Genomic DNA, 72,089 nt, shown 5'->3' with positions numbered 1-72,089 from the left:
CTTTTCAGAAATCACCAAAACATCTCCAAACAAGAGGCACAGACGTTCGCTATTCTTATTATTTCCAGTGCGTCAGACACAGTGAATTTTGAAATAACTATTCCGACGGTGATGTGTTTTTTATCAGCAAAACATTTTGGCAGCACTTTGGAACGTTGTACCCCAAGAAAGCGATCCGACAATCGACTAAACAGGTAAACGGAGGCGTGTGGAGTAAGGAGATGTGCCTAACATTTTGCACCGCCCGGGAATCAAACCCAGGTCCTCTCGCTTGCAAAGCGAGTGCTCTAACCAATACTCTGCAGGACTCCACAGATAAAATTGGTCTTTGACTTCATTGCTGTTTGTGGGACATTAACGTACGCAAACAGGCTGCCAGGTTCACTACAAACATACGGTCATCACACTTTGTAGTAAGCTCTTTAAGACATTCTGGCAATATGATCAGGTGTTATATAATAATAACAATAATAATAATAATCCTTGCATTTGGTATAGCACTTTATCACGTCTTTGAGACGTCTCAAAGCGCTTCATAGAATATACTGGAAAGTGAATTGACCGTATATTTTGTGGGCGAAACGAGGCAGCCAATTGCACACAGCAGTGTCCCACAAACAGTCATGGATTGAGTGAGCAATTTGCTGTTTAAAGGAACTATTAACCCCGGAAAAGCGATCCGCCAATTGTCTAAAAACTGGGTTTTCCTACTTGCTGGTAGCTAAGAGAGGCCGTGTGGAGTAAGGAAACTTGTCCAATGTTTCATTCTGCCCGAGAATCAAATCCAGGTTCTCTCGCTTGCGAGGGGAGTGCTCTATCCACTGAGCTACAGGATTTTCAATATCATAATTGAAATAGAAACAAGCAGAATGTTGTGGAAAGGTTTGTTCCAGCCATTTGATAGAACAACAAGAAGAGACATGAATAAGCATTAAGCATTAATGAGCATTAAAAAGCCACCCTGACCCTTTTCACACTTTGGCCTCTGAATAATTAAAACAATTGCGCTATTCCAATAGCACAGCATCCTCCACACAAAGCTCAGGGACTTCACTAAATGAAATGCTATACCACAAGATGGCCCCAGTGATCCATTTGCTGGGTTGATATGCGCTGGTCATGTCACATTAGGAAATTTTGTGCGCATATTTATCTTGTGTCACCAACAATCCCGATTCTAAAGTGCCGTGTGTAATTAATATTCCTGTAGGATACTAGGAGATCAATTGGAGCATTCTTTCCCGTCATAGCTTCCCTTGCGTAAGGACCTGCAAGTCGCCAATAATGGTAAGCTTAACGGTACTTAACGGTGCAATTGGTAAAGATTCCTATGCTTTTCCCACTGATCCGAATGAACCCCATTCCTTTATTCTCAACAACAATAAAACGTGCAATCTTGTCCCGGCTTCGGACAGGGCGGTGTCTGGGAGTGCCTAAAAGTGGCGGAGCCTGATCCCGAGCTGGTGGGGAGGGAGAAGGTGACCGTGAGTACGGTCAAAGAGGAAGGTCTTCAGTCGTGTTCTAAAAGAGGGAAAGGAGGAGGCAACGCGGAGGGATTGGCAGAGACAGTTCCAAAGCTTCGGGGTATAGTGTCAGAAAATGCGGCCGCCGATGGTGGAACGGAGGGGACGAGTGACAAGTCGGAGGCCAGAGTTAGCTGAGTGGAGGAACCGGGTAGTGGAGTGGGGACTACTTGCATACAATGGTCTCATGTTGACTGTACATTCAGCCTTCCCACATAACACAACACATGATAACGCACAGTTTACAGCGCCGCAAGTAGAAACCAGCCACACATGATTTTTTAATGGACATTGCTCAGTGCATTGGCAGGAAGAGTGTGGAGTGCAACGGTGCTGTTTGATGTTCGACACAGGAGAAACAAATTGCTTTGGGGAATAAATGGGCAGCACTTTGGTGCCAGTGTTATTCCTATGAACGGAGCAAGACTGAGCCTTATCGAAGAGACTAGGAATTGGAGAGCTCAGGACCAATGACTCAACAACAGTTTGCTCGGTTACGATACACTGGGAGAGTCAGGTTAGAGTTGGTATACACTATACAGGAGACCTATAGCGTATTGGTTAGACCACTTGCTTTGCGAGCGAGAAACCCAGGTTTGATTCCCGAGCGGGGCGGAAACCTTACGCAAGTTTAGTTACTCCACACGCCTCCGGTTACATCGCAGTAAGTAGGAACCTGGTTGTTATTCGATTGGCGGACTACTAGCCGAGGGTAATAATCTCTCCAAACAAAATAAGAATAATTTGGTCACTCAATCCACGACTGTTTGTAGGACACTGCTGCCCTGGATTGGCTGCCGCGTTTCATCCACAAAATATACAGTCAATTCACTTTACAGTATATTCCGTGAAGCGCTTTGAGACGTCTCAACAACGTGATGAGGTGCTATATCAAATGCACGTATCATTATTATTATTATTATACATAGTAACCTCTTGAATATCGTCAAACACATCTAAACAAACAATTCTAAAAAAGAGCCAAGTACATCAATGGAGAAGGTATCGATTTAGTCCTGTTCCCATGTCTGATAAGATCCTGTTTATATACAGTACCAGCTTTTGATACTGACGTGTGTGTATGTTACTCAGGAAGTGGCCATCAGTGCTGCCATTGTCCTCGAAATCCGAGCCTGTCTGTACCCTTGAGTCAGGTTAAACAAGGTGCTTCCTTGCCCATGTGCAGAACGGAGGCATCAACACTAGCTTAAGGACACTAGTTGTCACCGAATTGGCACACAAAACAAAAATCGCTGATATTCAGAAAATAGAGCTTTGCTCTACTGCCCTTCAGGCTGTGTGAGAGATCAGCGGGGGAGCCAGAGGGGGCAAAGTGAAAGGACGCAATTTGGCTTCAGATTGCTACACGAGTGTTTCGGAAATAGCTTGTCTGCCGTGTTTAAGAAGTAAATTGATCAGTAAACGCAGTCTGGTTAAACCACGAGATATTTAGGGCAACCGTTTTAGTCTTCAAGGTCACAAAAGCACAAACTGACTAACACGGTCAAAGCTTCCTCTGCCCAGATTTACCACTCAGGATTGTCCCACCCTGACCACTTTTATGGATCAAAATAGCAGTCAGCTTGCAGCAGCTGACCAGCTACTGTTACACAGCTCGGGGAATCAGTGTCACACAGAGCATCCATCCACCCGTGGGCTGGAGAGAGATCCAGGTTGTATAAAACAACAGAAGGCAGTGCTATTAGTGAACATCCTTCTGGAGCCTTCTGCAACATGGAGGGAATATCATCTATGAACAGGTACCATTTACTCCCTCAGTGTAGATACGTCTTTCACAGAGTTATAATATTAATAATCTCGGCATCCTTGATATAGCACCTTAGCACGTCATTGAGAAGTCTCAAAGCACTTCTCAGAACATAGTATAAAGTGGATTGACTTGTATTTTGTGGGCAAAACTTGGCAGCCAATTGTGCAAACAGTGTTCCACAAACAGTGCAACAGATTCAGGATGTAATCTTACAACAGTGGTGGATTGAGTGACCAATTTTTTTTTAAGGATTATCACCCCCGAAAGCGATCCGCCAATCGACTAACAACTGGATTCCTATGTACTGCTAGTTGAACAGAGGCGTGTGGAGTAAGGAAACTTGCCTTAGCCTGGGAATCGAACCCAGGTTCCTCTCGCTTGCGAGGCGAGTGCTCTAACCACTACGCTACAGGAATGCACAATCCAGGAGAAGTTTACTCATCACAATCCGGTTATCAGGTAAAGCGTTAGTAGGACTGCACTCCATTAAAAAGACATTGTGATTGCCTTTCTTGCTCCCCTCCTGTACTCAAGAGGTGAAGAGAAAACGCTACGTGTGCAATTCTGCGTTTACGAGAGAGATAGAGAGTAGATGTTGATAGGCTGCAGAAAGGGGCCTTGAGCTATAAATGAAGATAGTGCAATCTAGAGAGTGCCGGCTGATTCGGGTCAATGGTTCTATTCTATTTATAGACATTTTATTTATGGAGGATGTGAAGCTCAGAGCAATGACCTGGTAACTACATCAGGACAAACCTATCTGTGAAAACCGAGGCTTTTTCTTGGGCAATCAGCATGTCTGTCACTCACCTAACCTGCCAAGTGTCGTTCATCATGATGAAGACCCCATATTCATTGATTCCGTAGTTCCAGGACTTATATATCATATAACAAGCTCCATCTACTACATTTCCCCATTCAGTGTTTATAAATATCAACCATATGTAATGTGCTTTGCCGTGTCTATCATCTGCAAGTTCTCCAGAAAGGCTCGTGGTAAGTTCCAGGGCCTTGGGACGTCCTCCCGATGTGAAAGGCACGATACAAATGTAATTCTGTTGTTGTTATAAAACAACTATAATGATCCTTCCATTTCTTACAGCCCCTTTCATGTCGGGAGACGACCTCAAAGCATTACATGGGATTTACTATAAAGTGTAGTGACTGTGTATATTGTAGGCAAATTTGCACACGGCAACATCCCACCAACAGCCATGTAGTGAATGAGCAACCATCGTATTGTTCTATTGGTGCTTCAGCTTACGTTAACTAACTACCATAAAGTCAACGCTCTTTCACTTTATGATAGTGACCAAACATAACCCTGGCTCACAAATAATCGTGGAATCCACTGTGCTTACCACTACATGTACACTGCAGTATCGTGAACCACTATGCTCCACGTGGAGTCCTGTAGCATAGTGCTTAGCACGCTCACCTCGCAAGCGAGAGTACCCGGGTTCAATTCCTAGACAGGGCAAAACCTTAGGCAAGTTTCCTTACTCTGCACATCTCTGTTTAACTAGCAGTTAGTAGGAATCTGGTTGTTAGTCGATTGACGGATTGCTTTCCAAGGTAATAAACCCTTCAAAAAAACAATCAAAATATTTGGTCGCTCAGTCCACAACTGTTTGTGGGACACTACCGTGTGCAATTGGCTCTACAATATTTTCTTTGAAGCGCTTTGAGATGGCTCAACGATATGAAAAGGTGCTATATCAAACACAAGGATTATTTTGTTATTGTTAATCACAGCGTTTTGCACTTTGGATGATTTTTGGCATCGCTCCTTCGTGAATTTTGTTTCGGAGGAACTCAGTCCTTAACAGCATCACAGCATCTGATGGAACAACAACAACTTGCATTTATATAGCGCCCTTCACGCTGGGTAGAGTTCCGGATGGAACCTCCCAGTATACATCCAACCAGAGTTGGCGACCCTTTTCTCCGCAACCACCACCAGCGAGTACTGTGCAGTGTTCAGCAGATTCTGGGGCAGAGGGTGGACTTTAGAATATATTGTAAATGGCTGTAAGGAAGGGAAGGGAGTCTGAGATATAGTAAGAATAAAAAAAACTTCCCTTTGATCTAGTGCCTCATCACAAAAACGAAAACAACTTTTATTTATTCAGGGTAGTTTCTCGCAGCGCACAAGGACTGCTATCTCGTTGGGAGGATGTCTCCAAGAGCTTCGAGGATATCCTGTAAAGTCTAGACACCAGATTTTTATTATTGCAGATGGCCGAGGCAGCCTAATTAATTTGCACACAACAACGTCCCACAAATAGCCACAAAGAGACTGTGAAGAGAAGAGGTTACTCGTCTTACTGTGGGCAACGATGCAGTCACGACAGATTGCACAGCTGCACGGAGGGCAAGAAGGAAGACAAAGACTGACACTCACGATCTTGCTGAAGGACAGCTGTTAAACACATTCAATACAAGAACAGAAGAGCTGAAAATCCCACCCCCCACCCCCACCCCCACCCCCGTGGACCGAGTTTCACCCAATGAAGCACTTTGAGATATGAAAGGTGCTTTTTATTTTGTCAGCCTGGCATCTGATACATTAGGAAACCCATCACCAGCTTAAGAGTATCCAAACCAAGCTGAGATTTCCAGGCATCCCACTTACACATGGAAATCCCAGCGATAGATTGTTGGAATGGAGTGCGCTCTCTCTCCCTGGAAGGACGCAGCCTACTTACCTCATTCCAGAAAGCATTAGGTGCAGGTTGTCAAGAGCTAAGGGATCCTGGATTGTGCATTGGAGTACTACTGGAGTCTAACCAACTAAAGTTTCATAGCTCGCCATTGATGTTGCCCTCCAGCAAGTTTTCCCGCTGTTTTGGCAGGCTGAGTGGGACCTCTCCCTACCCTCAGTGACTGGTCTGTCCTTCCAGGGCCTGCCGATCGCTGTGCTGTCATCAGCAATACCCTGGAATACTGCGGACCCGGCTGGCTCAGGAACTGGACTACCGAGACACCGCAGCGGGCTGGTTCGATTCCAACATTCTGTTGCCAGGCATGTCACATTGGAGCCTGTTCAGCTCGCAAGGAGATCCCGCTGAAAGGTGCTATAGGAATGTAAATTGTACTGTAAATCCACAGCAGGGCAAATCAGCACTCAAAAGGCAAATTTCAGCTACTTTTTTTTTGTGTGTCCGACACCCAAAAATAAAACCATGGCCGTACTATAAGGAGCGTCCAAACCAGAAAGGAGCACTACACTGTCAGAGGTGCAAGCCTTCAGATGAGAAATCAAACTGAGTTTCTGCTTCTGTGAAGATGGATTGAAGTCAAAGGAAGCTCATGGCAGCAGAACAGTCAGCAATCCATCCTGGGACACATGCATTCAAAAGGAAGCTAGATCGTCACATGAAAGAGAGGGGAATAGAAGGATATGGGGGTTAGTAATAATAATAATAATAATCCTTGCATTTGATATAGCACCTTATCATGTCTTCGAGACGTCCCAAAGCGAATCAAGCGAATTGACTGTATATTTTGTGGGAGAAACGCGGTAGCCAATTGCGCACAGCAGCGCCCCACAAACAGTTGTGGATTGAAGTGACCAATTTTTATTATTTTATTAAAGCAATCTGCCAATCGATTAACAACTGGGTTCCTACTTACTGCTAGATAAACAGAGGCGTGTGGAGTAAGGAAGCTTGTCCAACATTTTGTCCTGCCAGATATAGAACCCAGGGCTTGCGAGGCGAATGCTCTACCCACTGAGCTACAGGACTCCACTTTCAAATGGTACCTTACAAATTTTTTGTCGATCTTGCAAGTTAGGCCCAAATAGGAACACAAGTGTTGAAAATACACAGTGGGTCAATTAATATAGAAAGGTCACATTTTGTTTGGGGTCACACTTGGAGCGTTTGCCTCTTCCTCTTGCGGTATGACTGTGCGACTGGCTATGAATTTCCAGCATCTCTGGTTTCCTCTCAGGTTTCCAACATCTGCAGTTTTGTTTTTGATCTTATCTGGTCAGGTCACAAGATCGTCGGTCACAATCGCCAGCGAAGCCATGAGGATTTTGAACCTGGCCACACGTTCTGACTGCTGTATCTGCACTGCAGAGTTTTGGCTTCGTAACATCATTAAACCTGTGTTTGTCTGTCACTGGGTTTCCAAAATGCCTCAGCAGCTGTAACAATTGTCAATGACAATAACAATAATAATAATAATAATGTGTCAGCCTGGCTTGGCTGGTAACACACTTGCCTCTGAGCCAGCAGGTTGTGGGTTCAAGCCCCACGTTGGGACTTTGAGCTCATAGTCTCATAGGATGATTCAACTGGAGGCCCCTGGGCTGATTTCATCCCCCCCACTCCATTTCATCTGGCCCACCCACTCCCTCCATTAATGTTATGTTCCTGGAAAGGAAACACGAAAATATTGCTCATACAGCCCGCGGACGTTTCTCAAATAGGGCATCCGGCCCTTGGGAGCCAAAAGGTTGGACCACCCGGGTCTAGGCTGACCCTCCAGTGCTTCGAAACGGGTGCACTGCATTATCAAAAGTGCCAGCCTTAGGATGAGACATTAAACCCAGGAACCATCTGCCTAGTCAGGATTCCATGGCACTATTCAAAAAGAGAAAGGAGTTTCTCCCAATGTCCTGTCCAAAAATCCCCAGATTAAAAATTGGTCAGTCACTTCACGGCTGTTTGTGAGACATTGCTGTGCGTAAATTGTGCTGCGTGTTTGCTTACAAAACACACTGTCACTCCATACTACAGCATAACCTGTGAAGCGATTTGAGACGTCTTTACCACATGAAAGCCACTGTGTTAAATGTAAAGGTTTTATATAAATCCTGTAAAGCGCTTCAAGACTTCTCCCAACACTGTGTCAAATGCAAGAATTATTTATTTATTATTACTACTACTACAATCTCCCCTCTGCTTCAGGCTGCATTTAGGATTTGTCTAGTATTGTGAAGCAATATAAGTCATCCTTAGGTTATTCCTGTTGGGAAATAGTATGTGTTCAACTTAATTACTTTCTTCAGCAGATGGGATTTCAGGCTGTAGTGGTTCCATTGCATGGGAGAACAAGCGAGAAAATAATCCCTTTAATAACACTATGAATAATCCTTGCATTTGATATAGTGCCTTATAAGGTCATTAAGACATCTCAAAGCACTTCACAGAATATATTGTAAAGTGAATTGACTGTGTATTTCGTGTGGTGATAGTTGGCAGTCAATTTTGCACAGATTTAATCCACCGAGCAAAGTGTGTTTGAAGCAAGTCAGCAATGCATGCAGAGTACAACGACCTTTATAATGTGCAGTAATAATTGAATAGTTGGAACCGTCTCTTGGCAGAGTTCAGGCAACTCCCCTTGTTTATTGTTCACTCGTTTTACTTGAGTTCAACTCCTCCATGTGACACAGTTTGCGACAGAGAGACACAGTCTGTCTCTCTGTCTCAATTCCATTCTGCCAAAGGGATTTTGAGATGGGATTCCTCCTCCTCTTCGCTCCTCTCTGGCTCCTGGCACTACAAGGTGAATGACTTTAAAATTATTTTATTAAGTTGCAAAGTGTTTTCCCCCTCTCCCCTGCAATCTAGACTTGATCTTTATCTTTCGCTGACGTTTTTTTTAAAAACATTAATTGGGATTTCTGAAAATGCATGAGGACCCTTTGTTTTCCAAATCCTTTTGAGTTTTTTTTACCAAAATGGTGATATTTATTAATAATCAAGATATATTTTCCATTCTTCTGTGATTCTGCAGTGACGGTTGGGAGGTGACTTAGTGCCTCGGAGCCCTCTGATCTGTGTATGTTTCTGGGTTACACAATCACTGGTCCCAATTACTGTTCTTTCAAATAATAATAATAATAATCCTTGGATTTGATATAGGGCTTTTCACGTCTTCTCGACGGTTCAACTGGCCGGTGGGGGTTACGATGTGGTGGCAGTAATCGAGACATGGGTCAAGCCAGGACAGGAATGGGAGTTAAATATTCCAGGATATCATGTGTTCAGGAAGGATAGAGAAGAAAAGGAGGAGGGATGGCAATATTAATTAAGGATAGCTGTAGAAAGGAACAAGGCTCTGGAGGGCCCGACAACAGAATCCATCTGGTTAGAGATAAGAAATAAGAAAGGAGTGGTTACACTGATAGGGGTTTACTATAGATCACCAGACAGCATGAAGGAGATAGAGGAGCAGATCTGCAACCAGATCGCGGATAGATGTAAGGCGAACAGAGTTGTGATAATGGGGGATTTCAATTATCCCAATATAAACTGGCAAAATAGCAGCGCTAAGGGCAAGGCAGGAGAAAGATTCATAGACTGTGTTTTTCTTGAGCAGTATGTCTTCAGTCCTACGAGGAAGAAAGCATTGCTGGATCTAGACCTGGGGAATGAAATAGATCAAGTTGAACAGGTTTCGGTAGGGGAGCATCTAGGTAACAGTGACCATAATATTATTAGATTTAGATTACTCATGAACAGGGACAAAGTACAGTCAAGGGTGAAAATGCTTGACTGGAAAAGGGCTTATTTTGATGGGCTAAAATGGGACCTAGAGTTGGTGGACTGGCAAGTAAGACTAACAGGTAAAACGACTCATGAGCAATGGGAGATCTTCAAAGATATGATAGCTCAAGGTCTAAATAGATATATTCCCACAAAAGGGAAATGTGCGACAACCAAGCCAGCCTGGATGACCAGGGATATTCTGTCTAGGATGAAAAAGAAGAAGACGGCGTACGACAAATGGAAGACGCAAAACACTGAGGATAGCAAAGCGCATTATAGAGAATGCAGCAGTAATCTTAAAAGAGTGATAAGACAGGCTAAAGATCGCATGAGAAGAGGTTAGCGGGTAACATAAAGGGGAATCCTAAAATATTTTACAAGCACATAAAGGAAAAAAGGTTAGTTAAAGGTAGGGTGGGGCCAATCAAAGACAATGACGGCAATCTTGTTGTGGAGGCAGAGGGCAATGCTGGTGTACTGAACGAGTACTTTGCATCTGTCTTCACAACGGAAATGGATGCCCCAAATGCCGCAGTATTGGATGAGAGGGTAGAGGAAATAGATCAGATTACTATAGACAGAGAGGAAGTTCTGAAAAGATTGACTGGGCTCAAAATTGATAAGTCACCAGGACCAGATGGGTTTCACCCAAGGTTGCTGTGGGAGATACGGGTTCAAATAGCGGAGGCTTTGGCCATTATATTTCAATCTTCATTGGACACAGGAGTGGTGCCAAGAGACTGGAGAGTGGCTAATGTTACCCCCTCTACAAAAAGGGGCAGAAAGACAAACCCGGAAATTACAGGCCAGTCAGCCTAACTTCGGTAATAGGAAAACTACTGGAGACCATAATCCGGGACAGAATAAATCTCTACTTAGAGGAACATAAGGTAATTAGAGACAGCCAACATGGATTTGTTAAAGGCAAATCTTGCCTAACAAATCTAATAGAATTTTTTGAAGAGGTGACTGCGAGGGTTGATGAGGGAAATGCGGTGGACGTTATTTACATGGATTTCAAAAAGGCTTTTGACACAGTACCGCATAAGAGATTAATAAAAAAATTAGAGGCCCACGGTATTAAGGGGACAGTGGCAGTTTGGATTAAGAACTGGCTGAGTGACAGAAAGCAGAGGGTGGTGGTTAATGGGTGTTTCTCGAAATGGAAGGAGGTGTGCAGCGGTGTCCCCCAGGGATCGGTATTGGGACCACTGCTCTTTCTAATATATATTAATGATCTGGACTTGGGCATAGGGAGCACTATTTCCAAGTTTGCAGATGATACAAAGTTAGGTAGGGTAGTAAATAGTGAGGAGGACTGTAACCAACTGCAAGCAGACATACACAGAATGGTGGAATGGGCTGACATGTGGCAGATGGATTTCAATGTGGATAAGTGTGAGGTGATACACTTAGGTAGGAAAAATGATAGGAGGCAATATAGACTTGGTAGCTCAATCTTAAGGGGGGTGAACGTACAGAGAGATCTGGGTGTTCAAGTAAGCGAATCATTAAAGGTAGGGGGGCAGGTAGGTAAGGCAGTAAAAATGGCATTTGGTGTACTGAGTTTTATTAGTAGGGGCATAGAGTATAAGAGTAGGAAGGTTATGGTTAATCTATACAAAACACTGGTTAGGCCTCAGCTGGAGTACTGCATCCAGTTCTGGTCACCTTACTTCAGGAAGGACATTAAGGTACTGGAAAGGGTGCAGAGGAGATTCACGAGAATGATACCAGGAATGGGGAACCTTAGCTATGAGGACAGGCTGGAGAAGTTAGGACTTTTCCCATTAGAGCAGAGAAGGTTACGCGGGGACCTGATAGAGGTCTTCAAGATCATGAAAGGTTTCGACAGGCGAGATAAGGAAAAGCTGTTTCCGCTGGTAGGTGTGTCTGTGACCCGTGGTCACAGTCTTAAGATATCTACCAAAAGAAGCAGAGGGGAGGTTAGAAGAAATGTTTTCACTCAGCGACTTGTTCGAATTTGGAATGATCTGCCCGAAAGGGCAGTGAAGTCCGATTCAATAACAGCTTTTAAGAGAGAACTAGATAGGTATCTGGGGAAGATGGGTTTGCAGGGTTATGGGGAGAAAGCTGGTGATTCGGGTTAGTGAAAGTGACTTGTTCTGTCAAAGAGCCGGTACAGACTCGATGGGCCGAATGGCCTCCTTCTGTGCCATAAAATTCTTTGAATCTATGAATCTACAGGTCTCCATGTGCAGCTCTCTCAAATTAAACTCCGATTGGAAATGTAATCTGTTCCTCAGGTTGGTTTAAAGACCCCACAGAGCAAAAGGTGTTTCTCCCAATTTCCTGGAGTCGGCACAGGTCCCAGTCAAACAGAAGGAGGGCAGGGTGAAATTGATCTAGATCTGATCAAGATGCAACAGAATATATTCAATACAACAATACGACTACATACTTATACAGCACTTTTCATATCGGGCCTCACAAGCACATGTAAGGGGAATTTAACAGCTGCATCAATATCACTTTCATTGTACACAATAACAATAATACTTATCCTTAGTAATAATAATCCTTGCATTTGATATAGCACCTTATCACGTCTTTGAGACGTCTTAAACGTTTCACAGGATTGACTGAAGCGTATTTTACACGCTTTCAATGTTCTATGGAGCCAGTCCCAGTTAGCGATGATAAGGTTCAGGTTTATTTTAAAAACAATGATCACTCAAGCGCAAATATCAGTCTAAGATCCAATTGGCAGAGCACTTTAAGTTGTAAAGCCACCTCTGCCCTGTCCACTGCCACCCCCACATCACCTCTCCCTCATGACCCACTCCCCACCCATCCTCCCCTATACTCCTTCGACCCTATCTCTCCCTCCTCCCTCACCGCCATCGTTCGTAAAAACTCAAAACCACCACCTGCTCCCTCGATCCCATGCCCACCTCTCTCCTCAACCCCCAGCTCCACCTTCTGGCCCCTCTACTGTTCGATGTCATCAACCTCTTCTTGTCCACTGGTTCAGTTCCCACCCCCCTAAAAACCCCCATCCTGAAAAAATCTTCCCTGGATCCATCCCTCCCCTCCAGCTACAGCCCCATCTCTAACCTCCCATTCCTCTCCAAGATCCTGGAACGAGTCATCGCGTCCGAGCTCCGCTCCTTTCTCTCTCGCCATTCCTTCTTTGAACCCCTCCAATCCGGCTTCCGCGCTGCCCACAGCACGGAAACAGCCCTGGTCAAAGTCACTAATGACATTCTGAACATCTGTGATCAGGGCTTCCTCTACTTTCTTGTCCTCCTCGACCTCTCTGCCGCTTTCAACACTGTCGACCACTCCATCCTCATACATCGCCTCTCCTCTTTACTTAATCTTTGCAGACCTGCCCTTGCCTGGATTGAATCCTATCTCTCGCACCATCTCCACTTTGTTGTCTCTAACGGTTTCTCCTCCAGCCCCCGCACTGTCACATCTGGCATCCCCCAGGGCTCTGTCCTTGGCCCTCTCCTCTTTAATATCTACATGCTCCCCCTTGGTGACATCATCTGCAGACACGGGGTCAACTTCCACACGTATGCGGATGACACCCAACTCTATCTCTCTGCCTCCACCCTCAACTCCAGGACCACTGCTGTCCTGACAGACTGCCTGTCGGACATCAAGTCTTGGATGAGGGCAAATTTCCTACAGCTGAATGTGAACAAGACTGAGGCCCTCCTGATTGGCTCGCACCAGCACCTCAGCACCTCAGGCTCTGGCAGCATCAACCTCCACGGTTGCACACTACAACTCACCTGCCAGTCAGGAACCCAGGTGTCTTGTTCGACCCTCAACTATCTTTTCTTCCCCACATCCAAGCCATGACCCGCTCTGCCTTCCCTCACCTCCGTAACATTGCCCAACTCCACCACTACCTCACCCCTCAGGCCGCTGAAACTCTTGTCGTTGTTTTAAAGGCAGCACTTAAAAAAGTTGATATGATCACTTTAAGTAGCAGGCTATAAAACACTCCCTGCCATCTGTTATTTTTTTAATCATAAAGGATTAAAGTATAATTTCTGAAGGTCTCTTTGTGACCCACCCACACTCACCTACCAACATTAAGGAACATCAGCACTGAACATTGACCTGATATTTAATGTACAAGAATCCAGATTGGGGGCAGAGTGGCAGAATTGGCACCATATCGATAGCACTTTCACCTGCTCCCATCCCACTACATCTGAGTGCTTTACTACTTTAATTAGTTACTTTCGCTGAGAGTTTCAGCCTGTTGATGGGTGTTGTGCTGTGCACCACTTAACATGGAGTAGTACTATTACCGCTTAGTTTAACTCAAAGCAGAGTAAACCTACTCCCAAGGCAAACATTGAAAAGTGGTGATCTGATGAGCAAATGATAAGGAAACATTTGATCAGCTTCACAAGGATTCGGATCTAGCTGGGCAGATAGATGGCAGTTGCAGTTCAGTGTGCATAACTCCAAACTATTTAGTAGTGGAGCAAGGAACCAAAATGAGACATTTTGTGTTAAGGACCGATTTTAAGAAGCTGCTGATCATAAAAATAATACAGGGGTTGTTTTCAATATATCATTGCCAATCCGATGCATTGCAGCACAAAAAAAATGTATACTGAGATATTTTTAAATATTCACCATAACTCTTATTAATATATTGTTCTAAGTTGTCCACAGCCATAGTCCCCAGTCTGAGAAGAACAACAGGAATGTGAGAAATTGTGATATAGACCCACCGGTAAGTCAAGTCCATGTAGTCATTGATAATAATATTAATACTTACATTTGATAAAATACCTTTTATGTGAGGAGGATGGCTCAGAGAACTTCACAGGATATACTAGAAAGTGGAATGAATGAATTTCTGGGCAAATGCTTTGAACTGTCATAACTGAAACAGGATAGTGTCTCAATGAGATATTTCTTAATGCAATTCCTCATTAGAATTCCTGCTAATCCACAGAAACTCTTTACTCCGCAGTTAGATGGCATAGAGGCAAGCCCCAGGTTGATATTATTTGTGGAGTCCTGTAGCTCAGTGGTTAGAGCATTCGCCTTGCAAGCAAGACACCTGGGTTCAATTCTAGGCAGGGCGAAACCTTGGGCAAGTTTCCTTGCTCCACACGCCTAATAATAATCCCTCCAAAACAAAAAAAAGATAATAAATTGTTCATTTTCAATCCACGACTGTTTGTCGGACACTGCTGCGCGCAATTAGCTGCCACGTTTCGCCCGCAAATATACGGTCAATATACTTTACAGCATATTCTGTGAAGCGCTTTGAGACATCTATAATAATATTAATAATCCTTGGATTTGATATAGCGCTTTATCACATCTTCAAGATGTCTCAAAGCATTTCACAGAACATACTATGAAGTGAATTGACTGTATATTTTGTGGGCGAAATGCGACAGCCAATTGCGTACGGTAGCATCCCAGAAACAGCCATGGATTGAGTGGCCAAATTATTATTTACTTATTTAGTACTTTTTTTGAAGGGAAAAGTGATCCGCCAATCGACTAACAACAGTGATCCTTCTTACTGCTAGGTAAACAGAGGCGTGTACGGTAAGGAGGGAAGTTCTGTTGCCGTCACTCAAGGGTAAAGGGCAGGTAGCGAAGTCAACAGCGATCTGACAGCCTGGAAGTTGACTATTTTCAAGCAATTTCTTAACACAGGGTTCAGAGTTCACGAACCCAGTCCCAAGGCATGTTAGTTTGGTGATGGAGATGTAGACCAGAGCTCTGTACAAGGGAATTTGCTCTAATTTCCTCTTAGTTTGTCAGGTCTGCACAGATGGGTCTATGATTGATTAATGTGATAACATCTGGTTATTATACTGAAACGTCAGACAATCAACTAAGATATATTCCTCTATATCTAGTATCTACCTCCTACTACAGTCAACACATCTCTGCACTTGAATGCTCTCCGGACTTTGATGGTCGCTCACAATATCAAAGTCTATATCATTCCTGCCACAGACTCCCATTTGGTAAGTATAGAGTTTGGATGGGATTGGTGACTTAAATGAATTACTTAAGGATGTAAAGTCCAACAACCCCATCTTATACTCATGGTGAATTTCCTGTAGTATTGCTTTCAATTCTGGTCACTGTACTGAGGTGAATGCATCTTGGAGTTATAGAGGATGGGCAAGTAGATTAAGGCTGGAATGTGAATCATTCGAGTTAAGGTATCTGGAAAAGTTCACACTGAAGAAGAGAAAGATCAGGGAGAAAATCTTATTGAACCGTTAAAGATGCTAAAATTGTATATAAGTTAATCCCTAATAATCAACTTAATATGGTCAAAAGAGACTACAATAAGAGGCCCCAGACCAAGTTCATAAGAGGGAAGCTGAACAGTTCACAGAATCATAGAAATTTACAGTACAGAAGGAGGCCATTTGGCCTGTCTCTCAGAGCAATGTGTTCATTTAGTCCCACTGCCCTGCCTTATCCATATACCTTCCAAGCCTCTATCGTTTATATACCTGTCTATATGGTAGAATTATAACCCCAACCACCTTAGTTGGTAGGGCATTCCACCTCCCAACAACTCTCCGAGTGACAAAAGTTCAGATTGAATTGCTTTACATGGCGATCGCTAAATGTGTAGAATAGAGGGAGGCGGTGGAGGCAGATTGTATATTAAAAAAAATCAAAAGAGAATTAGATAGCTCTTAAGAATTCAGGCAAGGGGCGTGAGAGATATCAATAGCCACTTTTGTTTCCTAGGAACACCCAGAGGGATCGCAATAGTCTATTCAGGGCCAGAAATCTCCTTTGTTCAAAAACCGCAAATTTTGTTCCAAGCTAGGAACACAAACATTTGCGTCTTAAACCCATTTAAAACTGTTCCCCCTGTTAATTATTGCACAAGATTATTATCCTTCTGACGAAGGGTTTTGGACCCAAAACGTTGGTTCACTTTCCTTTCTCCATAGATGCTGCCTGACCTGCTGAGTGTTCCCAGCGACTTCTGTTTTTGTTTCAGATTTCCAGTATCTGCAGTATTTAGCATTTTGCTATTATCTTTCTTGTTGGAAATAAAATCCCCGGGGGTGAACTGGCTATTGCTGGAGGGAGGTTAGCACAAAGCAGTACTGTGTGGATCGACTGAACTAGGTTCAGTTCTAATATTCCATTGAAGAGACATGGTGACTTATTAAATTTCTTTGAATCCCCAGTGTAGGAAGAAGCTGCAGAATCATCTCCCTTACTCTCAGCTCCAAGAAACCCAGTTCCATTTACAGGATTTGGGACTTTGGCATTGCATTATAGATGCATTATAGATTCAAGCGCTCCAAGACAACATTCCATGTGAAAGGTGCTATATAAATGCAAGTTGTGGTGATTGTAGATTCAATACTTACCTCAGCTCATTGCAACAGAATTAAGTTAAGCATAAAAGGTGAATGAAAAATGCTGACCGATTTACAATGGTTTAGAAATTTATTGGAACATAATGGGGTAAAATGCAGTGTTCGTTAACAAATTCCTTGTCTTACTTAAGGAATACATTACAGAATACCATTTTGTTTGCCGTTTTTACCCCAATTTCAGTTATCACTGTTTAGGATTATATTGTTGTGTTTTTTTCCCTCAGAGTGAATACATTAGCCCACACGATGCGAGGAGAGCCTGGATGACAGGGTTCACTGGAAGCGCAGGTAACACAGACAGACATCGAGCAAAGATGCTCAAATACCCCAGCAGCAGAATCCAGTCTCTCTTACCTTTGCCCGGAGCAAGCAAAACCGTAGCATGTGTTGAATCTAATTAAGGCTTACCTCGTTTCTGGTATGTACAGGCACCGCAGTGGTCAGTACAACAAATGCTAGCCTCTGGACAGACGGTCGTTACTGGGTTCAAGCCGAGCGTCAGATGGACTGCAACTGGGAGCTGAACATAGTGAAAAGTGAGTATTATAATAATAATCCTTGTGTTTGATATAGCGCCTGATCACGTCTTCAAGACGTTTCAAAGCGCTTCACAGAATGTACTGTAAAGTGAATTGCCTGTATATTTGTGTGCAAAATGCGCACAGCAGTGTCCCACAAACAGTCGTGGATTCAGCGACCAATTTATTATTATTAATTTTTTAAAAAATTTTGAAGGAATTGTTATCCCCGGAAAAGCAATCTACCAATTGGCTAACAACCAGGTTCCTACTCGCTGCTAGGTAAATAGAGGAGTGTGGAGTAAGGAAACTTGTTCAATGTTTTGCTCTGCCTGGGAATCAAACCCAGGTCTCTCGCTTGTGAGGCGAGTGCTCTAACCACTGAGCTACAGGACTCCACATGTTAATCCCAATGAATTGTTTGTTCATCTCAGCCATGCTAAAATCCTTCATCTTCCTTCCCAGTTTCTCACCAGCATTGATTTTTCTTAGATTCAATTGTGAACTGGATAATAGGCGAGACCAGAGAGGGAGAGAAGATTGGCGCTGACCCCTTTGTATTTTCTGTCGGTAAGGAGACAACATTCAATAACCATCAGATATTTAATGCTAATACAATAGTGATTCCTACGGTGATATTTTTATATCACATTTCCACAAAATCATGATTGGCGGAGTTTTGAAACACATTCCTTTTATCACCTCTAAACTACAGACTCTATCTACCCTTCTCTAATTGCTATGGTGTGTTCCTCCCAGTGGGAAGGAGGGCACAGAATTCAGAACAGTATTACATCCACTCTGACTGTCTGCTATGTAAGCATACAACAACAGCAAAATTATATTTGAATAGAGCCTTTCACGTCGGGAGGACGTCCCAAGGCACTGGACTTTTGGACCCGATCTGGTGGTCAGGATCAGGGCAGATGGGGACCGGGGTGGGGGGTGGGGGAAGCAAAGAAAGTGGAAAGAACTTGTATTATTGTATTGCCTTATTATGTCGAAATATCTCAAAGTGCTTCGTGGGTCATTACTGTCAAGTGCAGTGGCTTTGTATTTGGGTAATGCATGGCAACTGTTTAAGAGAGCAAGATCTCACAAGCTGCTGAGAGATAAATCAACAACAACCTGCATTTATATAGCACCCTTCAACTTATCTGGAGGATTGCTCTCCGAGACAGCAGGAGAAAGTTGCATCTTTTTTCAAACTGAATATGGAGAAAGGACCTCGATTTGACATCTCAGCCAAAAGAGAGAGCCTCTAACTCATGCATCACTCCTTAAGTATTGCTATGTATGAGTTCAAATCTAAACAGCTTGAAACCACAGTCTTCTGACCCAGGGTCAAGTGTGACATGAAGCGGTAGAATTCACATCAAATGACTTTACCGGGCACCAAGTCCAACATAGCTGTTTTGTTCACATATAGACCACAAATCAGTGATGATCCCTTCCGATAATGATAAGGATTTCAATTTCACAATGTTTCACTGTCACTTGTGTAAATGGTTGCACTGAGATTAACTTCCTAACTTTATATTGCGGTGACCAGCAGTTCTGGTCACCATAATATAAAAAGGATATTGCAGCGATTGAGAGGATACAGAGGAGGGCAACCAAAATAATTGAGGGGATGGAGGGACTGGACTACAAGGAGAGATTAGATAAACTGGGCACGTTCACACTGGAGAAGAGAAAGTTGAGGGACGATATGATTGTGGACTTTAAGATTCTGAAGGGAATAGTAATAATAATCCTTGAATTTGATATGGCGCTTGTCACATCTTCTAGACATCTCAAAGAGCTTCACAGAATATACTGTAAAGTAAATTGATTGCACATTTGTGGGCAAAATGTGGCAGCCAAATTGCACACAGCAGTGTCCCACAAACAGTCGTGGATTGAAGTGACCAATTTATTATTGTTTTTTTTTCTTGGGGGATTATTATTAGGCGTGTGAAGTAAGGAAACTTGCCCAAGGTTTCACCCTGCCGGGAATCGAACCCAGGTGTCTTGCCGTTGAGCTACAGGACTCCAATAGCTAATGTAAACCATGATAAGCTGCTTTATCTTGCACTGAACAGTGGAACCAGAGGACACGGCCTGCGATCGAAGGGTGGGGGGGTAAATTCAGAACAAATCTGCGGAAGCACTACTTCAGTGAGCGTGTCGTAAACTTATGGAACAGGCTCCCGAGGGAGACGGTGGAAGCAGAAAATGTTGCTCTGTTTCGAGAACAAATTAGATAGATAATATCTTGGGATGTAGTTTGGGACACGACATGTCAATTGACTGTCAGGATCATGGAAGGCAAACTAGATGGACCTTGGTCTTCCTTCGTCCAGCAAATTCTTACGTTCCTTATGTTACGTGGCGTTGTTGAGGAGCAGATATTACTCACCAGTGCCACCAGCTGGATCTCAGAGATACTACATGCTCGACTCGGGACACTTTTTTTTCAACGCACCTGTAAAGATCCCAAATAAATGATACAACAAAACTGGATATTGCTCTTCCTAATGAGACCCAAGAATGTGGCAAAACATCCTGTCCAGCTTTTGCTTTGCTGTGACAATTCCATCCTTCAAACAGTAAGCAAGTATGATTCTGATTCTATTCCTCTCTATTTTGGAAGGGGTCAGGGTGCTTAATAACACCTACCGAAAAGAAAACCCTAGAATTCGATATAATGTCTGATCACATTGAAACATCTCAAACGGCTTTACAACATTTTCTGCGGATAATGTGTATATCGAGGGTTAACACGACAGCCCTTTACGCCCAGCTGGGTCCCACACTCTGACTCAGTCTGTAACACTCTCATCTCTGAGTCAGAAGAGTGTGGGTTTAAGCCCAAAGTCACGACTTTGAACATCCCTCGGCAATCAGGTGCTCCCCCAGCACTGCACTACAATGCTAGCTTAGACCCTAAATCCAGACTAAACTGTGGGAGAAAATTCAAGTGAGCAGGTCAAGAAAACACATCCCTGGGGCAACAAAAGGAGATCAGAAAAAATGGCAGCACAACAGAGCTGAGCTGAGTTGAGGCAAGAACACTTCAGTTCCAAAGTGGGGGAGAAAGGTTTAAATTGACTTATAAAATTGGTGATGGAGGTGCACTGAGTAGCTTGTCAGTTGCAGTTCAATGGCCACCGAACCATCATATATACAATCAGTTTACTCTGCAGGTCCTGTCTGTCCGTTTTATGAGCGCTGTGAAATTGATCAGCATTTTTTCATGAGTGAGGCAATAAGGCTGGGATTGTGAGGAATTTTGTCTCTGAACTGAAATAACCGTTCACTAAATGTTAAAGGCAGGAACAATTTAGTTTATCACTCGGGGGAAATATTTTCATAATTAATTTTCATAAATTAACCTAGACAATAGATGCAGCAGCGAGCCTAGGTCAGAACGCAGGAAAACATCACAGACCTGAGACGAATAATTGAATTAATTCAGTTACAATCTTGTAATTGAATACATCACTCCCAAATTGATTTTGAGGCAGGTTTAATCTGTGGGATCACCAGGGAGGTGGATATATCCTGAAGGGATGACACAATATCAGTTCATTTAGAAATTTAAAGGAGTCCGGCATAAAAAGTAGAACTCTGTTAATCTAAGGTGCTTCTTACTAAACTAGCGTCAAGTGTTTGTGACTGTTTGTGAAGGCAAACCTGCCTGTTCAGATGGAGATCCCACAAGTTAAAGATCCTGCTGTTCTGTTGCAAAAGAGAAGCGATTTCTCCATCCAGATAAAATGGTTTGTTGACCACCCGGTTGTTTTATGGGACAATATCAAGTAGAAATTGGTTGCTGCATTCGCCTAGAAATGTGCACAGTCATTACATTCATCGGTAATCACAAACCGCTTTGTTATATGTTATAAGAGCTCCATCAAGGATTATTATTTATGACTGCAACTCCAGTGCTGTAGTCATTTCTTCCAGCAAAGTTCCTATAAGCAGCCATGAAGAAAGTGACTTTCTGTAGGAACATAAGAGAGGTTTAGAGGAAGAAAGCCCCTCAGTCCATTTGATCTCATCCTTCCAGAATACCAATTCAACTGTCCTCCCATCACAGCATCAGGCTGTTTCTGAAATGAGAAATGGACACCAAACGAAACTCCCTTGTCTTCTTGAAGAGGCACCTAGTAATACAGACAAGCACATGAGCCTCCAGTCTTTGTATGAGCCAAGTGTAGCAATAAGACAGTGGAAAATGAGCTCAGCAGTCAAGGCTGGAGGCAAGGACCCAACACTGTGGAGCTCAAACCCTTCTCTTTGCACCAAGCACCATAAAATAAGGATCTGCACGCTTTATTTTAAAGCCTTATTGTTTGTTTCCCTTAAGAAAGCTTTGGTCCTGTAAAACTGGGTATTACATAGCAAGTATGTTTGTCCGCTGGATGTAGCTGAACCTCTGCACTCTGTTTTATCATTGTTTTTAAACAGCGAGCTGGGAGAGTTACAGAATCCCTCTGCAAGAAGCAAACCGGTCACTTATCACAATAACAAATAACTTAGTGGATGAAATCTGGGGTGCAGATCGCCCGCCCCCCTCCTCAGACGATATTTTCAGAGTGCCAGACGCTTTCCTGGGTAAGGTGTCACTTTAACCTCATGTCTAAATCAGATGTTTCATTGGTTAACACTGTACTGTCTCTCCCCCCCTCACCTCTTTCAAGGTCCATCTCAAGACCTTCCGCTTTGACTGGGCCTTCGGTCATCTTTCCTCTCCTCACTCCCCTCGGCTCCACCCTCAACTCGGGTCTCCTAACACTAACTAACAAAACTGAACACTTCGCTTACACGTACAAACAAATGCTTAGAAATGCCACCTGAGGCCCCAAATCACTGCTGATCTTCAGGCCAACATTTCCAAACACAAGACCTTGGAAAGTTCTCAAGTTCAGTCTTAAGACAAGGGAAGCCAAGAACTGTGGAAAACTGGCTTCCCAAATTGAGATGGTATTGAAGGTTTCTCCAAGATTGTGCGAAAATCTTTTAAGACAATTGTCTTCAGGCTAAGATCACGCAACATTTCAGGACTCTTCAGGTTTGTAGCCGATCCCTGATTTAGTTGAGTCTCTGGCTGAAAAAACGTTTCTGTGCATCGCTGCTGAAATGTAGACAAGTGCGGAAAACTCAGGTTAAGAAATATGAAACTCGCAACTGGGACATGTGATGTGATAATGATCACCAGTGAGGACCACAGTCAGCTGCCTCTTTTGTAAATGGAAATTGGTCTTATAGCAGCTGCCTCTCACCGCTTCAGGTAGAAGCGACTGATTTTAAGATTCTGTATGTTGTTCCACAGGAAGATCCTGGCAGGACAAAGTGGAGGAGGCTCGCATAAAGATGATGCAAAACCTTTACAAGCCCACGGCGATACTAATCTCAGGATTGGATGAAACCGCATGTGAGAGCCATTCAATCTCAGTAACTTTTTTCCGCTTTTTCTGCATTAATGGATTCATCAGATCGATCAAGCTTTTTCCATTAGCATTTTGTCTTAAAAATTGTAAGATCGTGCAGAACTGCCAGCACGCAGTTTATAGCAGCCGCCACTGTCAAGCGCTCCAGGACACTACCCCACACTAAGGGCGCAAAATAAATGCAAGCTGTTGTTGTTGGTTGTTGCTGTTTATACAAGGATCCTTCCATCAATTTGATGCATCGTGCATATGCACACTAATATATCCAATCTTTCCTGCCACATTCTGGTTTAGGGCTGTTAAATCTGAGAGGGAATGACATTCCATACAATCCTTTCTTCGTATCCTACTTGCTGTTGACTGCAGATTGGATCAGGTAATGCATTTTCAGCAGGTCCTTTTGCATTGAGTTAGAGATGCGAAAAATAATTAAACAACAGAGCTGCTTAGCAATATCAGCACCATCCACATCAGATGTATTTTTCTGGAGTTCTAACAGATTAGATAAATAATAATCCTTGTATTTGATATAGCGACTTTCACTTCTGGAGCCATCTTAAAAAAACTCTTCAGAGGATTCACTATAAAGTGTAGGGATTGTGTAATGTGGAAGTCCCACAAATAGCCTTGATATCAGTACCCGATTTAATTCAGGAGATTGTTGGCCAGAAAACCTGGAGGAACTCCCTTCTCTTTCTGAAAAGTGCCGTGGGAACTTTTTACTGGGAACTTGGTTTCACATCTGAAGGACGGCACCTCCAACAATGCAAAGTTTTCCTCAGCTCTCTGCTGGTGTCAGCCTGGACTGTGAATTCGAAATCACAGACACTTGATACTTGATAGATGAGGAATATTAAAGAATGTGGGAAGCAAACAGAATTAGTGGGAATGGGATTAGACTAGGTGGCTCATGTGGAATAAACACCAGCAGGGACTTGATGGGAAAAATGCCCTTTTCTGTGTTGAAACTTTCTACGATGCTGCGCAAGATGTGCTGGTTACAAAAATTCAGATTTGACACAATTGCTTCAGTGAGCATTTAGCCAACCCCAAACATACCATCATTACCGCTGCATATTTCTGCACAGGGCACGAGATCAGGAGCAAGAATCCTGTCTGATCTTGAACTCCCCAGCCCAGGGACACACCACGATCTTGTGCTTCTATTAGCACAGACTAGGGCTCTAGTTTGAGACCTTCCCGATTCCTTGATCTCAATGCCACAGCACACATTTAATAATAACACCACATTTAATAATAATTGTTGCATAATGGCCACCACCCTTTCATTTGGGAGGATGTCTCAAAGCGTTTCACAGGATAGACTTGAAAGTGTGGTGACTGTGCATTTTGTAGGCAAATACTTAACCCAGTGAATCACTCCAGTGAATTACCACCCAGTGAATGATTACAGGACCCTATTTCAAGGTTGGAATTTATAAAGTGCAGCTGTTATTCCCTCCTGGTTAAAATAAATGAATGAATAGGTGTATTTTTGAATGTGTATGTTCATTTATAATGCATTAATTGCCAGGTTGTTTGTGAATGAATCCCGCTTGCCGCAGGACATCAAGCAGTATTTGAACACCAACTGCACTGGAGTAAACTGTGTTCAACTGCATGCCTACAAGGACATCCGGGACAATGTGCAGGAATATGCCAAGGGGGATGTGAGAATCTGGATTGGGGAAGAATACACTAACTATGGAGTCTTTGAGGTTATTCCCGAGGTAAATCCTACATTCTTGCTTGGAAGATGGTCTTAGACAAAGGAGCCTTTCATCCATTTTTTATCTCATGCTTCCAGAATACCTACTGTCCTACCATCATGGCCTCATACTGTTTCTTAGATAAGTTCCTGACTCAACCATCCTTCCTGATAACCCGGTCCAGTTGTTAGTTAATAATAATAGAAATAATAATCCTTCCATTTGGGATAGGGCCCATATCACATTGTCAAAACTTCTCAAAGCTCTTCACAGGATTTACTGTAAAGTCTAACGACTGTATATTTGTAGGCAAATTGTAGAGGCCAATTAGCATAGAGAGTTGTCTTACAACAACCATGGAGTGAATGACCAATTTTATTTGGGGGATTGTTGGCCAGGATTCCTTGACTCCTTCAAAATAAGTCTCAAGACCCTCCTCTTCGACCGCACCTTAGGCTCCTCTCCCTCCTCTCCCTGCTCTTCATAATCCTTAATCCCAACCCCCAGCTCGGCTCCAAATCCCTGACTGTCCTGCACCTTGGGACATCCTCCGAACATGAAAGGCACTTTAAAAATATAATTTGTTGTTATTGTTGTTGTTGACACCAGGAGAAACACCCTTCTCTTTTCAATCTTTAACGTCCACCTGAACAGGCAGACGTGACCTCGGTTTAACATCTCAGGTGAAGGTCGGTATCTCTGACAACCCAGTGCTTCCCCAGCACTGCACTGGAATGTCAGCTTGAACCGTGAACCCAAAGTCCCAACATGGGACTTCAACCCACAACCTTCTGACTCAGAAGCGAGAGTGATACCAAGCGAGCCAGGCAGACACCCACCAATAAAGTTCCTTGGATTAAAACCCAAATCTAGTCTTTGTGCTGAACAGCCGTATTCGGTGACACACTCGGTGGTTGTATGCCAGTTGTTGAAATCTTACCCTTGGAGTAGAACACCAGTGCACTGCTGTGAAATCTTGCAACATAAAGCCACTATTATGCTCCTCATCGTCATCTGTTCACTGAACAGAGCTGTTGGTCAGGGAAGCAGGTTCTTTTATTTCTAAGATCTGCACTGTGTACTGTAATTAATGTCAGTGCAAGCAGCTGTGCTCACATATGTGGGTCAGGCCGACAGGAATCAAAGCTTCTATTTCACAGACAAACTGACACAGGGGGCGAGGGGAGGGGAGGAGAGAATACATCAGCCTGGCTCAATCAGTAGCACTTTCACCTCTGATTCAGAGGCTGGGTTCAAGCCTCACATTGGGACTATTAACTCTCATGTCTAGGTGACAATTCACTGTAGTGCTGGGGACAGGGAGGCTGCATTGTCGCGTCAGCTTGAGGTGAGCTCAAAATCCTGAAATATGGCTTGAACCCACAGCCTTCCGACTCAAAGTTGTTTGTGATTCCAGCTAAGCCAGGCTAACACTCTATAGGATATAAACAGAGAGCAACACCACTGGGATTTAAAAAAATATTTTTTTTTAAAAAAAACCCTCCTCAGGAAATCAGAAAAATTGTTGTTTTGTGATAACCTGCGCTTCTGCCGTGGCAACAAGATTTGGGTTCTAAGGGATACTCCAGAGGGGTACTCTTATGAGGTCAGAGTGACATACGTAGACGAGGCTCTCTATCACTCTTACTCTGGTTTGGAGAGGTCGTAGTGACAATACCACTTTACTGAGGAAGGTTTTTTCCAACCCCCAAGAAGATGCTTTACTTTCCTGTAGTTAAAAAGAAAAGGACTGGACGAAAACCAAACAACTTCTGAAGCTTCTTTTTCAGGTTTTAGAAGGTTGTGGTTTCAAGCCCCACGTCAGGACTTGGAACCCATATAGTCTAGGCTGACACTCCAATGCAGTGCAGAGAATGTGCTTTGTTGTTGGCGAGGTTGCCTCACTTCAGATGAGATGTTCAGAAAGGGAATCAAAAACCTTTTAGAGTCTTGTTTATCTCATTTCTCTGTTCCTTTTGTAGGCAAAACTGATCATCGATAAGTACTCCCCAGTGCAAATTACAAAGGCTATTAAGGATGAAACGGAGCAGAAAGGACTGAAAGCCGCTCATGTGGGTATACGGAGAGTGTCCCTTGAGACTCATGTGACATGGGATGGGTGCAGAAATTTCAAGGTTTTAGAAATGTGAATGGTTTCTGTATTGAAAAAGGAAATGGGTTGGAAACACAGGGAAAGTAATGGTGGGGATGGGATTGAAGTAACAATGTATGATTTGTCTCAACAACCGTTGGTTTTTTTTCCTCTCAGGTGCGTGATGCGATTGCTGTCATACGTTACTTAGTTTGGTTGGAGCAAAATGTTCCCAAAGGAACTGAGACGGAGCTCTCAGGTGCACATTATGTGAGCAAATTACGCAGGTACAGACCTCGTAGAAATTACACTGCATTTTTGTGTGTGTATGTGTCTGTGTGTCTGCAAACATATGTGCATGTATGTAATATATATAATAATATAATAATAGTAATCCTTGCATTTGATATAGTGCCTTTTCTAGTCATTGAAACATCTCATAGTCTTTACACAACATACTGTAAAGTGAATTGACTGTATATTGTGTGGGTGAAACATATATACATATGGCATTTCTGAGTATGGAAAACAGCTTTTGCAGTCTCACTCACAGGATTTGGCCATAACTTCGATTCACCTCAACCGAATGACTACAGTTGTCTGCTTACAGAATCACAGGTGCTCCAGAGAGAGAGAGAGTGCACACGTTCAATTCTAGACACAGAAATTTCCATATGTAGGTGACGTACATATGTGGAACTCTGTCTGGTTTGGTCACTCTTAAGCATGGTGATGGGTTTCCACATGTACCCAACACACAGCTGACCAAACTAAAATAGCATTTTCTGAGTTTCTCCTGCCTTTGTCACTGATTTGCCCCCAAGGTTAATGATCAGGGTTAATGCCAGTTGTCATCTCAAAGCGTTTCAGAATTTTTCTTGCATTGACAAGATCATTGCACTGACTCAGCCTCTGGCCCCAGTAAACAAATCAATTAGCACCTGATCACTAGGCCTCTGGACTGATAAACTACACGGATTAACTTGTTCACATGCTTTTACAGTGAGGAAGAACATAGCAAAGGCATAAGCTTCGAGACCATTTCTGCCAGTGGTATGAACGCAGCTCTTGCCCACTACAGGTCAGTGTACGGCAACATCGGAGCTGGTAAAACATGCAAACAAGGCGAATGATTTGAGAACAATTCTGATTAACAGCAGTAGCCTTTCACGTACGAAAACATCTCAAAGCAACTTCACAGAGACAGAGTGGTGGATGGGAAGAGGTAGGAAGGGAGTGGTGGAAAAAGAAGTGAAATAGGTTTTTGAACAACAGTAACAACTTGCATTTATATAGCCGCCTTCACATAGGATAACATCGCAGCTTACTTGTCAGGGATGGGGTGAGACAGCGAGCAAGGGAGAGTGCATTCATAGGTGGGTTTGAAGAGATAGGATTTGAAGTATGACTTAAAGACCTAAAGAGAGGGGGGGCAATTCGGAGCAGTAGAGAGGAATTCACAGGAGTTGGAACTGAAGTTCTGGCCCACCGACGATGGCACAGAAGAGGGTGATGCATTTTGTCAACAGCCTCGTCCTCCTCTCAGTTACTTTTGTAAATCAATAGGAATCAAACAACAGCTTGCACTCTCTCTGTTCACACAGCTACCGCGCTTTCCTGTGATAAACTATTTTCTGCCCACTCTGTGCTGCCAATGTGACTGACTGTTCTTTTACTCTTTGGCTCAGTCCCACCAACGAAACAAACAGGAAGCTGAGTGTACAGGAAATGTACCTGATAGACTCCGGAGGACAGTACCTGTAAGTATTCAGCCTTCATTCACATTCACCAGCACTACGATGCCTCAACCAACATTAACTAGCTGTTCAGTAGATTGGGGCAGTCACCGTGAAGTTGGTAGCAAGGATGCCAACCTGCACATCATTCACTAACTACATAAACATTCTCCAAACTAATAACCAATGTGTGGGGGTGGGGCAAAAACAAGCTTTTTACCCTACAACATGAAACAGTCACCCCTCCACATATGATAGTGTGCAGGGGAAATTTCTAACAAGGGTTCCTTAATAAGAGATTTGAGCGGAGGGCCATTCATTCGGTCAATTGAGCCTGGACTGATGCACTGTGCTCTGATCGCAATTCCCTGTTCTTTTCTAGTAACACTTTTAATTGGTGTCTCTTGAAATACTGATCCGGTTCCTTTTAAATGTCGACATGTCATGGTCTTAGCATTAGCTCAACATTCCATGATCTAATATCACTTTGAGTAAAAAAAAATCTTCTAACATTCCTCCACCCACCTGCCCACCACTCGTTAACTAGTGTCAAACCTGAATTTACACACCCTAGTAACCAATTCACCAACCAGCAGGAAAAACCTCCTATTATTGATCCTCTCAAAATGTTGACAACTTGCAATAGATGCCCTATTAATAGATGCTTATGCACAATTCAAGCCTAGATTATAACTCAGCATGTTGTGCTTAATATAAAATGGTATAACCACCTTTGGAAACTAGCAAATCTCACTCAACAGTCCAGTTAAGTTACCAGGGACCTTAGGACAGATTTTTGATGCCTTCGGCTTAGAGCCAATCACTCCCTCACCCTGTGGATGAGTCAATCACAACATTTTCTTTTGGGTCAGCCAGGAATCTTAACACACACAGTGGTTAAGAGTTTCCAAACCACATAGAGTTCCACGCATGAACAGCACCCACACATGGAAATTTCCCCATGTCTGGAATGGAATACGTGCTCTCTCCCTGGAGGGATGCACCTGATTGCATAATTCGAGACAGTATTAATCACAAGTTGGCAAAGCAAAGGCTGGGATGCCCAGAGTCATCACAGGGCCAATGCTGGTGTTTAAACCAGCTAAAACCACATAGCTTGCCATTAAGAGTATTATTTGACAAACTTCCTCCCTCTTGTCCAGCTACGACCGCTTTACTCACAGTTCAGCATGGAGAATGTCAGATGTATTAAATCATGTTGCTACTTAGGGCTAAAGGAGTGACAGATACATTTGAATTTAGAAATCATGCTTCACATTTCCTGCGCAATTCATCCCACAACTACTTTTGTATAAAATCTCAGGGATGGGACCACTGATATCACTCGCACTGTGCACTGGGGAACTCCAACTGATTTCCAGAAGGTACGTGGGTTTGTGAATCTGTTCATCTCATCAACTCTATCCATGGATTTCCTTGGATTTGATTGTCAACGTGTGAGGGACAGTAATGGTAGGATCTGGATACATTTTGCTCTTCATATCCACTGATGCAGTTAAGGCCACCTCTAATCTTTTGCCTAGACTAGCCCAAGGGGTGTAGAAGCAGAAATTAAATGTGCCACACGCCTCGGGATGTGAAGTGCGCCTCCTGTAGGGAATCACGTGTACATCATCCTGAGATCCACGAGGATTCAGTTCACAGTTCCTCATGCTCTCGTGGGACGGGATTGACGTGTTGAATTGAATAGAAGATTTAGGAGATTTCTTAATGGTATAGATTTCAAACACTCCCTCACAACATCCCTCAAACATGAAGTGAAGGAACAATTAAAGCATTGTTTGCTAGGACACCGGGAGAAACTCTTTTCTCTAAATGAATAGAGCCATGGGTTCACAGTCAAGAGAGGACTTCAGTTTAACATTGCATGTGAAGGTGACACCTCCGACACAGCAGTACTCTACCAGCACTGCTCTGGAGTGTCTGCTCAACCACGACACCCTCTCAAGAAAACCTTAGTTTATGAATATAGTTACAATATGTCCTCTGACTGCCCACTGACCAATGATTTATTACTCTATTGATTAGGAAGCTTACACTCGGGTATTGATTGGAAACATTGATGTCTCCCGATCCATCTTCCCCGCTGGAACGATCGGTAAGTTAGTCAGAAGGAAGGTTCAGTTTAATTATGCAATTCCACAAACAGGGACCAAGGGAAGTCCACAATTATTCCAGGAATTTCAATCAATTTCCGCACAGCAATGTCCCACAAAGAGCCATGAACTGAATGTTATATGGAATAGTGTTGGCCAGAACACTAGGAGAAACTCATTCCCCTTTTGGAATACTGCTGTGGGTTCACATGGGCATCAGGCAGACAAGATCCTCAGTTTAATGTCTCATTCAAAGGTCGACACCTCCGACAACACAGGCCTCTCTAAGCACTGCACTGGACTATCACTGCACTAGACCATGACTCATGATCCCTATGTGGGGCTTGAAAGGACAACCTCTGACTCAGATGTGAAAGTGCTACCAATTGAGCCAGGCCAACTTTGTCAAGATACAGGAACATTCAGTAAATTCTATTTAAAGTAAAGCCACTGAGTGTCAGAGCAAACATCACAGCACAGGCTCTGAGAAAGGGAACCACACAATGACATAGATATTCAGTAGGTTACTCAGCCACAGATACCAGGGCCACGGAGTCATGTCTCATGAGTGACTTGTGACATTCTTGTCACAAAGTGAATGTTGGTCTTTCAGGTATCAGAAGGTCACAAGAGATTTGCATAAAGAAGGCCCTTTGGCCCATTTGATCTTAACCGAGCAGAACACCTACCCACAGCATCAAACTGGCCTCAACCACCCTCCCTGATAACCTGTTCCGATCAGTAATTGGGCTCTGGGTAAAGAAGTGCTTCCTGGAGTCTGTTCTGAAATCGCCATTGACTATTTGAGAAAGATTACAGATTGACTGCTGCAGTCGCCTATGAGTACACATTCATTACACTTCACAGGAAAATTCCGTAACATTCTTTGAGACATCTTGGCAATGTGATAAGGCGCTTCTATTAAATGCAAGGATTAAAATGGATTATGAATAATAAATAAATAAAGTGCTTCATGGGATTTACTGTAAAGTGTAGTGACTGTGTATATTATAGGTGAATCCATATTGGGATTGGGATCTAATAACATGGCACTTTCAAACCGATTCCATTAATCCAAGTGGAAACTCTTTCCACTAAGTTTGTCTCCACTGAAAATAGTTTGCATCAAAGGGAGTTCTAGCAATTGGTAGTAATATACTTCTAGATTCCTTAACTAAGGAATGCTCTTGTAATTCTCGTGCTTCAGACTTTATTATATTGGAAAGTCTAACATTGACATTGATCCTGGTTTAATAATTTTACTGATCTACATTCCACTCACACTTCCAGCTCCAGCTCCCAGTCAGCTCTCTGAAGCATTTTGAGACGTTCTCCCCCAACATGTAAGGCGCTGTATAAATGTTAATTGTTATTATTAGGGAACACGCTCGACGTGTGGGCTCGGCATGCCTTGTGGGAGGTGGGACTGAACTACAACCACGGAACTGGACATGGTATTGGAAACTTCCTTGGTGTTCACGAATGTAAGTATAAATAAAGCAACAGGTATGTTACCATCACGAGTTAGAGGTTTGTAAATGTAGGTCTGACTTTGCTTTGTTTTATTCTCCTCCACACAGGGCCTGTTGGGATTGGGAGCACTCACACCTGGGAACTTCAGAAGGGAATGTTTACATCTATTGGTAATAGTCACAGTGAAAGAGATTTCTTACACATCTAACCAAATGTTTCTGAGACCTTAGCGTCGTCAGAAGTGGTATAAAAGCAGCAGGCAGGCATTATGTTAGTGACCAGATGGATCCTTTAAGAAATAAATTACAAAGAAGGACTGCCAGGAGAGCAAGAGACAGCAGAGAGTGAAACACATCATGGTCTTTGCTTTTTTTCACCCACAAAATACACAGTCAATTCATTTACAGTATATTCTGTGAAGCGCTTTGAGACATCTCAATGACATGATAAGGTGCTATATCAAATGCAAGGATTATTATTATTATTAGCTTGAAGACCACTGTCTTGAAATTTCAGATTGTTTGGAATCCTTAAATTAAGTGGAAGCCCATTTTTTTTAAGGACTGTGCAAAACCAACTTCCAACATGAGACTGAATTTAAGAATTGAAGATATTTCGGTGCATTTCGTGTGCAATAATAATCCAATTAATCCTTGCATTTGATATAGCTCCTTTTCATGTCGGAAGGCGTCCCAAAGTGCGAGTACACGTCAGTAGAACATACAAAAGAATTGAAAGAATTAAAAGCTTACGCAGCAATCGAGACAGTGAAGACAGACAGGGCACCAATTTTTGTTGGACTCCATAAAGAGTAGATAAATACATGGGGACTGGACTCAAATTTTATTGTATTATTCAGAACTCGTGTGAGACACAATGCTGGAAATGACAGAGCAGTTAGCACACTACCTGCTCCTGTGCCTTATGTAAAACAATTTACCTTTTAAAGTCGCGATTCACATTATTCTTCCTCTCCCAGAGCCTGGTTTCTACCAGGATAACGAGTTTGGAATCCGAATTGAAGATGTCACCATGGTGACACAGGCAGACACTAAGGTAACGAGCACATTTTGAATGAACCCTGCATTGTGTGTCAAGGCTACGCAGAACAGAGAAAAATCCATGGAGGGAAGAGGGTAAAGAATCAAACCTAATTGTTGCTTTCGGATGGTATTACAGCACCGACCCCTTTATTGTGGTGTGAGTGATGATCACAGTCTAGATTGATACTCCAATACAGTTCTGGGGGTGGGTTGAATTGTCCGAGGTGCTGTCCTTCACACGAGATGTTAAACCGAGGTCCGATCTGTACTGCTCAGGCGGACGTTAAAAGATCCTGAGGCTCTATTTGAAAAGAGAAGGGAGTTTCTTCTGGTGTCCTGGCCGACAATCTGCCAGATAAAATTGTTCATTCACTTTGTGCCAACTTGTGGGACATTGTTGTGTGCAAATAGGCTACCACCTTCGCCTACAAAATACACAGTCACTACAGTAAACTTTACAGTAAATTCTGCGAAAGCATTTTGAGATAACCTACTGTTGTAAAAAGGCACACTATCAAATGTAAGGATTATTATTATTAATAATAATTGAGTTTTTTTTAATCCATTGCATTATACAGTACATATTTGGAGGGAAACCCTACCTGACCTTTGAGCACATCTCTCTGGTTCCGTATGACAGGAAGCTAATCGACGTGTCCATTATGAACAAGCAGCAGGTGAGTTGTGTAAAGAGCAGCTCCACCCAGCTAGCTGCTGTGGTTTATTGTCAAAAAGCATTCACTGTTACCCCCAGAAAGTGATCTGCCAATCGACTAACAACCAGGTTCCTACTTACTGCTAGGTAAATAGAGGCGTGTAGAATGATACTAGTCATTTAGCCCATCTAGTGCATGCGGTCACTCTGTAACTCTACCCTGCGTGAGGGCTGTTATATAAATACAAGTTGTTATTCTTGAGGTGGGTTGTTTATGTTGCTATTTTGATGAGACCCATCATCATCAATGTATTTAAGAGGAAATTTCATGCAAACATGAGGAAGAAGGGATTAGAGGGGTATAGGAGAAGTGAATAAGAGGAACTGGGCTTCTGTGGAATAAAAACACCCACATGGACAAGATAGGCTAAATGGTCTGTTTCTATGCTGTACCATTCTACATGCCTCTGTTTGCCTAGCAGCAAGTAGGAATCCAGTTGTTAATTGATTGATCGATCACTTGCAGACAGTAATAATCGCTACAAAACAATAATTAAATAAATAATAATTTGATCACTCAACCCACGACTGATTGTGGGACATTGCTGTGCGCAATTGGCTGCTGCGTTTCGCCCACAAAATATACAGTGTATTCTGTGAAGCGCTTGGGGATATCTCAATGACTTGATAAGGTGCTGTATAAAATGCAAGAATTATTATTATTGTGTAATTCTATCTAACCGTTGTATTGTCTTGCTTCCAATTGTCGGGTATCTAGATTGAATGGCTGAATAAGTACTATGAGAGGATTTGGAACACAATTTCCCCTTTACTGACAGCACGAAATCTAGTCGAGGAGTTCGACTGGTTAAAGAAGCACACAATGCTGTTTTCACACAGCGTCCTTGTGACATCCTCGCTCGCCACGCTGACTGGTGCCTTCCTTGGAAACCTCCTGTTCCAGAGCATCCTACTGTAGACACTAATAGAAAGCACCACCCACGCAGGATTCACCTCCTCAACGCACCACGTGGATCTTTCATTAGCAATAAATTGAGGGATATTTTCAGTATAAGACCTACAATGCTCACAACTGCCCAATTACCAACCTCCTACTATCTAAGAATTATCTTCATTGCAAAGCTAATTTTCCCTAAAACGTGGGCACTCTATTTAAAGCACCTCCCACACTCCAAGCATCCCCCGGTCACACCCGAGCAGGAATATTTGATGCTTGTGGCTAGGTTCAGATCTGGTATTGGTCATTAGCTCAACGCAAAGTACTGGCCTCTACAGTTTTGCATATGAGAGAGAGATAATTAAACTGGGGGTGAGCTGCCATCACAATATGTGCGAATTAAGTGAAGAACAGAACCAAAATTTGTCCATCTCCTATGCTGGGATCGATAATGGGGGCAAAATGACTGCAATCCTGAACAAATTCCGCACCGGACTTAATGAGTTTAGGAATTCCACAATTTGATCCCAACACTGTATCTACAAGGTAGGAAAGAACAAGATTTATAATTCCCCTTGTAATGAAACAGATCACTGTGGATTACTTTCTACAGGTGTAAAATAATATTTCCCCAGGTTTCTCCTTTATATTCCTAGTAGGACGTTTTCAGGGATCCTCCAAATCCCATGTGAAATATGGAAGAAAAGGATATTGCATTTAATTCCCCCACTCCCCTACCCAGACTATTCTCTCCACAAACAATATGCAGATTACCTTGCCTTGGCACAAGTCCCATCGGTTTCCCGTGGGAAGCAATGTTTGTTAAAGCTCCATGAAAGAAAAATTGGTCACTCAATCCACGACTGTTTGTGAGACACTTCCGTGCGCAATTGGCTGCCGCAGTATTTCGTCCACAAAATACACAGTTAATCCACTTTACGATAATATTCTGTGAAGCACTTTGAGATATCTCAATTTGTGATAAGGTGCTATATCAAATGCAAAGGATTATTAATATCTACAGTACATATACAATTTCTCCAAGACTATATTAAAGCAAACTCAATCCAACCTTCCCTACCCAACTCTGACCACTCTCATTTGCCAAGCCACAGATCCATGAGCCAGATTGAAGAGCCTTTCTTTCGTAGGGGTTTTCACCCTCTGTGTCTATCTTTATCCACATAACCTTCAATCCCATTTCTGAACAGCTCATTTCAGAATAAGTTAATAAGCACAAGGGGGTTAATGTAGTATGTACAATTTACATTTATATAGCACCTTGCACCTCAGGAAAATGTCTCAAAGTGTTTCTATGGTGTAACAATGATCGTACTTTCACCCCATAGCTTTGTGTCATTTCCTGGGAGAACGTTTCCCACCTATTATTGTGCAGGACAAAATATCTCTTCCATTTTCCAGTTTTACTAGTTCCAACATTATAGACTATAGAAAATATAGTCTCGGTCCAAGGGTATTATCAGCAATCTTTTAAAATTAGTGATCCGTAATCTTCCTCATATACTTTGCTACGTGCAATCCAAATAAATTGGTAAGTGATACAGTAGCTGTGATTGCTAAGCATTGATGTACAATTCATACGCTGAGTGGAGCCTTGCTGTTTCACAAGACTGGGTTGACCAGCTTGTGAAATTTAAGGAAACGAACATCTGAAGCAAGGATCTCTTGAAGAGGAGGTTTCACAATGATGCAAAATGAAATATTTCAGTAATTGTTGATGAAATTACAGATAATAAAAATCTAGGAATGTGCAGAGAAGCTGTTTGTGGTCATTTTTTTTATGAGAGATCAGCGGACCGTGAGGGAATTACCTGGCTCAGTCAGTGGTGCCCTAGTCTCCGAGCCAGAAGGATGTGGGTTCAAGCCCCATGTTGATACTTTGAACTAGGCTGACACTCCAGTATTGTTCTGGGGGTGGGGGTGCTATAAGATTGGCAATTCTCTCCTTCAGAATAAACGTTCAACTGAATGTTACAAATTACATGCCACTGTTCGAAAAGAGAAGGGAGTTTTTTCCCTAGTGTCCTGGACAACAATTCTCCGAATAAATTGGCCATTCATCTCATGGCTGTTTGTGGGACTATCACATTTGGCTGCACAATTGACCGCACTCATTTATAAAACTATATCAGCTGTCAGCCTGGCGCAGTTGGTAGCACTCTCACCTCTGGGTGAAAAGGTTGTTGGTTCAAGCCCCATGTTGGGTCTTTGAACTCATAGTCCAGGGCAGCTGCAATGCAGTGTTGGCTGAGGTGCCGTCTAATGCAGGAGATATTAAACTGAGGTCTCGTATGGCTGTTGAAGATCCCATGGCATGACTCGAAAAGACATTGGGAGTTTCTCCCAATATCCAGGCCAACAGTCCCATGGATAAAAGTGGTCATTCACTTCACAAGATCACCTTGGATAAGAATACCCATCTTCTTTTTAAAAACAAAATGAGAATGACTGTTTGTGAGGCATTAATGTGGACAAATTAGCTGCTCAGTCACCTGCAAAATACATGGTCACCACACTTGACTGTAAATCCTGTCAAGGACTTTTAGACATCGTCTTAACACAAAAGGTTGTAAAGGCGCTAGATCAAAGGCCAAGATTATTTATTAAGATTGTTGTTGAAATCACCTGATTTCATTGTTTACTTAAGATGTGAGGGCGGGTGAGAGGGGTTGTGTGGTGCTCTCCTATGATGACGCAAGATGGGAAATTGCAACATCAAACTGTGCACAGTAAACAAGCCTCAACTACGCACTGTGTTCAGAAAAGGAACCACAAGTCATACATTACTGGAGATGGATCAAGCAGGAATCCAACAACACCAACTTGCATTTATATAACGTCCTTCACACCAGACAGCGTCTCCGGACTGATAGAAATACCGGCAGTGGGAAAGTGTCTCATTTCTCAAAGGGCAGCAGCTCAAGTATAAAATTCATTCAGAAAAAAGCTAATAAAAAAGAACTCACCAGCAATTTAATGCATCGATTCCATTATCTGTCAGAACCACCCTACTCTCAGGCAAATTGAAGCATTTTTACAACATCTGACCGCATGCACACACTTTCCTGTCAGTGTCACAAGGCAGCAGCTCTCTAAAGCCAGCTCCAGGACCTGCCGTCCATTTATTCGACATGAGCAATAACTGATGGGTAGATCAAGCTTGGCCGGTTGATCTGTGTCTATTAATATTGAGATTTTTTAAAAAAAACATTTTCGGGAATACTAATCGTCAAGATATTTGTGTGTTTTTAAAAAAATGCTCCTATGTAAGTAGAGTAATAATAATAATAATGCATGCATTTGATATAGCGTCTTATCAAGTTGTTGAGATGTCTCAAAGTGCTTCACAGGTTATACTGTGGGCGAAAGTAGATTAGAATTGCCAAATATCTTTTTATTTTTGCAATATACATTGGCGTAGCTGGTAGCACTCTCGCCTCTGGTTCAGCCCCGCATTGGTTTGTTGAACTCATAGTCTATGATGCAAAGCCTTTTTCGGGGTGGCTGGGGTTCTCAAATAACCAATGACTACACATTACCTGGCCTGGTGGCTTCATCAGTAAATTCTTCACAAAGTGGAAGAAATGGTTGGCGCTTGGCTGTTCAAGAGCTTTCCCTGATGTGTAATGAGGATAGCTCCCTGATGCACTGTTACAGCAGATTCTCTCCTCCTCACTCTACATTAATCGGCCTCATCACTGTTTTGCTGAGAAACAACATGTGTGCAACCATAACCGAACGTCAAACCTGGGCTAAGGGCTATCAATGTTGGCTAACACTAACGTGTTTGACCCCGGTGGGAACAGAGGATTCGGTATTAATGCGGGAAAGTGGTGATGGGAGATAAAGGAAACCTACAATGTTTTTCTCCTATTTCCCCATCAAGTGTTAGGTGTCAGCCTGGCTCAATTGGTATCATTCTCGCCTCTCAGGATAATGGTGTGGGATCAAGCCCCTAAATCAGGACTTTGAGCTCATTGTACAGGCTGACGCTTGAATGCAATACTGGGGGAAAGCAGTACATTGTCAAAAGGCCATCCTTTGAATGAGATGTTAAACTGTCTTGATAATGATAATAATAATAATTCTTGTATTTGATATAGCACCTTATTACGCCTTCAAGACGTCTCAAAGCGCTTCACTACTGTAAATTAAATAGACTGTGTATTTTGTGGGTGAAATGTTGATACTATAAGAAAGGAGTTGGAAGCTTCTCCTGTTGTCGTGGCTAACAGTCACCCACATAGAAAAAAATGCTATATCAAATGGAAAGATATTATTCGTTATAAGGTCACTTGCACGTTCTATACTATTTGCAACAAAAATAGTATTAATTCATTAGTGATTTAAGTCTAAAAACAATGAATGAGATTAACAAATTATCACCGTATATTAAAGAGTTTACGACTGACTAAACAAAGTCAGTATCATTGCAACCAGGTCCCTTAGGTGATATTTTTGTTCTGGATTCACTTGGGGAACAAGGTCTTGACAGCACAATGCTGATCCCAGCAACCTCGGCTCCATTTACTCAATGCAGTGGTTTGGCAATGAATGCCAAGCATGGCAATTAATGAGGGACTGGGCTGGAAAGTACCAGTGATAAAAATCAGAAACCTGCTTTGAGGTGGAAAGTGCACAGCTCTTGGTATCTTTCTGACTGTTGCACGGAAACCACACAGTCGCAGTATTCTTCAGTTGCCTGCAACACCATCAGCTGGTAAACACAGAATGGCTGCCAAAGCACGTCGGAGAGCATTGAAAGGATTAGAAAAGCCATAGCCAAGAGCAGTGAAACTAAGGATCATCTGAAGACAATGGCAGTCAAGAAGTCTTGCTTTTTGCTTTATAATCCTGCCTGCTCAGGTTGGATGTTAAAGATCCCATGGCACTATTTGAAAAGAGAGGGGAGTTTCTCTCTCCTGGTGTCCTGGCCAACAATCCCCTAAATAAAATGAGTCACTCATTTCATGGCTGTTTGTGGGACATTGACTGCAATGTTTCGGCCACAATATACAGTCAAAGCACTTTACAGCATATCCTGTAAAGCACTTTGAGACGTCTTGACGACTTGATAAGGCGCTGTATGAAATGCAAGGATTATTATCATTATTATGAAAGGCAATTTGTTGCCGTTGAACGAATAAAGGAGAAAGAGCAAAGAAATAAGATTCAAAAGCATCTTCCCTAAAAATCATTAAAATTAAACACTTAAAATGTGCCTAAGGTCCATCTCATGACTGGAACAATGCTGCACAATCTGTTTTAACTCTCTCATAATGGAAGAGCATTACTCAAGTTGTTGGACAATTTTTTTGTATCACATCCCTCCAAGTGTTATTGGAATTAAGTTTGAAGAGTACCTTTTGCAGTGTTGGGGGTATTGTTGCAGCATTGAATTAAACAAAAACTGAGAGACTTTACAGCTTTAATCTTTAAATGGGAAGTCCACAAAGCTGTTCATTTAAGTCAAAAAATAAAGCAAGTATGTCACTTCATATATTTTTGTGGTATTTAGTAGATTAAAAATAATCCTGGCTCAGTTGATAATAATAATAATAATAATCCTTGCGCCTTAATAATAATAATAATAATAATAATAATAATCCTTGCATTTGATATAGCGCTTTTCACGTCGGGAGGACATCCCAAAGCGCTTCACAGAACACACTGTAAAGTGAATTGACTGTATATTTGTGGGCGAACGCGGCAGCCAATTGCGCACAGCAATGTCCCACAAACAGCCGTAGATTGAAAATGACCAATTTATTATTGTTTTGTTTTGGAGGGATTATTATTAGGCTCTGTGTGGAGTAAGGAAACTTGCCCAAGGTTTCGCCCTGTGCCTGGAATTGAACTCAGGTCTCTCACTTGCAAAGCGAGTGCTCTAACCATTGAGTTACAGGACTCCACATCATGTCCGTATCATGTCATCGAGGCATCTCAAAGAGCACCACGGGATATACTGTAATGTGTAGTAACTGTGTATTTCGTGGGCAAAATAGTGTTGAGCATCGCAGAACCTAGGGAAAAAGGTAAATTGGTATCCCCTCTCAAGCGGTTCAGTGACTACCACCTGAACCTTAGCTGAATGCAACCACATTGACTTGTTGAAAGTACTTTCTCTTTTTTGTTCTGGGTTTGGGTGGGGCAGAATATTATATAACATAACATGTAGGAGCAGGAGTAGGCCGTTCGGCCCTTCGAGCCTGTCCCGCCATTTAATCATGGCTGATCTCCCAATCTAACTCCAGCTAATAACCTAACCTTGCCTTATCCCCATATCCCTTAATCCCTTTTACAATAAGAAATCTATCTCAGTCTTGAATATGTTCAAGGACTGAGCATCAACAGCCCTTTGGGGTAGCGAGTTCCATACATCCACCACCCTTTGAGTGAAGAAGTTCTTCCACAACTCAGTGCGAAAGGGTTGGCCTCTGATTTTATGGTTGTGACCCCTGGTTTTAGTTTCTCCAATCTCCCACTATCTACTCTATCATGCCCTTTGATGATCTTATAGGTTTCTACAATTCAATACAAATAAATGCAAGGAACTGTGTATAGGAAGTAAAAAGTGGGGCCACTTGGACACAAAAGAGCTAAGAGGGAAGTTTAAAACACAGGGAAGTATTTCTTTCCACAAAGAGTGGTTAACAGCTGGAGCGGTTTACCAGGAAATGTGGTCAAAGCCAGAAAGCTGGATTTATTTACGTACTCAATGATGCAAAGGGAAGACTTTAGGGTGGGTAGGATGAGATCAATTGTGCCAAAGGGCCTTCTTCAAACAGCGCTCTCATAATCCTTTAAGGACATAACCTAAAATATAAGTGTTAGTGCTAAAGAGGCAGGATTCACATATGCTCCACATATAACTGTCCTTTTGTCTCCCTTCCACCAAAGATATGGTCAAGTTAGGCACATAAATTGGGCACATTGTGTAATGGTTTCCTGGTGGTTAACATGGCAAAGTTGGTTGTTAATAATAAGAAGAAGAATCCTTTCATTTGATTTAATGCCTTAACACGTCATCGAGAGCTTCACAGGATTTTAATGTGAAGTGCAGTGACTGTATTTGTAGACAAACATGGCAGCCAGTTTGCACACAGCAATGAAGTTGTGGTCCATTTGGGACCAAGGTATCACTGCATACTATCAAACACCACCCACCGCACACTCCCCCACCACCCCTCTGCATGAGAAACAGAGGCCCTAAAACCTCCTTTTATTCAGTTGTAAAACCCAAAATCTTATTCACTACTATGTTTCACGCTAGCCTGTGGTTCGAGGTCAGAGCTTATTCATCACACACATTTTGTCATCAGATAAGACCCTGCTAGGCCAGGATGCTTCATATTGCACTGAGCTGCAGTCTTAGCAGATCACAGGCTCACCTCATAAAATGCTACTATATCCATCTGCCATGTAACATAGGGTCATGACTGGTGAGACATGGAATCACTGTTTCACACAACATGCAAGATGGTAGTCTGTAACAGGACAATCACAAGAACGTTTATAGCCAGATCACAGCGAATCTACACCAAGCATTGCTGTGTGTGTCACCTGTCTAAATGATAACCCTTGCATTCAATATAGCGTCTTTCATGTCGCGGTGACTTTTGAAAGCACTTCACAGGATTTACTGTACAATGTAGTGAGTTTTGCGCACAGCGGTGTCACACAAATAGCCATGAAGCAAATGATCCTTTTTTATTTGGGCGAGTGTTGGTTAGAATGCCAGTAGAAACGTCCCTTTTTTTTCAAATGGAGCCATGGGATCTTTAACATCCATCAGACGGGACCTCAGTTTAACATCTCAACCTCAAGGACGGCTACTCCGGCAACACATTGCTCTCCCCCCAGCAGTGTATTGGAGTGTCAGCCTCGTCTGTGAGTTCAAACTCCAACCAAGAGTGCTATCAACTGAATCAAGCTTCTGTATTGGGCACTTGCACCCAAAACACTACTGAAAATATAGTACTCTACAATTTACACTTGTATAGCACCTTTCACGTCAGGAGGACGTCTCAAAGCACATCGAGTCAATATGGTAGATATGGTATTAGATATTGTCTTCCAAAATGCAGCAAAGGGGAAACAAAGCACTCAGTGAAGCACTTTACAGGTTAGACTGACATTGAGTTTCAGATCAACTCTGTCAAATTATGGTAATGACTGGTCACATGACCTGCTTCCTGTGACTTCTCTCTCCTTCAGTTAAGCAGAACCTTTGGTTCCGAAAACATTTCAAAACTTTTTTTGTCTGAAAACAACAATGCTGCGAAGAAAACCTTCCAACGCTTCAGAAAAGGAACAGAATCGCAAACCCAAGGTAAGAGGAATCAGCTAACTTTCATTAAGAGTCAAGTGAGGAGATGTTTAGGACGACTTTCACAGTTGATTAAGCACTAGTTACATGGTGCTGCTCATTAATGCATGGCTCCAATCACACCACACAACCTCTCACTGAGTCACAAAATTCAATGCTTCTCCACATCTACACTGATACATACCATACTAGTTCATATAAACAGCAATCGTTGCACTTACTAGTTTAAACAGCAATTCAAGCACTCTGACAGAAAGGATATTGGGTGCCTGTGTTTGCTTCAAACAATGACTGTACAGTGTAGCTGTTGAACTACAAACTCCTGCAGTTATTCAGGTGCCAGATACAAAATTATGAAAAAAACTCCATAGTCCTAGAAAATATTTTTTTAAAAGAATCTATGGAGACAGTGATCTGCTACAAAGTCCCATGGGTTCCAAAACCTGTTATAAAATAACCTTACTGCTATTGTACACTGTACACTGAACAGAACAGAGTGGGTAGAAGGAAGGGAGACATATAACAGTTAATTTGTGGTTGGAATGTTTTCTTCTCTTTGTAGTCAGTCAGGGTGTTGTTCTTTATGTACGTCAATTAACATATTCTTCTTGACAATATATATATTTTTGATGGTTTACAGTTAGGGAGAATTAAACCGTGTTTGAAACACTTCTGGTTTCTGGTTAGCTGATATTTCCATCAGGAAATAATTGTCCACACAATGACGGCTGGCCCACAACACTCACATTGTCCATTACAGTCTTGCTTGCCTCAGACATGTTTCTTCACATCTTACCAAATGCTATGACAGTCAGCTGCCTTCCAATTAGGTAAAAACAGTTGCTTGCAGATCATGAAGGATTGCAAATAGAAAAAAAAAGCACAATCTATTATCATCACAGAATGTTTGGACGAGGAAGGCCCTTCAGCCATTTGACCATTTCTTTCTGCATTACCTACTCTACAGCCTTCCTATTGAAGCCTCATGAGGGTTTGTTAAGAGTCCAGCGTCCTGACCCGAACCACTTTCCTGGTGACCTGTTCCAGTTGTTGACTATTCCCCTTGTAAATCAATACTTTTCAAACAGTGTACCCAGAAATTGCCCTTCACAACCTTCAACCCATGTTTTGTGACTTGCCTTATCTGAAAGTATTGTTCTGGGTTAATTTTTCCTTATCACTCTCAGCATCTCAATAAACAAGTGGATCAGGCTGCCAGGAAAAGTAGCATTGGCCACAATGCTGGACTCTTTTAAAGCAACTTGATGCTGTGAAGGGGGAAATGTTAGGGTTGGAGTTTTTGGTCAGATGGGCCAAACAGCCTTCTTCATCCAAACCCATCCTGTGTGATGTTGCAATCTTTAAAAGCCTCTTTGAGGTGTCCTTTCACTGCCAAGTATCCCAATTTAAGCTGGTCCTTCCTCATCAATTTAATTCCAGGTAAATTAGAAACAGCAGAGTTTCAATGAGTGCAGAGGGTTTTAAGAAACTAAAATATACATTTTTAGCCAAAACAAAACTGTGGAGCAGAAGAGCTTAAAGGAGAACTTCACCGAGAAGAGAAGTAACTTGTGCCTTCAGTGACTCAGTTGGAATGACAGAAATTGCCCACTTTCCTTATTATTTTTGAGAAATCAATTGGATTCAATTTCTAATTGCATTTCATATCTCTAATAACTCTGAGCTTCAAGGAGCAGCTGTGCTCAATGTCAGAAACAAAGAATTTGTCACTCAACATCTCTGTGCCGATTAAAATTTTAATAAGCATGAAATTCAACAGTTAAGCTCAGCCCGAGCCATCGTGTTAATTGTTTTATTGTGGTTTTATTGAGATCTCAAATTTCCCAAATTGACTGCATCAAGTGGAGGAGAGACTTTTGACAAGAACATGAGAGAATTTACATCTTCATGTAACTCAAAGCATAATCAAGCAGAATACAATTATACGATTAAAATAGCAACTGCAAGTTCTATTGAATTTTCAATTTCATTTATGTGATTCGAGAGGCAGTCTACGCTTTTACTGAGAATAAATGTCAATCGTTTTTATTCAATTTGAAGGAAAGTGTATTGCAAGATAAGACCACTTCCAAATTCAAAAGAAATATTCTGGAAATTGCTGAGTGCTGATGAAATGTACAGATCACAGTACAGTATAAAATGGAACTCAGCCCCTCTAGATCTGTATTGATAATTTCATACAATCCTTCATTCTTTTCAATCTTCATTTACAAACTTTTGAAGTTAAAGAAAGTCTGCTAAAGTTACTTCCACGATCCTGAGATCTTCATCATAATGATATTTATATTTGATACAATGCCTTTAATGTCGGAGGATCTCTCAATGTAGTTTACATTTAGACAGTGTCTTTCACGTTGGGATGTTATTTCAAAGCACTTCACAGTGCACGATTGGCACCCAAGCTGGGAGCAACGGCTCAAACTATATTCTATGACGAGAAATGAAAGTAGGGAGGAGGTAGCAGAGGTTATTTATATTCGTGAAGAGAAAGGAATCGCGTTAAAGGACTGAAAAATGGCCAATGTAATACCCTTTTTAAAAAAGGGCGATAGAGCTAAGCCAGTCATCTGAATGTCGGTTGTGGGAAAGGTATTATAATTTATATTAAAAAATGAAGCTAGTCACTTAGTAGAAGATAAATATAATTAAGAGCAGACAGTATGGATTTACGAAAGGAAAGTCATGCTTGAGCAATCTTAACAAATTCTTTGATGATGCAACCAATAAGGTAGAGGAGGGAAATGCAATGGATGTAGTATATTTGGATTTTCAAAAGTCCTTTGATAAAGTGCCACTTGGGAGGCTCATGACTAAAATAGGGGCATGTGGAATCAAGGGAGAGACAGCAGAATGGATTAAAGAAGTTAGGAAACTGAAAGAGAAAACAGTGAAGAGGAATGCAGAAGAATGTAAAAAGACAAACTGGCTAGCAGAACGGCCAGATAGTTGGCAAATGAAAATTAATGTAGGAAAATGCAAAGTAATAAACTTCAGCAGGAAAAATAAAGAAGCTGCCTATAAATGGTAGGAACCTCAGAGGAGTAGAGGAGCAAAGCGATCTGGTTAGTCAGATCCACAAATCTGAAAGGGGGAAATTCCTCCACATTCCTCAAAAATCTTGTTCTGTGACTAACAACTAAGAGTTGTGCTTCTTCCCCTCCCTCGCAAGGGGAAGCGAACAATAGATGGTAAAAGGAAAGGTTATGGTCTGAGCATAAAGATCAGAACCACAGTATTTTGTGACTCACACAGGATAGAAAACAGCCCCAAGTTACAATATTTGGGTATCACCTATTTTTGCCTCGTCTGAACTTGCTGACAGTGGCAAGCACTGAGTTACCATAAGAAAAGACAAGAGTATTGTAAGTGCTCCATTGAGCAAACACAACCCAATATTTATAACCTATGATTGTTTGTTACTACTGGTAATAACGATATTGTATATTGTATATTGATAAAGTTGAGGCACTCTATGATCCTATGTCCAATGCATGGATTCATGTGCATCTGAATTGAACTACTTGTTAAATGTAGAAAGATTGCATTGTCTTGGCTTCTCCAAAAAAATGCCATAAGTGAAACTCTCACCACAGCTAGGGGCCACTTTTATTTCTGGTTTTTGCACATAACCGACAAGTTATTTTTGTAAAAATTACGGTACATCGAGTTTTCTCAATTCCCATGCAACTAAAACCGTGACTATTACAAATGCCAGGAACCATATTGAGTTAACAAATCAATGGCCAAAGAAACATCAGTCCAGGTTGGATTCCAGCTTACATCAAGAGCAGGAAAGGACAGGTGCTCTATTTTGCAGTCAGGTTAACACAGGTTCCATGCAAAAGTATAGCATCAATTTCCCATTGTTACTAATCTGCAGGTCAACAGGAGAGGAAGGGATCCATGATGTGGGATGTGTAAGCTACACGCAAATGTTTCATTAGATAGCGACCACATATTTTAAGACCACATGTAATTCCTCCCGTGCACATGTTTACAAATGGTTTACAGAACTCACATAATGGAAATGTACGGTGGAGTGCTATTCTGAAATACAAACATATTCACAAGATTAGATCAGATGAAGAAGGCACTTCGGCTCATCCGATCTCACCCTTCTGCGGGTTTTAGTGCCCTGCAGTCAGGCAACTCAGATACCTAAAGCTGAAAAAGAAATCTGTGTTCAGAAACAATGTACAATATACAGCTTCCCTTATCAGGAGAAACCCATTTGCTTTACCCTCAGGGTGTCAGTTTTACCAGAGGAAGTGCATGCAATCAATGGCCAGCACTCGATCACTCTCAGAAAAGCGCTCACTCTCTGCATTCGTTAAACGATGCAAAACCTTGAGATCTACCACATGCGGATTCTTAACAGAATGGATTTTTTTTGTTACGCCTTTAAGAATGCAAAATCTCATTCTAAACACATAATGAAACGGTTGCTGTTTTTTTAAGCATCCAGCACACTATTGCTACAATAATGAAAGTCAGCCCTGTTAACCAAAACCTTGTATTTGCCTACTTTTTACAAACCGGGTAATTTCTCAAAGTCTCTTTGTTGCGAAGATCAAAATTTGTGCAGTATCTGCACACATTACATTTGCCTCACCAAATGCTTTATGTAACAGATCAAGAATGAAAGAAATTGACAGAAAGCAGAAACAGCACACAATAATAGTCTTGTTAGAAACTGCTATCGGAAACTGTCTACAGCTTTGCCCAACCCCTCAGACCCTTCAATTGCTTAATCTCCCTCTACAGAAGTCAAACAATGGACTATTCATAACCATTCATAAATACCCCACTGTCCAATACCCACTCAGCTTCAGCTACTACTGAGGGATTCTACCTGTCCTGCGTGTGGTCAAAACCTGGATCATTAATGTACAATCACCAACAGATCCCATCACTAAATCTTGTATTTGCTTGCTATATGCAATATATCCTGTGAAGTGCTTTGAGATGTCTTCCCAATGTGAAAGGAGCTATATCAAATGTAAGGATTATTATTATTACTACACACCGACAAGGGCCATGTAATTTGTACTATATCATGCCTCCATACTGCATTCCACCATAAACTCAATAACAACACAGGAGCTGGAAGTGAATGCAAGGATATATCCACTGACCTCCAGCCACAGGAATCGAGATGCATGCAGAATAAGAGATGCTCATGCCTTGCAATTCACGGCACCTGGAGACCGTTAATTATTCTAAAATAGAATTAGATAAATCACTGAAAAAGAGGAATATTAAAAGATTTGAGGGGAGCAAGTGAGAGCATGGGATTAGCTCAGCTATTAATGAGTCAAATGGCCCCTTTCTGCGCTGTAACATTCTATGACTCTGTGTAGAAGTATTAAATTATTGTTGAACTTTGGCCATAAATTAACTGTTGATCTGAGGTTTAATCTTCCGCTTAATGTATACAGAAATAAACACCAAGTGAAACCAGTTTTCAAGTCTCCACCTGTAAGGAGACTGTCTAGACTGTGTATCAAATCTCAATACTATTTGCTGCTCAATTTGCTCAGCTGTCATTCTGAGCTTATCTCCGAAATAGAGGAAAGTCTCAATAACTAGTTTGGGGAGATTGAAAAAAAATATTGGAGTTCAGATTGTTGGCTAGGACACCAGGAGTTTAATATCTAATTGGAAGGGCAGCATCTCCAACAATACAGCGCTCCTCCATCACTGTAATGGAGTGTCAATGCAGATGTGGTGCATGAACCTACAACCTTCTGACTAAGAGGCAAGAGCGCTACCAACTGACTGAGCCAAACTGACAACTGAACAAGAATGCTTTGTGGCTCCTACCCATCTTTAAGGGAAGGTTGGTATCAGTATGCATAGCATAATCAGCCTCCACAATATGTTATGTTGTGGTGAGTGAGCATAGAAACAACCTCAAATTGCCACTGTTCAATGGTGAGGCTGTAACCTTCTGAAGCAAGGAATTCTGATCAGCGACTCTTGATAAAGGAGTGAATATAAATCCAGATTCCGTCACGGTGTAGCCACACAGGAGTAAATCAAACATCCAGGTTCACTGTATTTTAATCAACTAAATGTCACTGCAAATAAGAGAAGCTGTGAAGCAATTTCTGTGAACAGTGAAAATAGGTCGCCCATCAGGAAGTGGTAAACTTGTTCAGCAAGCTTCATAGCTCCCTATTGTAACACAGAGTTGTGAAGTTGTAAGCAACTTTCATCTGTAGATACCTGCTTGTAAATGCGCACAGGAGGCCTGAAATTCCACCTAGTCATAGCCTGCAACACCATTTTATCTTAAAATTTGAAATCATGAAGAACTGTAGAAAGGTTATGAAAATTCAGGCTTAATTTGGAAGCCGGTTCTTTTTTCTAACAGCAGAAAGAATTTGAATTCCAGACTGAAATTGAAGGATTTTCCTCAATTATGTATGATTTAAAATTTTAGGCCAAATGTCTTAGAGGCTAAGAATAGGTGGGATTTCAGGACTAACGAAATACTGTTATTGAGCCCTATATATTTCACTGCTGAATTTTATTAGTATCACACACCATGTTCATTGCAAACTTGCAATTACTTCTATCTCATAGTTTAAGAGTACTCTTGGCAGATTGAGGGAGGAAGGGAGAATATTTGATGTATTTTGAAAACAAGATTGAGCCAGAAAATACTAACCCCAAATGGCCAGGCCAGCGGACACTGGCAAGTTAATTGTGATCTGATGCACTCAGATAGAAGTTTAAATGCACCAAACTGATAGATGTACCCTTGGTGTCAGTTACAGCAATACATTTTTTAAGATGGTTTTGAAGGCACGGAGAAAAGGCACAAAGTGATTTTGAGAGAGGAGGGGAATAGTGGCTGGTGGGATGGAAAAAGTGAAGAAAGCCAAGAGTTAGAAGATACGAGCTGGAACGACCTCCTGACATATCCAAAAATTCCACAACACAAAAGTGTTTGCGTCATGATACTCACTCAAAGAACTCATCTTTATCTGTTATGTGAAACCCTCAATCCTTGCTCATCTTGGAGAAGTGAAAGATACACAACTGGTGCATTTCTAGCAAGTTGCTGTAGCAGAATGGAGGATTTGATCTGTATCTGATCACCACATCTCAACCTAACAGATGATGATAGACATCCCTCAATGTTAGATTTACACAGTGATGTGCTATTTAAAATCGAATCTGGCCATTGTAGTGCAGCTCAGACCTGTTGCACAAGATTGATACAACATATGGAAAGTGCACGGGGGAAAACCTAATGGGTTGCTTGCTGAAGAAGCTGAATCCTTCTCTATGCATTTACATATACGTCATTGGGAGTTTCCCCTCCATGCCCAAGTAAGTGGTCTAACTGAGGAATGTACTCTGAAACCATAATCCAGGTTCTTTTACCAAAATATACAGTAAACTGATATATCGTCACTCCAAGGGAAAAGTGCTCAGTGACTCTATATCTGTGGTGAATGTAGGCACAAGTCTTCCAGGGCCACTAGCGGGCCAGGAGGATCTACACCAACACAAACCGCGGCTGCGCAGAGCGAGCAGCTGTTAGTGTGACAGAGTGCCCTGTCCCCACAACTGTCGGTTTATTTGTTGAAACTTTAAGTCTGATACTGTACTTTAAGTTTAAGTGCCGTTAGAGTATACAATACAATTTCGCCCACAAAATACGCAGTCACTACACTTTACAGTATACTCTGTGAAGCGCTTTGAGACGTCTCACCAAACTGAAATGTCTCAAAACACATCAGGGATGATGAGTTACTTTGAAGTTTAATGACATATTGTGTAGGAAAATGAATGAGCAATATCCCACAAGGAACCATCAGATGAAAGATCATTTTGTTTTGGTGAACTTAGATGAGGGAAGCATACTAGCCAAGACGTACAAATGCTAACTCCTGTCTCTTTTTAAAATATTGGAACTTTATCGTCCACTTTAACAGCCAGACAGGACCTCAGCTTAGATTAGATGCTCCTATAATGTTTTGAAACTTGAAAACTCAACCATAACACAAGAGAGAGTACAACTAACAAGGAGCCAAGACAATATAGGTTTATATTCCCTGTTGTACCTATTCAATGCTGCAGTGTTGTGTGTGCAAAAGTGAAGACTGAGGAGTGACAGAAATTTAATGGAATTATAAGATCGATTTGGATGAAAAACGCTCTTTGGTCCATCAGAACTCATCCATTCAGAACACCCACCCTACTATTTCCTTCTATTAACCCCCCCACCCCACCAACCCCACACCTTATCACAAAATTAAGCTGTTTTTTTAAATAAATTGGTACTTCTTCTCTTTCTGTGATCGTAGCTGAAGTAGGTGAAGCGGCTTTCACATCAAAGACAAATTGCGTAGTTAGTTAGTTAGTTAGTTAGTTAGTTAGTTAGTGAGTAAGTTAGTTAGTTAGTTAGTTAGTTAGTTAGTTAGTTAGTTAGTTAGTTAGTTAGTTAGTTAGTAACCTAACCAGGAACTGCGAGAAAGGGGGAAGTGGCATATTCAAAGGCAGGATGTGTACTCCTGGGCTGAGTGCTGCTGGCACCCACCCTCCCCTGAAAGTTTGTCTGTAGTTCTTACAAAAAAACATGCACCACAGTGTTTGCAGAACAAGATCACCACAACCCACACAAGAAAAGAAAGCGACCAAGCCAAGGTTAATATACCTGCAAATAAAAAAAATCACTCAAGTTAGTACTTTATTTTCACTGCTGTAGTATTGAATCTCGATTCTTAAAATTTCAATTTGTAATCCAACGAGGTTTCGCAAATCACCAGTGGAACCTTGTTCTGCATTGATGATTGTATGTAGAATTTGTCTGACGCAAAGAGTGTAATTCAATTCAGCAATACCTCACAGGAAGCAATGCAAGTATTTGCACTTGCAAGTTTCCGTTTGTATCTCTTTCTGGCACTGTGAAGTGCCGCTCCCACTTTGGTGACTAATGCCCAAGGGGAACAGAACACAGACTTGTAAGATTGCCAGCATCTCCTTCCCCAATTATCACAGAATACAATTTAATTTACATAGCACCTTTCACATGAGGAGGACGTATCAAAGCTCTTAACAATGCTGGCTGGACACCTGAACTGGGTGGAAGTTGGCTAGTCTGTCAAAACAAATTAAATTATCAAATTATCAACTCACATACAGGCGCTATATCAAATGCGAAGATGATTATGCTTAAATCAATACTTAGCAGATTTGCTAAGAAATTACAAAAAGTCCGTGACACCAACTTAGAGAAACCCCATTCCAACTCAGTCTATAACTGGATTCCCTCGAGTCAGAGTAATCTGCTTCCAGTTAACGAAAGGATTACTCACTTTTCATTTCTTAATTAAGAAATCAGTGAAGAAACCATAAAATTGACCCAAATATTTTGGGAGTTTTTAGTTTATTAAAATCCTTTTAAGTCCAATTGTAAAATGCAGACAAATGGGAATTTGGAATAAAAATCTAACAAATCTGTGTGCGCAATTACTGCTGCGCGCAATTGGCTGTCCACAAAACACACAGTCACTACACTTTACAGTATATCCTGTGAAGCGCTCTGAGATGTCTCAAAGACGTGATAGGGTGCTATATCAAATGCAAGGATTATTATTATAAACCCACATATTAAAGAATTCAACAGTTAAAATTGAGATTTTATTTTTGGATACGAGGTTGACACATAAAATGCGTGATTAATATTCCTTTCCAGTAATCTATTCCTATACAAGAGTAGACGTCATTGTGTGTGACCAAATCTGGGAGGTGGAGGAAGAGCTGGTGTGAATTTGCATAAACACCCCAAAAAAGAAGCAGATATCACAGTGAGCGGAGGAAGTTTGATAGCAAAGCACAAGGTGTTTCCTTTTAAGAAAAAAACCCAAGCATAAGTCAAGGTTGGAAGGTTATGTGACGGCAACCGCAGTTCTGCGTGCCTCCTTATTCAGGATTGACAGCTCTGATAGAGGAAAAGCAAAACTGCCCCTTAGTGGTGGTAAACATGGAGCCCATATAATCCATGCTGACACTCCAACGCACTGCTAAAGGTGCCTCCATCGGATGACATGTTAAATCGAGTAGCCGTCTGCCTGTTCAGGTGGACGTTAAAGATCCCATGGCACTATTTGAGAAGGTAGGTTCTCAAGGCTCCCCAGCCAACAATACCCCAATAAATTGTTCCATGGTAATCGGTGAATCATTGCTGCGCACTATTTAGCTGTCTTGTTTGTCAACAAAATACTCTATTTTACAGAATATCCTGTGAAGCGCTTTGAGATTTCCTCCCAACATAAAATGTATCAAATGTAAGGATTATTATAAACTAGAACTAATATAATAACAATATCATTTAACTATTATAACCAAAATGGGCAAATAGAAAAAAGAGCGAAGTGCAGGGACCATCCCCTCTGGTCATCAAAGAGATTCTTCACACAGTAACACCCTCTACTTCTGAACACCAGTTAGACTGTGGTTACCAATTCCAAGCTTGGATTTTAGGAGTCTATAGATTGTTTGAGGAAGGGAAGAATGAGGGAGGTAAAATGTAGGAGACAATGTAAATATTGGAGATATTGTCCCTAATCTCATGCACTGATGTAAAGCACATTATGTCAGTCTACAACAACTGCTTGCATTTACATAGCGTCCTTCCCAAAAGGTCAGGTCCCGGAGAGTCTAGAACAGATGGAATTAATGTAAAACAAATTTTTTATAAATTCTGCAGTCCTTTCGTTTCCGCTGTCATTGACATGAGGAAGGTACCCTTGAAGTGTAAGTGAGTAACTGAAATGATTGAGGATCTGGGGCTGCTTTCAGTAGAACAGAGAAGGTTGAGAGAAGACCTGACACATGTTTGTTTGTATATTATGAGACCTTGTTATAATAAATAGAGAGATGTTATTTCCACTGATAAATGAGTTGGTCACTAGCGGGCACAGATTTAAGATAATTACTGAGAGTGCAAAGGCAGAGAGTTGTTAGGATGTGGAATACCCTGCCTAGAATGGTGATTCAGGCAGAATCCATTCTAGCTTTTAAGAGTGAATTAGATAAATACCTGAAAAATGAGAAATATAAAATGGGGAAAAAACAAGAGAATAGGACTAAAAAGGATTTAGCACAGGCATATTGGCCTCCCACTGTGCTATACATTTCTATGGTTATACCTGCTCCAGAGCTTGCGTGCGAGTTCTTTTTATTAGACCTCTAAAATTCAGTCCAGTGGTTTATAAACCCGAAAGCAAACTTCACACAATGATTAACATTGAAACACCCTCATCAAGAACGTGATAGTAAAACTGAGAATAACAGCAAGAACGGTTAAATGGTATAAGTCTAATCAGGGGACATTATAAATCACAACAGTAAAGTTCAGCAAGATTTACATAGTTCACCTACAAATATACAGTCACTACATTTTACAGTTATTTATGTGAAACGCTTTGAGATGTTCTGACAATGTGATGAAGTACTATATCAAACGCAAGGTATTTTATTAAATCTGCCTTTGCCCTTGCAAGAACTGGGGGGAAATTAATTGACAAAAAAAGGATTAAGCATCCAGTATAGTGACTGTGAAACATAGAACATTTCAAGGTCATAGTGCTTGCTGAGTTCCTTATGCCTTGGGTGTTGCCAATCTGGGTCCAATACTCTCCAGAATTGGGCAAGTCTCCAGGGAGAAAGAGCGCATTCCATTCCAGACGTGAGGACATTTCCATGTGTGTTGGTGGCATATATACGTGGAACTCTCAGTCTGGTTCGGATACCCTTAAACATGGTGCTGGGTTTCTGCACGGCGTTGGTCAGCCACCTGACTGACCAAAACAACACTTGACAGGTCAGTTAACATGAAATGTAATGACTGTATTTCCACGCGTGCTACAAATCTAAACTAATGACACAAGGGCTTTAAGAATCAAACCACAAATTCCTTATGGGGTAAGTGACTAAGTGGATCGCTTTCAAAATTTGACAAACTAAGGCAGATTGGGTCATTATCCAGAGGAATTGCCAGCCATGTATACTTCCTGTAACCATGTTGCATACAAGATGTAATCTTTCTATTTTTAAAGGCAAAATTGGACATCCATCCCCAAAACTATACAGCCTATTATTACAAAGGCCATTTAGAGAAAGTTAGAGATGTTAGTATGAAAGAGATAAGCCGTTTTTTTAAAAAAATCAGTACTTGGGTTTCCCTAAACTTAAACCAGTCATTGGCAGTTCCACCTTCAGATGAAGGCTTCACCTTCACATATAGACTTAATTATTTCTGTTTGCTTCCAACAGTTAAACATTGGTTATCCAAAGTTGCCAAAAAGGGACTTATTGCGTTGACACTGTGATGCCCGTCTGGCTCAGTGGCAGCACTCCCGCCTCAGAGTTAGGAAGCTGTGGGGTTCAAGCCCCATGTCAGGAGTTTGAACTCGTATAGTCCAGGCTGACGCTCCAATGCAATGCTGGGGTGTGTTGCATTATGCAAGGTGCCGCACTTTGGATGAGACGTTAAACCACAGACCCATCTGCCTGTTCAGGTGGTTATTAACGATCCCATGGCACTATTCAAACAGAAAAGGGAGTTTCTCCTGAAGTCCTGACCCCCAAATAAAAAAGTTGTTCACTTCATGGTTGTTTGTGGGACATTGCTCTGTATTGTGAATTAAAAAAATAAACTCAGAGCAACAGTTTAAGTTGCATCAAGATAGTAGAATATGAGGACATAGGTTTAGAATTGCGAAGGGCAATTTCAGGCAGATACCACAAAGTATTTATTTACCCAGAGACTTATTAACAAGACTTTCCTTTTTTACTAGATTCAAAATCCCAGGAGTAAATTTGCTCACTGGAGACCTGCTGTAACCCAGCCACCTTTGGGACTCAGATCGCCCACATCAGCAGTGCAGAGAGGAACAGTTCTTAATCTTTCCTCCAATACTGTAGCACTGACTCTCCTTATACAGATTTGCTGCAAAAAATAATCCCAAACTAAAGCTGCCGACTGCTGCTGTTTTCTGTAACACTGATGACACGGCTGTTTTTCCTACAGCTTTCATTTATGCAATTGCTTATTGGCATTCTTCTTAACAGATAAAATGGGGATGTAGTGAATAACCATCCTTCTGCGTTTTACTCATATACAATTCCAACCGTTTTTACTTGTGAGAGTTCAAGTGCACTACTTCCCTATCACCCACAACCCTTCATTCATTCTCTTATTAATGAGCAAGTGATTCCCTGAGCCCCGGATTTCTAGAACCAATATGGTTACGTCACGCCAATCAAGTCTGTTATCACAATAATGATAAATTATTAACAATAATAATCCTTGCATTTGATATAGCACCTCATTACATTATTCAAAAATCAAAAAGGACTTCACTTGATTTTCCTGTGTTGGCAAGTTATTAAACACAAGCTGTTAAATGTCTGAAGTTCCACCCATCTTGGTCTACAAGACCATTTTGTCTTAACACTCAAGATTGCAGAGTTGTGGAAAATGCTTTAATTCAGTTTTCATTTGAAAACAAGCTCTCTAAGAGCTGCAGAAAAGCAGCCTCCAACCTTTAAGAAGGGTCCACAATCCTGATGTATCTTACATTTTAAGAAAAGATGGTCTTACAGGCTAAGACTAGGTGGAATTTCAGGCCTCTTGAAAGATGGAGGAGGATGTGGCATCACAAGTAATGTGATCCTCACCCAACTTCCACACACTGGTATGATCAGTGCAATGAGCCTGTCTCTCGCTCCTTCCTAAATAAATTGATAAACAAACAGTACATTCAATATAGTACCTTTTTACACTGGGAGAAAGTCTTGAGGTGCTTCACAGAATATACCGCGAAGTGTAGTGACTTTGTACGTTATGTACTTCAAATTGCACTTAAAGACGTTCCTCTTCGACAATGCCTAAGGTCACCTCCCTTTTCTCCCCATCTGGCATCAAACTCTGCCATCGTTTAGCACTCCGAGCCACCACCCCGCGGGAAGAGCGCTATATAAAGGCAAGTTGTTGTACTTCCCAGCCCTGAGATGGTTAGGACAACCCCACCACAGAGATTAACTAACTCAGTACAGTACAATGATCAAACCTGAGAGCCTCCTGGTACATGGCTATCACCAACCTGGACAATGGAGTCACGTGAGGGAGATTTGCAGATTTAAAGCCTGTGCTTTTGCAGAGAGCACCCAAATCCCTGCACATGTAAATAACCTGAATTGAGAAATGCAGAGGGGCACTCGAACTTCAGAGTTTGCATTTTTATACCTCACTGAAATGTCTGAAAGCACTTCACAATTGCAGTCAAGAGCAGGGGTCAATTTTGCAGGCATCCTTGCAAGTAAGGTTCCCCCATCCATTGCTGCCAATTGTTCATCATTGAAATATGAAAGATATCCAAGTGAAGTTCACTTAGAGCTCAAATACTGAAGTTTCCATCAAACAGCCCCAAACACTCTCGACTAGGCCAAAGAGAATCTTAGTGATACAGCATAATAACAGCGTGAAATAATGAAGGGACACCATACTAATAAGACAAAATGATCAGAGGAAGGTGCTAGTATTGTATATTGTCAAATAAGGTACTTAAACCTGTATGATGGTTTAGAGATAGACAAAGGGGGTGTAAGATAGCGATTTCCGGCAAATGCTTTAACCAAAGCACATCACTCAGACGTGGAACGCCACCCGAAGGTTTATTGTGCCGGAACAATGGAATATTTCAGAATTGGTCATTTATGTTGGGGTGATGCTTTCCAGATTTTTTTTATTTAATTGGTTTCGTGATCCATCAAGCGAGGGATGTCAGGTCTGAAGGATGAACCATTTCTAATTATCGCCAGCCTCAAGCATATCTTGACCCAGACAACATGTCATCCCAAACCTCAGGAGAACACTTCTTCTGCACCAGTGATCTAATTTTGTCACCTCCCATACCAGACAGCCAGAATACTAATCTAGTCACTTTTCTTCAACAGTGTTGTGATGGTGTTCAGGTCCCATCAGAAAGAGGATTGAAACACACCACAAATCCACTTGGTTTAAGGCCCTTTACGGCTGTCTGAGATGGGAGATTTTCATCCCATCATCTCAGAATAAAATCAGACTTGAAGGGAAACAGGACTAATTGACTTCTGCTACCTCGCCTGCATTTAAAGAATTTCTGATGTTCACATTGCAATAATATCATGGTTCTTCGGACTTCAAAAAATGACAATATCAATGAACTATCAAATATCAATAGATATCATCAATCCCATTTTTTGATTGCAGTGGTGTCAAGGGCCACTTCAGTGAAACTTGGTGTCTTTATCCCAGGCTTATATTCCTATACCAAATATGACTCCAAATTCAAATGAATGAATTTACGAGAAGTTGCTGGCACAGATTGTGTTTGCCTGTGCATCATTCACTTTCAATTCTGTTATATTTTGTAAAGAGCTCGAGAAATGTATTTTTACAGGAAAGGTGCTAGTTGCAAATTATTATTAATAAACTGTTTCCATTACCCAACATAGAGTTGTCAGTCAGACAGCTGGAGCTCAGAAAACATTTTTTCACATGAAGTAGCTGTGAAAATATGGAATGTACCACCACACATGGTCATAGAGGTAGAACTGGGATCTTTAAAAGGGAGGTCGATAGGTACCTGAGAGGCATAATGATATTAAGGGGTACAGAGAAAAGGCAGGGAAATGGGATTAAAAGATCTGACATGAATATTATCTAAATAGGCAGAACAGGCTTAATGGCTTCCTTTTGCTCTTACGTTGCTGCAAAGACTCAATATCTCAATATAATAATTATTATATTATATAATATCTCCTCCAACCCTCTGCTTTGGCCCCTCCTTCTCCATTTTCAGATCACTCCTGAAGACCTTCCTCTTCGACGCGCTTACAGTCACCTCCCTCCACCCACCTAGCTTGGCTTCAGGCTCCGCCACTGTTAAGCGCTCCGAGACACTACTCTGCGTGAATGGCGCAATATAAATGCAAATTGTTGTTGTTGTAGAAGACACACTCATGGTCAGAGGAGCAGGAGTGATCACCAGACAGCTAACAAGGCATCTTGCATATTGTGATGTTTCACTCCCCAAATAATGCAATGTTTTAATCGTGGAAAATGATATTTGATTGTGTGAAGTGATTAAGGAGCATAATTATACTGCACCTCTACAGTGTTGTGATCGACAATGATTCATCATGTGCAATCATCAGGCTCTTGTTGTTCCATTAGCTTAGTGATTCATTGAATGGGCACATTCGCTGTTTGCATCACGACCCAGAAAAGTGATAATGGGAGGAATCCAACACTTTATAATAATCATTACGTTTAGTCCAGCATCTTTCACATTGGGAGGGGGACTTGAAGTGCTTCTTCACAGGATATGCTGTAAAGTATTGTGATTTATGTGCGAGATGTGACATTGAGCTCATCTCAGCAGTCAGAGGCACCAACCACTGCCTGGAAAATGGAGCCAGGCATTATCACTACTACTAATAATAATAATAACCCTTGCATCTGATATAGCACCTTATCATGTCATTGAGATGTCTCAAAGCGCTTCACAGAATATACTGTAAAGTGAATTGACTGTATATTTTGTGGGCGAAACGTGGCAGTCAATTGCACACAGCAGTGTCCCACAAACAGTCGTGGATTAAGTAACCAAATTATTATTAATAATAATACAAATTATTATTACCGCATCAATTACCACCATTGATTGGTATCATATCGATTCATCCCCATAACTGGATTCCCATCTCCCTGTACTCAGTGAGTCGTTGTGCTCCCCAATACTCAGGGAGGCGACCGTCCGTCCCAGTCATTGAGTTACTACGCCCTGAAACTCTGGAACCCTCTTCCTCAATCCCTCCGCCTTGCCCCCTCTTTGCCCACTTTCAGGTCACGCCTGAAGTGAAGACCTTCCTCTTCGGCCGAGTTCATGGTCACCACCACCAACCCCCCCACACCACCCACGTGTTCATGCTCCGCCACTGTAAAGTGCTCAGGGACACTACCCATGTACGCAAATAAATGCAAGTTGTTATTTAAATGGAGAGGGAGGTGGGGAAGGTTTTTTGGGGGGATTTGGAGAGGGCGCTGTGTATTCACAAAATGAATCATGCTGGAGTCCCAGCTGTAGACTTATTTGAGGAGACAGTTTTATCTCCTGGTTCAATAGTTTCCTAGCTCTCTCTCTCTCTCCTGTCAGCTCCCACTTACTATTATCTACCCAGCCACATCCTCTGCTTTTCAACCTCAGTGATATTTAGCGCAGATTGATGAGATCGACGACAATGAGGAATAGATAGCAGCAGCTTTCAAAGCTATGACACATCCAAGAGTTTACAAAACGTTCTTAAAAAACTGTTATAAACTTCGGAGCAGTTCAACACCACAACAGCTAAGGCCTTTGTTAATCCAACCTCAAGCTATTTTCCCCCACCCACGCACATTCTGTCACTCCATGCTCATGTGTTCATGTCGTTCACTGCATCATCTCAATCTATTTTTTTAGATTCTTATTTCAAGCCGCAAACTATGCACATATGTGGAACGACGTAAATGCAGAATTCGAACTTAGTAATACTGGATCTAAACCGAAAAGATCTTTCTATCTTTGTCAGGTTGTGACGATCAGATAAAGTAATTGCATGACCTTGCTTTTTTTTCTTAGAAATACTATTTCAGCCACCCGTGAATCCATCTCTAAACTTGTTCGGGGGAGTTATCTTGGGACATTTTTAAGGAGTCCACCTCCAGAGCTTTTTGAGAAAAAGTTATGCTCACAAGAAATTATTTCTCGTTGACCGCAAAATAACCGAATGACAACCATTATTTTAAAAGGCAGTTAATTTGCAGGGGTGTGGAGATGAGGCAGGTAGATGGGACTGAATGGATCACCCTTTCAATCCAGCACAGGCACAGTGGGCTGCGCTAGATGGCCTTTTTCTGTGCTACAGGTTTCGGTTGCTCTTTGTCTATGGAAAGAGAATGGGAATACCTGGCTCTCATCCTGCACAAGAGCAGACAATTTCAGAAAGCTCCTAAGTGTGTCGATAAATGCTTCACATTAGCCAAAAGAGAGTCCTGGCATTATTCGCACCAACACCAAAACTAATTCTTATATTAAAACCACTTTTAACCTGGATTCTCCAATGGGAGTTAGTCACAAACTCTTGCCGTTTCAAACAATAGACATCATTTCATAATCATTCTCTCTAAATATCTAACTATCATACCCCAGTGTACGTTTATCAGAGGGTTTAATATTACACAGAATTACACAGAATCTGCAGCACTAAAACAGGTCATTTGGCCCAACTACTTCATGCCAGTGCTTATACTCCACATGTGCTTCCACCATTCTTGTTTGTTATGTTTCCATTAGAAATCCCCACAAGTTAAGACAGTTTAGAATATCTGACAATTGTAAACTTTCTTGTGGCATAACCTAAACTCTTGTTGTTTGTTTGGTTCCTGCTCTCTCTGCAGAGGTCAAGCAGTTTCAAGCACTTTGAACGATCAAAGCCTCCAACATCCCCACTGGTGGCCGACAAGGAATTTGATCTTAATCAAGATGTAAGTCTGACAAACAGCTCAAAAACAGCAAGAATCTCAACATTTGGCCGAGACGTAAAACAGTCACCTGATTTGATGAAACAGTAGGAAAATGTACCTTAATCAGTTATATATATGCAGCAGGATTTTTAAAAAAAGAAATCTTACATTAAAAGCACTCTTATCTTATGTTTATCTAATGTTTTCTTATGTTTATCCTGGATTCTCCAATATATGTCAGTCACAACCTCTTGCAGGAAATTGGGGATAAATTTGCTGGCAAATGGCCAGTGCCAGCACAAAGGTTCCATCTCTCTCTCAAATCGTGGTTATCGACACCTTAAATTTGTTTTTTGCATTCTTTTATTATTGTAAATTCATGCGTCTGCTAATGTATTAAAGAAACATCAAATGCTTTTAAAAAAGTCACAAATTTTATCCCGTTAATTCATCAAGGCTAACAAAGCAATCTAAGTAAGAAAGAAAGTAAGAAAGTCAAAACGTTATTTATTTATTTTTTATTGTTTATTTATTATTGATTTATTTATTCATTCATTCATTCAATATATTATTACTATTATTACCCGCAGCCACAACGAGATAGTTTGGCACAACATGGATCAGAGGGATAATCCTCAGCTACAGTATTGATAAATAAAGCCTCTCTCAGGCTTTGCATTAGTTTCCCCCAAAATTCAGAGCACTGTTAGCCTGTGATGTGAGATTAATATGGAAAGTAAAAACAGTCAAATTGCTTCAAGTATATTCCCTAAACAAAACCATTGTTGGGTTCTTATCCTGGGGGGGGAGGATATAATACCAACAGAACAGCAAATTTCTCATTTAAAAAAGGGGAACTAGTATAGTAAATGATTGCAACATCCACAGCCGACAAGCTCAGTTTCCCAGTCTTTCATCTTTTACTGACCAGCTTGTATGCAAAGCTAAACGAGTGTGGTAACCGGTGCAAACCCCGGGTAAAATATTGTATTTTCCTTCCAGGCAGACTTGACTAACAGCATGGCAACTGGCACAGAGGAGACAAAATCAGGGAGCTCTAAACTGGGGAAGAAATGGCGAGCAGTTATTTCCCGCACTATGAACAGGAGGACTGGTCGAACGATGGCAAAGGCTTTAGCTGAAGAGAGGGTAAGAGCTACTCTATGGAGTCAGCACCTATTGTGGAGTCCTGTAGCAAATTGGTTAGAGCGCTCACCTCGCTAGCAAGAGGACCCGACTTCGATTCCCGGGCAGGATGAAACCTTAGGCAAGTTTCCTTACTCCTCAGTTTACCTAGCAGTAGGCAGGAACCTCATTGTTAGTCAATTTGCGGATCACTTTCTAGGGGTAATAATCCCTTAAAAAAATTTGTCACTCAATCCACAACTATTTGACAGATTATAAATTAATTACACTGCTGTGCGCAGTTGGCTGCCGCATTTCGCCCACAAAATATACATTTTACAATATATTCTGTGAAGTGCTTGTAGATGCCTCAACGACGTGATAAGGTGCTATATAAAACGCAGGGATTATTATTATTAATGTAATATATCTCTCAGTAAATCAAGTCTAATTTGTAACTGTGCTTGCTACTACCGAACCCTTCAGTTAAGGTGAGCAGAATGTTGGTGAAGACAGATAACATGCGGCGTAATTCCCGACACAAATGAAGCTCACCATTTCTTTTCTTCTCCAGTGTGAAAGTGGGGAAGAGGATCCCATGTCCCCAATGACACCTGATGAAGTTCTGCATATTAGGCTGGGAGCGAGGGTCTCACAGTCACCCAGTGAATCAGAGGAGAATCTCCACACTCCAATCAGCAGACAGGCGTCAAGCAGTGAGTATTGGTTAATGGAACGGAACCAACGTTCAGAAAGGATAGGAATGTTGCAAAGCTACTAAACTATCTTTACTCCACATAAATCGGTGAAAAAAAGTCATAGTAAATCTAAGTCTGAAAGTGAAAGTCGTCTGCTCCAACTTTAGTAACGTTCAGCAAAATTAAAACATTGCCGTTGGAATTGGGATCATGAAAAGTCGTCAGAAGATGACACTTAGCACTGAGAGCAAATACTCAGAGGGTAACACAGAAACAGAAGTAGGCCATTCAGCCCCTTAGGGCTGTTCCGCCATTCTACAAGATTTCAATGCTGTACCTGAAATCCAATTACGCATCCTTGCCCTGTATCCTTTAATACCCTGACCTAACAGATAGCTACCCACCCCATTGGAATAGATTGCTAGGAAGAGTGGTTGAGAGCAGGACACTGGACACAGATGATCTAAAGGTGAACAGATCGAAAAGGCTGAAGGGCGTCAACCTTAATCCAGCAAATCTTGCAATCAGTGCGCTCCGTCAAAATATTGTGGTTTTAACCGATCACCTTTGCTCGTGTTTGCTTGACCAGGTGGAGATCCATGCACACCAGACTCGGAACTCAGCAGCAGGGACAGTATGGACAACATGCGTCCTCCATACCTCGGCCCATTCTGTGGTCGTGCCAGGGTCCACACAGACTTCGTGCCAAGTCCATACGACGTTGATTCTTTGAAGCTGAAGGTAAGACAATCTGCTGTAAACGGCAGGATTTTCAGCTCAGTTTCTCATTGTTAAAGAGAACAAAAGAAGTCTCTTTTCGCAAAGAGTGGGGAGGATTCTCTATATCAATCAGTTGTTGGGGAGGCAACCATGTGCACGTTAACAAGCAAAACTGGACACACGGTTAAGAGAAAATAAAATTGAGGGATATGAGGAAAAGGCCGGGTTATTGGACTAAGGTTAGGATCTCGGATAATAATAATAATAATCCTTGCATTTGATATAGTGCTTTTCACGTCGGGAGGACGTCCCAAAGCGCTTCACAGAACACACTGTAAAGTGAATTGACTGTATATTTGTGGGCGAACGCGGCAGCCAATTGCGCACAGCAATGTCCCACAAACAGTCATAGATTGAAAATGACCAATTTATTATTATTTTTTGTTTTGGAGTGCTCATGTGGAGTCTAAACATCAGCTAGACTGGATAATAATAATAATAAATAATAATAATAACAATAATAATAATAATCCGTGCATTTGGTATAGTGCCCTCTCACTTCTCCAAGATGTCTCAAAGGGCTTCACAGATGAGCCAAGTGGCCTGTTTCTAAGCTCTTCCATCGATGAATCAATGAATCTTCAGTAGATGATAGTGGGATTTGTACCTGGCCTCCCGTTGAACGACTCAAAAACACAGAGAAACCAAAAAGGGAAAAGTTTAAATAAGAGACAAGAAGAAGGAATAAAATGGATCTGTGAGAGAAAATCATAGTCAGTGGCTTATTCACCTTACCCACGTACACCATCTCCTATCAGCCTGACTGAAATAAGAGCTCATTACAATTGTGATGAGAATCTTGATGATATCTCTCCAGGTCTTCAAACCTCAAGCAACATTGAGATGCAAAAATCAGGTCAGGTACGCTGGGTTGTTTTTTAATGTAATCAGGACATTAAAGCCCTTTATCACCAGTCGTTTCCCCCACAGTTGTTTTTTTTCCATGGTATCAGAGGAGGTGCTGAATGAGGAGCCAAGCGCTGGCTCAAGCTGAGGAATGCAACAAAGCCCAGAATACAAATTACTCCCTGATAAGGGATCAGGTCTCACCATCATACAGGATGGGGCATGTTAGATATTATCAATAGACCTATACTACCAATAATAATCCTTACATTTGGCATAGTGTCTTTCGTGTCTGGAGGACATCTCAAAGCACTTCATAGGATTTACGGTGAATTGCAGTGACTGTGTGTGTCTTGTAAGTGCTCTGAGATGCCGTCAGGCCTGAAGAGCACTATATAAATGCAAATCGTTATTGTTGAAGTAGGCAGATGTGAAATGCAGGTTGTCTTATACATTGCAAACCCACTCTTGGTGTATCAAAGTGCCGGACATTTTTACATTAGTTTTTACTGCAATGTCTCATTTCTAATGTTGCACCTTTTACCTACACTTTTACTTCTTTTATCGCCAGAAAGGGGATATCATAGACATCATCGAAAAACCACCGGTAGGAACGTGGACTGGGCTGTTAAAGAACAAACAAGGATCTTTTAAGTTTATCTATGTGGACATACTGCCAGAGGAGGAGAAACAGGAGCCCAGGAAATCGAGGATATTCAACAAGAATAAAAGGCCCAAACCCAAGAACTTGCAAGAGTTACTGAACAGGATCAACCTGCAGGTGGGATACTCTTAACTTATAACAATAATAATAAATGATCCTTATAATTGGTACAACACCTTTCACAGCACCAGCATTTTGGAAGGATGAGATCAATGGGTGGGGGAGGATCCCTTTCATCTGAATCTCTTGTGCGATCATATCGCAATAGCCATATATTTCCTCCTCGAGTTATATGTTTCTTGGAAGGGTAACACATAGATATTTCGCAGGTCACACCAGTGGCTGAATCGTGCATTTCCTGTAAGATATTCTGCTGCATATCACACCCCTATGACGTTATTGATTGAGCTGTGGACGTTCTTATAAAAACGTCCTGCTTAGTAACCTGTCCCTAAGCTACTCTGCGGTGAACTGTTCCCTTAGACAGAATGCACGTCCAATCATCAGATTAATCAGTTGTTAAAATTAGCACCGATTTGTTTGAGATGTTTATGGAACAAATTACTCAAAGTGATGTATTCCTGTACTGCTCAATTATCCAAGCAAAGAGGTGGGTATGTTACTGTGGCTGCTTTTTCTGGAACCATCCGTTGCTGTAGAAGTCTGAACCAAAGTGAATAAGAAATTGCCACCGATTTTCTTCCTTATTTCTTCTTCCCCCACACCCCACCCTCACCAGGCAGTACAATGCAGCAACAACAACAACTTGGCCTTCACACGGGGCAGCACGTCTGAGTGCTTCACAGACCAAGGCAATCATTGTGTGGTCAGCAACAAACTACATTCTAGACACGTTCTGTTGCAGCATTCTAGACACAATTGCTTCTTTAAAGCTTTAATTAATGATCGTGTTATCCAAAGTTTAAATTAGCTGAATTTATTATCCGTTTCCCCAAGTGGTTTCAGTATTAGAAATATTGCACACGCATAGTTACAAACACACAGTAAAGCCCACCACAAGGCAGCTAGTTGCACTGAATCGTATGTTTCAGATAGTGTTACCCTGCACCTTGTGCAGAATCTAGCACATTGACACATTAATGCACAATCTGCTGCACTCACAACAGCAAGGAGCATTTTATTTTGTTTTGGGGCAACTGGGTATCTGACACATGCCAAAGAGTATCCAAACCAAACAAAGTTCTACATAAGTAGGCCACCTAATCATGGAAAGTTCCCCTCCGTCAGGATCGGAATGCGTACTCTCTTCCTGGAAGTGCGCACTCCACTTATCCAATTCCAGGAAGTATTAGGCGCAGAATGACAAGAATCAAGGCTTGGGGACCCCAGAGTGTGTATTGGGTTACTGCTGGAATTTAAGCAGCTAAAACCGCGTAGTTTGTTTCAGGAAAGACTTTTTCCGGAGTCTTGAATTCAATTAGTCGCTACAAGAGTGAATGATACAAGCACATTGATAAATGAATGTATTAACTCATTCGGACAAATTAAAATAAAATCTTTGCATTTAAAATAACTTCATCGATACATCTCAGTGCTTGTAAATGCTGTTGCTGTGTATTTTATAGAGACAGAGGGAAGATGGCCAGGGTTAAATAGGGAAGATGAATGAATATCATGCGGTTTTATGATGCGGTCTTTGTGATTCAGGAACTAACCTATAATACTTTCCCCAAGAGATGGAGTGTTAAAGTTAGTTATCAGGGTGACTATGGAAGGAATAGTCCTGACTGATGAAACAGGCTCTTGTTTCGCGCCTGGTTTTACCACATTGTCTAATTTCTCTAAATCCAAGTAATTGCGAGGATTGATGTCCTCTGTAGTGCAGCGCATTGGGATTTACCTTCATCCAGTGCCATTCAAGCCTTAAGCTTCTTTGGATACTGTGTTGATCCACACTGTGCGTTTGTGTTGAAATGTCGGCATTTGTTGCCTCCTTTGCAGGAACACATCTCCACACTGCTACTGAATGGTTACCAAACGCTGGATGATTTTAAAGAGCTGAAAGAGACACATCTGAAAGAACTGAATATCACAGACCCTGAGCAGAGAGCTAAACTGCTGGCTGCTGCTGATCTACTCCTGGACTACGACAGTAAGTTGGCTTCTTGAGCTGTATGTCCATTATCAAAGGGCTGAAGAGAGATATCCACAGAATATTGGTGACAGCTCCTGGTAGAACAATGAACAATTTGGGGTTATATATAACAATAATCCTTGTGATTGATATAGCGCCTTATCATATCATCGCAACGTCTCATAGCGCTTCACAGGGTTTTACTGTAGTTTTAAATGTAGTGACTGTACATTTGCAGCCGAATGCAGCAGCTAATTTGCGCATAGCAATGACCCACAAACAGCCATGAAGTGAATGACAAATTTTATCAGGGGGATTGTTGGTCAGAGGAACTCCCTACTCTTTGAGGAATGCCATGGGATCTTCAATGCCTATATGAACAAGCAAGCGGTGTCTCGAGTTAATGTCTCATCTAAAGGATGCCACCCCTGATAAAGCAGCTCTCCCTTAGCACTGCAAAGCAAAGTCCCAGCGTGAGACACCGAACCGGGTAGCGTCTCAGAGCGCTCGACAGTGGAGGAGCCTTACAACGGACCAGGGGATGCGGGGATGGGGGGGGGGATGGTGATCGTAAGCACAGTCGAAGACGAAGGTTCCTTGTTGCGTATTTCACCCCAATTTGTCTCATCTAGTGCTTGTGTGGTGATCCTCTGTCTGTGTGCACATAGTAACAGCGTTTAACCTTCCAGCTGGCAGTGATACAGAAGAGCAAGGAGAGAGCAGCGGTGTGGATTCCCAGCACTTGAGCTCCAACCCAATGTGTGACATTCCACGGGATTCAGGCTGCTACGAGTGTTCAGAGAACCTGGAGAATGTCCGGGAAGAATCCGAGTCAAACAGCACTGAGGAACAGCCACAGAATGCCCCTTCTGAGAACTAAGCCTGACCCACTTGCAAAGGAGTTTAGACTAGTGCTGACACCTAGTGGCTTAAAGAATCATTGTGGACCATCTCGAAATCTGAAGTAGCATTTCTGCACTAAAGTGCAACCGACAGCAACAGAAGTTTAAAGTACTCGAAGATTGTGAATTGCTCTTTTTGTTTAGTATCCCAAATCCTGCTGCATGGTATTCGGTCGATAAAAATTTAGACAAAGGAATAATTATTGGAAGCGTTAGGTGTGTCCGTGTTGACCATTCCCCACGTTTGTCACCAGGAGGTGCTGTTTCTCTAGATTTACACATTTCTTATAAATTCTTACAACTTTTCACCAGTCCGACATAAGGACCAGGGATGCAGTGAGGTACAGTCACTTGTATGTTCTTTGCAATCTTTTGTGCAATGCAACGTGTAGAGAGAGTGTATTTTGTAGGCAAACGCGGCTGCCAATTTGCGCACAGTAATGTCCCCCAAACAGATGTGAAGTGAATGACCAAGTTGAGTAGCAATTACAGGATCAAACCTCGGTGTTTCTGTAGCTTGGATCTGATAATCACACTGCAGCACTGCTCAGCTTGAACGCGTTCTCTCTTCGCTTCGTTTCAAATGTACGTGTATTATACGCACGCCTAACAGGGAAGCGGCACAATTCTATAGCAGCAAAACATCACACGCTCTCTTAAGGTGTGGCAAGAGAAGGAACGTTAATAATCCTTGCATTTGATACAGCACCTTATCACGTCTTCGAGACGATTCAAAGCGCTTCACAGAATATATTGTAAAGTGAATTGACTATAACATTTTGTGGGCAAAACGCAGCAGCCAATTGCACCCAAACAGTCGATGATTAACTGACCCGATTTTTTTTAAATACAACCCAAACTGAGAAGTTCCCATTACACATTGGATTCTGACACAAGTGGAAGAAAACATTTGAACATTATTGCAACCTGTATCCTCAAATTATTGCTTTACCAAAGGTCTATTGACAATGGATACAGCGGCTGAAATAGGGAAAGCCAGATGTTATTCTCCTGCTTGACTGCTGTGTGTTTCAGTCAGTCAGTCACTCACAACCATTGCTGGTTATCCATCGGTTCAGAGCTAAGCTCATCGAACCCTCCCCTCTGCGCTTGACAGCTGTACATAGAAAGAAGAACTTTTATAGGTTCTCAATTGCCTCAAAGTGAAATTATTATCGAGTGTCGTGGCGTTTTGTAAGCAAACACAGCAACCGTTTCTGTTTTTTAATAATACACACAGCGAGATCCCGCAAAGAAGCATGAGATGAATGACCAATTTATCGTTGGGACTGTTGACCAGGACACGAGGAGAAACTCCATTCTCTTTTCAAATAATGCACCTCAACAGTCCGCCTGAACAGTCCGGCAGGGCTTCAGTGTAACATCATTCGCAGGACACCAACTCAGACAACGCAGTGCACCTTCAGCACCAAGATTTTACTTTTGTGATTTTATGGATGGCTTTTTCCTGAGAAACATCAATAACCCTGAAAGATTTGCATTATTTTTGTCTGTCTTCTTTAACCACTGTCCTTTTCGATGCTCTTTCTGAAGGGTTTTCAAGCCTACTAAAAACGTGGAATTTAGCCAAAATAAGCTCATTTAGTACGAACAGCACAGCACGTCAAAGACTTTCAGTAAGTTCAAATCGCTTCAACACTTAATTTAGCTCCATCTCAGTTGGATTCAGTAATCTAGATCTCAACAGACAATAGGGAAGGGAGGGGGGGGTTTGCTGGAGGAACAAGATCAGATGGGCCAAAGGACCTTCTTCAGCGAACCTTGTGTGATCTTGTGAGTTCCCCTCCTGTTATTGGCACTCATTGGTTAAAAACTGAATGATGTCAACCCGGTAGACGGAAGAGAATTGAAAGCTGATGCTAACTCTTTGGAAGTCTCACCAGAAAGGCAATGAGCAGAGAGGAGCGATGTATCCCATTTGGAGAGTCAGTTAAACACAACAGCCTTTGCTTCGATTCCCTTCATTGGGAATGGGAAGGGCAGAAAGCGAGAGCAGTCAAGAGACAGACAACTCGGGAGCTAATTGGCTTTGTTGCCAGCAGCAGTGTAACGACTTCTAGATCATAAGGCTTTATTCAGGCAAAAATGTGAAATGCCTGCAAGTGGCCCGCTTCTTCCAAGCTCGCTGTGTAGTTACAGGTGTGGAGATGCTGTGAGGAAATAAAGGTCGCAGATCTCGACAAGCAGAGGGAATAGGAGGCTCTCAGCGCATTAAATGCCGCTCAGAGAATTTGGGTCAATTGCAAAAGGAACACAGAAGCCATTTTAAGTTTTTGAGTGTGTCATGGGAGCTGCCTTTATTTTTGAAAGCAGTACTATTTCATTATTTTACTGTTCGTTCTTTTTTTTAATGAATTGTGGGGAAGCGAGAGGTTGTTTCGAATCTTTCATTCAAACTTGCTTGTTTTTTTTGGAACAGAAATTTACACTGTTTTTTTCTTCTACGCAACAAAAAACCACCCATAATTTTGCAGGCGACAATCACGCAGACAGCAAGACACGCCACATACATTTTACGGAACGTTGCGCACTGCTCAGGGACATATTCTTGATACTCTTACAGCGGTTAAATTTTTTTGTACCTGGATTTTCTACTTATAAAAGCAGCAAATTCGAATGTTCTTTGGTTTCGTAGTTAGAAATGTGATAAGCAAATGGCTTTTATATTGGAGTCTACATACCTTAAATAAAATGTTTCTCTGCCTAAATTCGTATTTTCTTCTTTTTAATCTCGTAGTTTAAAAATTACTTCCTCTCCTTTATTTTATTACACACACCATCTGTTTTCCGACTAGTTGTCTCAGAAGGACTGCATCCATCACAGAAAATGCCAGGAATAATATTTGCATTGATACAGTTATTTGTCACCGTTGTCGAAAGGTCTCAAATCACTTCACAGGCGTTTTCTGTGAAGTGTTGTGATTCATGTATGTGGACAAACGAGGCACACAGTTTTTGTGTGCAGCAGTGTCCCACGAACAGCCATTACGTGAGTGATCAATTTTATTTAATCTGGGGGTTTCGTTGGCCAGGACACCAGGAGAAACTCCCTTCACTTTTCAAATAGTGCCATGGGAACTTGATGTCCATCTGAA

The 72,089-nt window shown here is 41.8% G+C and overlaps 2 protein-coding genes across 3 annotated transcripts; both read left to right on the top strand.

Moving 5' to 3' along the window:
* Window positions 1-8,708: 8,708 nt before the first annotated feature.
* Window positions 8,709-35,803, top strand: xpnpep2 (X-prolyl aminopeptidase (aminopeptidase P) 2, membrane-bound). Its single transcript, XM_007891751.2, has 21 exons — window positions 8,709-8,817; window positions 14,459-14,529; window positions 15,680-15,790; window positions 17,407-17,470; window positions 17,611-17,718; window positions 18,193-18,270; window positions 22,156-22,302; window positions 23,021-23,122; window positions 23,433-23,514; window positions 24,673-24,868; window positions 26,830-26,919; window positions 27,117-27,226; window positions 27,943-28,020; window positions 28,628-28,699; window positions 30,000-30,060; window positions 30,725-30,794; window positions 32,172-32,276; window positions 32,373-32,435; window positions 33,245-33,321; window positions 33,887-33,985; window positions 34,742-35,803. The coding sequence occupies exons 1-21, from the start codon at window positions 8,769-8,771 to the stop codon at window positions 34,940-34,942; spliced, it is 2,034 nt and encodes a 677-aa protein (XP_007889942.1). The 5' UTR covers window positions 8,709-8,768; the 3' UTR covers window positions 34,943-35,803.
* Window positions 35,804-43,138: 7,335 nt separating this feature from the next.
* sash3 (SAM and SH3 domain containing 3) lies at window positions 43,139-71,702 on the top strand. Of its 2 annotated transcripts, XR_487739.2 has the most exons (9): window positions 43,139-43,274; window positions 61,798-61,884; window positions 62,866-63,012; window positions 63,563-63,704; window positions 64,276-64,427; window positions 65,884-66,093; window positions 67,939-68,089; window positions 68,761-69,314; window positions 70,214-71,702. XR_487739.2 is itself a non-coding variant. In XM_007891733.2 (8 exons), the coding sequence occupies exons 1-8, from the start codon at window positions 43,218-43,220 to the stop codon at window positions 68,949-68,951; spliced, it is 1,137 nt and encodes a 378-aa protein (XP_007889924.1). In that variant the 5' UTR covers window positions 43,139-43,217; the 3' UTR covers window positions 68,952-71,702. The 2 variants fall into 2 exon arrangements, 1 of the variants encoding a protein (XP_007889924.1); XM_007891733.2 differs by having other exon boundaries at window positions 68,761-71,702.
* Window positions 71,703-72,089: the final 387 nt, after the last annotated feature.

The sequence above is a fragment of the Callorhinchus milii genome, unplaced genomic scaffold, assembly GCF_018977255.1.
Source record: "Callorhinchus milii isolate IMCB2004 unplaced genomic scaffold, IMCB_Cmil_1.0 Scaffold15, whole genome shotgun sequence".
NCBI lineage: Eukaryota > Metazoa > Chordata > Chondrichthyes > Chimaeriformes > Callorhinchidae > Callorhinchus > Callorhinchus milii.
This window is presented reverse-complemented; position numbering and strand designations above follow the sequence as displayed.

Coding starts and splice junctions, on each gene's coding strand:
- xpnpep2 (XM_007891751.2), top strand. CDS start 8,769: ATGGGATTCCTCCTCCTCTTCGCTCCTCTCTGGCTCCTGGCACTACAA. Junction 17,471..17,610: donor AGGGTTCACTGGAAGCGCAG/GTAACACAGACA, acceptor TGGTATGTACAG/GCACCGCAGTGGTCAGTACA. Junction 32,436..33,244: donor GGGAATGTTTACATCTATTG/GTAATAGTCACA, acceptor TTCCTCTCCCAG/AGCCTGGTTTCTACCAGGAT.
- sash3 (XM_007891733.2), top strand. CDS start 43,218: ATGCTGCGAAGAAAACCTTCCAACGCTTCAGAAAAGGAACAGAATCGC. Junction 64,428..65,883: donor TTGATTCTTTGAAGCTGAAG/GTAAGACAATCT, acceptor TTTTATCGCCAG/AAAGGGGATATCATAGACAT. Junction 66,094..67,938: donor TGAACAGGATCAACCTGCAG/GTGGGATACTCT, acceptor CCTCCTTTGCAG/GAACACATCTCCACACTGCT.